Raw genomic sequence first — 72,089 nt, forward strand, 5'->3', positions numbered from 1 at the left:
CATACAAATTTTAAAATTTAAAATGTTCTGCTGAAACATGTGTCTCTGTTATGTAAATTCTCTCATATATAAATGATGAATAGGGGAGTGATGTCAATATAATGTAGAAAGCATTTGGATAATAATTTTTATTTTCTAGCATGTTAATATCTTGAAACTCCTAATGATAGTAACTGACTACAGAGTGTATTAACTATGCTGATATAGCAGAAATGCAAAGTTATTCATCATACCCCTTCAGTCCACTTTCTTCCTCTTTACTCATTTTGGCCATGTGTTTTGTAGTGCTTGTCACATGGAATGTAAGATCTTGGAATATTTGTCACATTAAGTTTTCTCAATCCTTTGCATCCATTTCCATCAATTTACCTTTTCCAAAATTTTTAAATGAACTTAATGTATTTACCAAAAAAAATTATCATTAGTACCTTACACCATTTTTGACTTTGCTATATTTTTAACAAATTTAAAAATTAGTATAACTGTTTTTATTACAAAGCCACAAAAATTTTGATTAGCCTGTCTTTTCTGCCAAAGTTTTTTCAACTCCCACTTAATTTTGGAAAATAGAAAGTTTTTGAGGCACACAGTATGTTGCATTATAACCTGAATACCTGTACAAGAAAGAAGAAAACTCAAAAGATAGTTGTTATATTCAAGAGCAGAATTGAAAGGAAGTAGAAAGATTCTCAAAGCTTGAAAATTCAAAAATTTGTAAAAGGAAAACTTTTGTGGATCCCAAACAGTCTAAGTTTCCTTAAAAAACAAAAAAACCTTTGAAAATAAAGGTCTATTCAGAATTCTCTGTCAAATACAAAAACTCACTGTTGCCCAAAGCTCAGACTAAAGCTATTACCTTTCCATCCAAACTTTTTTCAGTCCTCAAATTAACTCCCATTAATTTAAGAATTGAGGCTTTGCAGCAAAATGACAAATAAATTAGTCTTAGTAATTATGCCAAGAAAAGAACTTTGAGTATGTTTCCAGTCATGTGGAACTGACTGGAAGCAAATAAGGAAGAGGCCCAAAAGTATATAAGGAATGACATATTGCCAATGAAATACCTGTCTTAAAATTACCATTTTCTGTGGGAATGTCAAAATAACTTATGGATCCTCAAACTGAGAAAGTAGCAAATAGAATAGTGATCATAAGAAATAATTAACAAGAAAGTTATTTGCTTCCCAACTAGGTTCCAGGGACCATGGACAAGGGAGTCTCTCCCAGAGATCAGATCACATTCTATTTAAGAAACCTTTTCTTCTTCAAGACAGAAGATTTGATGATCAAATATGTAGGATTTCACTCATTTTATGGGCAAAATTTTCTGTGTCTTTCATGTTTCTCTTTTGGATTGAAAATTTTTAGTGCTTCTGTTTTATCCCTTCACCTCATTTTGGGGTGTGTATTTCAGTTCAGAGTTTGTGAGATCACAGAAAAACCCATCTGGAACTGACAGAATGTTTGGAGATTCTGGAATGAATGAATGTTGTATTGATTGAATAGGATTTGGGGTATTTCCTTTGAGAGGGTTTGAGATTGTTCTAAACACAAAACGATGGGCACATTAGGATATTTGTAGAATAGAAGGCAGATTATAGCAGACACTAATTGTTCACCAAAAATTGTAATTTCTTTTCCATAGAATATAATTTTTTCCTGTAAACAACTAACCAACCAGGAACTACTTTTCCCAGTCTCGACCTTCTCCTCCTCACACCCCTGCCTTTAGTCGGGGTCAAACGACTAGTCTGCTGCCATGGAATGTATGCAGAACTGATGTGTTTCACATCTAAGCTGAGGATGATGTCAAGTCTATGTCCCAGGCATCAGCATGTCATTACTCTATCAGCTGAATGTTCTTGCATAAAACTACCTTGTAAGTCAAGTGATGCAGATGGCAGTTTACAACTCTGAACAGGGCAGAATTCACCTCTTACCTCTTTGCTGAAAACCCACACAACCTCATGCGGCTGTAATAAGGACAATTATTAAAACTGTCACACTAAACTGTTTAAATGTAGCAGGCTTTTTACAGCAGCTAGCATTACATAAAAGATATAATGATGACATTTAACATGTTGGTTTCATTTTTCCTTCATATAATGAAAAGAATCTATAGTATAATTTTACAATAGTCCTATCAATTTATAGTTTTAGGCTAACCTCAAATAAAGCAGATATCCAAATCAACAGAACATATTTTAAATCTTATAAAATTGTTGTGTATATACATATATGAGTGTAAGGCAGAGAGAGTTCTCTTGTTATTATGTATTGTATTTCAAAAGTGGCACACATGCAAAAGCTTTTATTATTTGTATTTAATCAGGAGGTACTTGATAGCTGAGATGAGTTAAATTGCATTGTGATTTTGGAACAAGGGAAGTATACACATCTGTGGCCACCTTATAAATAGTATGAGCTATCGAAATTACATTGGGGTCTTGAGGTTTAGAATGCTATAAAATTAGGGAATATTTAGCTATTATTTATAAGAATCATAATCATTCAAGTATATACATGTTATTTTAAAGTGATATTTTGAATATTTGTAAGCCAGAATTTATGTATGCAAAAGATTCAGGCAAAATTATTATCTCAGTCACAATATTTTTGGCTATAACTTTACAAAAGGAGCTATGAATGCCTCCATCTATGTATCTACTTATCTATCTATCTAATAATCTATAATCTTCATATTTTGTTCTGAAATTACTTTACCTTAGTTATTGTCAAGATACTTTCCAATTCATAGCTGTATATGTAAATATTGGGCACAATCTTTTATATATTTTACTTTTGTATGAACTGAAAGTGTTATGAAACAATATAGAATGACACATGTTTACCTAGATAACCACTAAATTAGGTACAGGATAAAATTTCAGTTTCCTTGTTTACAGAAGAATTACCTTCTACAAACAAACCAGAAAACTATTAATTGCCTTAGAATGCAGGCTCTGGTTTACATGTTTCTATGAAACAGAACATTTACATTTAATCTCATGGATGAAACATTGAAGACATTTGAAAAGACATTATTATTTCTAAGAATAGAATAAACAACGAAAGTTAGATGTGCAGGTTCATTGGCATTTAATAGATTAAAAACTGAAACATTCACTTTTCAGTTTCTCACACCTTATATAAATATAACTGAGACAAGCACTTAAATTTGATTTCATTTTCTTGCCTCTCAATCTTTGCTTGCCATTTGATTGACATTCATCACTTCTTCTTGTATCCTTTCTTTTCTTGAAACATGTTTATGGTTTTTAAAATGTGTTTACTTTGAATAATCTTACATTTGGATCACCCTGAGGAAAATGGAATCAGAGAAATGGCTTTTATCTTTCTAGTCTTTAACTGTCGTAAAAATGCTCTCTGTTAGTTGTTATAGCATGGCAGGCATAAAAAACAAACAAAAAACAAACAAAAAAAACATAAGAAGGTCTTTTAAGAGTACATACAGTGAAATTTATTCTTTTTAATTTAAGTGTAGTAGTATGAGTCTGCTATAAATATACTCATATGCCTAAGGGGAAATAGAATACTTAATCGATGGACACTGCTGTCCTTATCTTGCTGTCTATTATGGGGAATATTAAGGATTAATTATATAACAGAGTGAGCAGTGTCTTACACTACATTTACACAAAGCTTCAGACACTTCCATCCTGTGGTCAGTGGGTAATGATTTCCCTTCCTTATCCTCTTGGAAAGTGTCGTTGCTTTCTTTCTCTGCACAATCACAGTGTAAGGCTTGGACAGTAAATTTATATTATCAAAACCGAAACTCCATAATTTCACATAAATCAAGCACTTGATTAGTCAAAACGCGTCTTTCTTTCAAAAGAACAAAAACAATGTTTTATCAATTTTCTAGGGCTGACATAACAAAATACCACAGACTATGTCACTTAAGCAACAGATTTTCTTTTTTTTTGCTTTTTGTTTGTTTGTTTTTGTTTTGTTTCCCACATCTTTATTGGAGTATAATTGCTTCACAATTTTGTGTTACTCTCTGCCACACAAAAAAGTGAACGAGCTATACGTACACATATATCTCCATATCCTATCCCTCTTGACCCTCCCTTCCACCCTCCCTATTCCACCCCTCTAGATCATCACAAACCATTAAGCTGATCTCCGTGTGCTATGCAGCTGCTTCCCACTAGCCATCCATTTTACACCTGGTAGTGTATACATGTCAGTGCTACTCTCTCACTTCGTCCCAGCTTTCCCTTCCCCCAGTGTCCTCAAGTCTGTTCTCTGCTTCTGTGTCTTTATTCCTGCACTTCCACTAAGTTCATCAGTACCGTTTTTTTAGACTCCATATATATGCATTAGCATACGGTATTTGTTTTTCTCTTACTTCAGAATGAAGTGACTTACTTCACTCTGTATGACAGACTCTATCTATGTCCATCCACCTCACTACAAATAACTCAATTTTTTTCCCTTTTATGGCTGAGTAATATTCCATTGTATATATGTGCCACATCTTCTTTATCCATTCATCTCTTGATGGACACTTAGGTTGCTTCAATGTCCTGACTATTGTAAATAGTGCTGCAATGAACATTGTGGTACATGACTCTTTCTGAATTATGGTTTTCTCAGGGTATATGCCTAGTAGTGGGATTACTGGGTGGTATAGTAGTTCTATTTCTAGATTTTTAAGGAACCTCCATACTGTTCTTCATAGTGGCTGTATCAATTTACATCCCCACCTGCAGTGCAGGAGGGTCCCCTTTTCTCTACATCCTCTCCAGCATTTATTGTTTGTAGATTTTTGATGATTGCCTTTCTGACTGCTGTTAGGTGATACCTCATTGTGGTTTTGATTTGCATTTCTCTAATGATTAGTGACGTTGAGCATTTTTTCATGTGTCTGTTGTCAATCTATATGTCTTCTTTGGAGAAATGTTTATTTAGGTCTTCCACCCATTTTTGGATTGGAGCAACAGAAATTTATTTCTCACAGTTCTGCAGGTTGAAAGTCCAAGGTCAAGGTGTTGGCAGGGTTTGTTTCTCTTGGTTGTTCTTCTCTTCTCACTGTGTCCACAGATGGTGTTTTCTCTATGTGCAGGCAATCCTGGTATCTCTTCCTTTTCTTAGAGGAATAGCAGTCATATTAGATATGAGCCCACCCATATGACCTCATTCATCCTTACTTACCTCTTTAAAAGCTCTATCTCCAAATGAAATCACATTCTGAGATTTTGGGAATTAAGACTTCAACATATGAATGGGGGGCACAATTCAATCTATACCACATATATTTGTATGTTTTAGAAATTATTTTTAAATGCATTGATAAAGTAAGAATTTCTTAGATGCCAGGAACTAAGGAAGGTCAATAACATTACAAAGCAAGAAGAATACTAAAGGCAATTTTCACCATAAGAAATTTTGAGTTTTGTTTTCTGTGACCTTGTTAGAAGTCTGGAACATGAAACAAATTACAGAGCCCATACAAGTTTTAGAGTCTAATAGAAACCACCTCCCACAGAAATATGATGAAAGTTCTACATTCTCAGTGTAAAAGTAAGCTAAAATATAATTGTATTCCCTCATAGGAGACATGAAAATTCTGATTAACTTATTTGGAGATATAGAATGGATAATTGAAAATAAGAGAAAGATTGAAAAACCATTTTTTTAAAAATATTCAGAATCTTAGATGGAAATTTCTCAGCAATTACTTCTTTTACCTATTTTGAATCATAAATTTTATACAGTATTCAGATTGAACAGTTTGATGAATTATTATACCTAACAAACACACACAGTACTGATATAGATCATTTCCAGCACCCATAGGCTTCTTTCTGATCAATACCACCTTCCCAAAAGGTAACCAGTATTCTCGTGTCTGTTACTTTTGATTGGTTTTGACTGTTTTTGTACTCTAAATCAGGGCTGGGACTAGAGAGGTGCAAATGAAGCCTTGGGACTCCAAATTCCACAGTGATCAAGATAAATATTTTAATATAACATTTTTTAAAAAGAAAAATTATTGAAAAAAATCCACAGTGGAAAAAAATGACAAAATATGAAAGTCCTAGATTTTGTATTGACAATCAAACCATTGAATTTTAGCCAGATTGATGGGTACACAGGGATATCTCAAAGTGGAAATTGCATTTCCCTGATGTCTGATGATGTTGAGTCATTCTTATTTGCTTGTTCCTGATTTGAAAATATTCTTTTGTGAAAGATTTGTGTATTTTCTTATTAATCTGTGAGAGTTCTTTGCATACTCTGGCTGTGAATCTCTATCCGGTGTATGCATTGAACATTCATGTTCTGGTTTCTTTCTTTTGCATTCATTTTGTGATGTCTTTTGATTAACAGAAATTCTTACATGTAATAAATTTAAATGTATCTCCTCTTGTTCATAATTATTCTAATAATTAGGCTATATGGTAGGCAGAGCAATGCCCTCTTCAAAATAGAAAAATAATCACACCCTAATCCTTGCAACTTATAAATATATTACTTACTTGCAAAGGCTTTGCAGATGTGATTAATTTAAGATTAATTTAGAGGTCTTGAGATATGAAGATTGTCTTGGGCTATCTGGAAGGGTCAAATGTAATCACAAAGGTCCTTATAAGAGGGAGACATAATAAATTTGTGTGTTTTTTAAGATATGACATTTGTAGTAATTTGTTAAGTAGGAATAGAAAACTAATACAGATTTTGGTACCTGGAAGTGTGGGGCTACTATAATAAATATCTAAACATTTTGAATTTGCTTTAGGATGGGTAATGGATAGAGCATGAGGAATTTTGAGGAGCATGATAGAAAAAACTTTGCTTGACTTGAACAGACTGTTAGCAAAAATATGAACATTAAGAACTCTGCTAGGGAGATCTCAGGAATTGAGGTGCATGGTAGTGAAAAACCTATATTGGAATACTTACATCAGCATAAACAGACTTTTGGTAAAAATAGGGACATTAAAGGAGCATTTGGTGAGGACTCAGAAGGAAATATGTTATTGGAAACTGGATGAATGGGAATCTTTATTATACAATGGGAGAAATCTTACTTTGTTGAATTACAACCTGTAGTTATATAACAGGTGGAACTTGTAAGTGATGAACTTGGATATCTGGCTGAGGAGATTTCAAAGAAAACCCTCAAGGGTGTGATCTAGTTTCTTCTTGCTGCTTATAGTAAAATACTGCTTACACAGAAAAGGAGAGAAAAACTGTTAAGCAAAAAGCAGCCACAGCTTGATGATAATGAAAATTCTCAGTTTATCAAAACTGTAAAGGATGGTAAAATTAGGACAATTGCTGTCACAAAGCTGGGGTGTGCCTGGACATCTTTGGCTTGTATCTTGGAAGGGTCAAATGATTATTCAGTTACAAAAAGTCTCTTTGAAAAAATTAAACATATGATTCATGGATTCCCTCAGCCACATCAACATAGAAACCAGGAATGGAGATAGGCTTATTCAGGAAAGATCTGTGAAGGAGCCTTTTGTCCAATGCAATGAATTCCCCTGAAATAAACAGGGAACCCACAGGGTTATTGCAAATGCTACACCAAAATAAACACTGCCAGCATGGACTAAAAGGTAAAGAAGAACGAAAGAAGGCTATAAGATTCCCAAAATTCTACAGGAAGGAAACAGATGAATAAAATTTACTTGATATAAATACATGCCATCTTCATGAATAAGGAAGGAGATTCCAAGAGTGAAACCATGAGTCAGAGTAGGGACCCATGAACCACAGATTATTACCAAACCTTGAAACTTAACACTGTTAGCCTAGGCTGACGTCAAAACTATTTGACAAGTGACTCCTTTTACCTTTCATTGTTTTCTCTTTTGAAAGGGTGTTGTCTATACCTTGCATAGAATGCCTGTCCCACCATCGTATTTTGGGAGCATATTACTATTTTTCTAGTTTTGTAAGCCACATATGGAGTGGAATTTTGTCCCAGGAACAATCTTACCAGAGTCTCAGCCATATCTGATTTAGATGATGAGATTTAAGCCTTTTGAGCTGATGAATATTAAATGAAATCTTGGATTATGAGTCAATGTTTTAATGAGTTTTGGGGATATTGGGATACAATGAATGCATTTTATATGTAGATGGATGTAAATCTTTAGAGACCAGAAGGCATCCCCAAATATGTCCACACTCTAATTTCCTGAATATGTGAATATGTTACCTTATGGTACAAAATAAATTGCAGATATGATTAAGTTAAGGGTCTTGAGATGCTGAGATCATTGTAGATAATACAGTGAACCCAATAAAATAATCAGTGGCCTTATAAGAGGGACTTAAGTGGTCACAGAAAGAGAGAGAAATTAAAGGATTCTATTCCGGTGACTTTGGAAATGGAGGAAGCGGCCATCAGCCAAGTAATACAAGTGGCCACTAGAATTGGGAAAATACAAGGAAACAAACTATTCCCTAGAATATCTAGAAAGAACACAATCCTTCCTATATCTTGATTTTAGGACTTCTGACCTCCATAACTGTGAGATAATTTATCTGTGTTGTTTTAAGCCTCTATGTTTATGGTAAGTTTTACAACAGCAATTGGAAATTAATACTATCAGGTTTAAGAGACATTTATTTAACTCAAATCCATAAATATATTTCCATCCAATTTTGTCTAGAAGATTTACTGTTTTACCTTTCACATGTAGGTTATGTAATTGACCCAAATTGCATGGGTAATCAAATAACCCAGAACTATATTATTTCCACACTCAGTTACAATGATGCCTTTGTTCTTTGTTAGAAACAGTTAGAAACAAGTTACTGTGCATTGTTGATCTGTTTCTAGACTCTCTATTTTGTTTCATTGGTCTATATTTCCTTCTTCACACTTTATTAATTTTTGATATCTTGTCTCTGATAGAAACTGTTTTCTAGTTTTATGTTATGAATTATATTTGTCTCAGTTATTTTAAGTCTTTGGCATTCCCATATATTACATGTGTAGATAAAAATGGGTAAAAATAGACAGTTTTCCAAAAATAAAGCTTAATTAAGAACACTTCAAAATACTCTTTAGACACAAAGTTCTACAAGACAGAGGGAATGATAAACAGTGAAGATGGTAATAGGTGGTTAATTCTAAGCAAACATGGGCTGTTTTAAACAATACAATATATAAGAACACAGTACAACTAAAATGCATCACAGCAATAACATATATATTACAGAAGTAAAAACCTAAGTTAAAGTATTCTAAGTTGGGTGATGTGATCTAGGTATGCTAGAGATTATGATCCCTTTTCATTTCATATGCTAAATAAACCTATTAAAATTTATAGGCTAAATAAAATATTAATAAAAGACTGCATAATTTTTTAACAAGTAGAGATAAAAAATTAATGTAAATAATAATCCAAATAAAGAGAAAGAAGAGAATAAGATAAATAGAAAGTTGAGATAAGACAAAAAGAAAGACAAAAACCTAAGATATCAAAAATAAACTAAAACCAATGACCTAAATCCAAGGGTGGCTGACTGACACCTGGTGAGCACTGACCTTGGCTCCACTAGGTAACTTATTCTTAACCCTTACATATTTTCAGATGATGTCATCTCTCATCAACATACAGCTCATTCTCAAAACCTCAGAGTCTATTAGTTTAGCTTCTGATGTGGAAAATACATTTCTGATAGTCATTAGATTATCTTGGTCTTATATTTGGACCAAACATTTTTTTTTGCCTAATGGTCCAATATTTGCAATATTTTTGTTGGCTCCATATTTGGTGGTTCATATGCATCTACAAATGCTAAGAGGAAAAAGAAACTTTAGTAGTAGAAAATCATTTTGTGAGTACAAAGCATCAAGGAAATACAGACAAATACATCAAAAGAGTATCTTGTATTTAAAAACAAAAAACCTAAACTAAACTAAAACTAAAATCAAGTTGGAATAGTGTATTGCTATAGAATAGGGATATACTATGTTATGAAAATTTTCAAATATAAAAGACCCTTAATATCACCTAGTCAAATATCACATTTTAGGCAAGTGATTTATAACTGGATATTTTTGGTAACACCCACATTTTTAAATTTCAATAAAATAAATTATAATATAAGAAATTTTAAGGTGAATTCTACTACTTAATGCAAAGTATACAACACATTATGAGTTGCAAAATTTATGGCCATATTGAGATGGACCTAGTTGCACTATAACTGACACAATTAGGTCAACCTTTGGAATACATTGTAAATTTTATAAGACCTTAGAGGACTAGGAAAGTGTCTGAATCTCTAGCACAGTTTGCTCATATTAAATGTTTTACAGATAAATTCTTGTTTAATAAACAAATACTTCTGATCACAGATCCAAATGATAGGTTTTAAATCAGATTTAATGCTCAAGATGTTACAGTATTTTTCATAAACAGTGTTTTTTTCTTAATTGATTAGTACATAAAACATTGAATAACATTTAAAATATATGATTCACTTTCTCTGGTGAGTATTGATATGTTTTTCAGACTAATTCTTAACCTCTTATATTTACCGAACAATTTTTAAAATAAATCCATGTTTTATTTTTACAAAGCAGCAAAAAAAAGGGGAGAATGGAAAGCAAATTCTCATAGGTATACCAGTACTACCCTTCTTGAAGTTAAATACATGGTTGAACAATGTTATATTAGTATCCATTTAGTCTAAAAATATTTATTATTATTTTAACTAACATGTTTTGGTAGGAAAGCACTGCATAAATTTTCTGAGAACAATGAAAACGAAGTTGATGTAAAATTCAACTGATTGTAAGGAGCTGTGAGTTTTAATTTATGTCCCTCTTGATACCCACATTTTCTTTTGCCATCACACGAATTATTCTGTACTTGCATGTGTGAAACACCCACATATGTTAATGCCTATAAAATTAATTTCAGTCTCAGTTATCTGAATATCCCATTTGGATTTTTCTACAGAGAAAACAACATATGATGTAGAAGTTTCCCTTGATTTACCTGGCTTATACCATGCATTAGTTTCCTTTCTTAACACTCCTGTGGCTTCTTCTGAAATATTCAGTTGAGTTATTCAAAGCCCCAGTAGAACAAAGTGTGTACATTTCAAATTTGTTTCCCCAGGACCACTTATAATGGAGACAATCTAGTTTCCCTTAAGTTTATTTTTTTGTTTGTTTTTTTTTTTTTTGCATCTTTATTAGAGTATAATTGTTTTACAATGGTGTGTTAGTTTCTGCTTTATAACAAAGTGAATGATCAATATTTTTTTCCGGTGGAATTTAAAAGGACATGTTTTTAACCATGACAATGATTTTTCTACATTACTCTGGGAGTGAATTATATTCAGCTATGTTCTTCACTGTCATTAACTCTTATGGTATTACTAACAAAATCTTCTAAAATTGACATTTATATTTCAAGTGCGATATAGGCCCAGACAAATGTAACATGACATAAAATATTTGTCTACACGTAATTTTTCATACACAAGATGAAAAAAGAAATAACAACAACATAAAAACAAAGTACATGTTAATCTTCATTACCAAATAGACTAGAGGAACAATGATTGACCATCTGGGATAAGCCAGTTGATAATGAAATACTTATTTTTCAAGCCTACTTGTTATGAGAGTTTTCAGTTTTTTCTCAATAAATATGACAATTGTTAAGCACATCTGAACATAGAACACCATTAAAAAAAAGTTTTAAATGGTTAACACAAAGGGAAAATATACAATTTTTTAAAAATCTCAGGCATACTAATTTTGTGTCTATTTTAGCTATGTATCTCTAATGTGATACTCTGTGAATAAGGGAATAAATGACACATGAGGCATATTGAACAAAGTATTTCCATTGTCATCAACCCTTCACAAACTTGGAATGCCTTACTTTTGGCACTGACATATATCCAAATTCAATCCATCTACCAGGAGCAAATGCAGGGATTATCTCTATAAAATAAAATTTCCATGTACCATGCAGTTGTTCTAAACTCTCAGAGTAGAGTTACTCTATACTTGAGTTTTTATTAATCTCTATTTCTCTCATCCTATTTAATATATTTTGTGAGTGTTCAGTAAAATCACACTTGAGAGCCCCAAAGATTGTCTATTTAACCTACAAATTTCTAAAGCAACTAGGACAGAGGTATCATATTATATCTATAATATTTACTTGGTGACAGAATATGTTAAGGAACAGATAAAAGTTTGTGCCATATATGTATAACTGATTCACTTTGCTCTACAGCAGAAACTAACACAACATTGTAAATCAACTATACTCCAATAAAAAATAATTTTAAAAAATTCTGTGCTAGAGAGTCATGACTACATCTTTAAAAATTAAAGGGAAACTTGAGGGTCAACACAATATGATTCAGGAGAATTTACATATTTCTCCCAAGTGTAATAAATTAAGAAGTACATACATAAGGTCATCAAAGAATAAGAGGCCTAAATAGAAATGTTGTGCTTCAAAGTTAAATGGTAGACCTAATTCATATGCTAGAGCCTGTTCTGTTATGTGAAATAAATATGGAAAAAGTTGTGTGTATATTGTAGAAAGGAAGCTTTGGCTTAGGTGTACATCAGTGGGAACTCCTGCTACACAAGGCAAATATGTTATCTAAATGGAACACTCCAAATCTGGAACTGACTTAATTCCTAACCATGGAAATAAGGTAGCTTCCTATATAACATCAATGGAATGTGCCAGGATCTGAAGTTGTCAGGGTAAACTGTTTTACAAGATTGAATTTTAAATAATTCTATACAATCTGTAAAATACTGCTAGGTTTCAAACTATATGGGTGACATAACTAACTTCCCATTAAAATATGTGCAGCAATACTGAAAAAGTAAAAAAAAAATGCAAGAGTACTAAAAGCCAAAAAACTGAAATTTATAAGCCTGAATCCATAAAGAGTGGTTGGCAGTGGTTGAATATGTGTGTGGAAAAAAAGTGAGGCATATGGAAGGGGCTGGTGCAAGTAACAGACATTTTTTTCTAAATGCCTTGTCCATAGAAATTAATTTGGAAGGATATGATTGCACTATTCATCATAAGCTTTGCCTTCAAACTAAAAATAGTATAGTCAGCTATATATTATGTATATTCATTTATCATCTTAAATATACAGTCTAATACCACAGCTAGCTAGCTAGATATTGATATAGATATTAAAGATATTGGATTAATTCTAACCTCTGACTTAACCCTAGCATTCAGGGCTTCTACTGTCAAGGAAAATAAATCAATAAACAAACACATAAATAAAAGTAGCCATCCCAAATTTGTGGGAATATACTGTAAGACAAATTTCCCAAATTTTCAATCATCAATTCAGATACTTCCAATCTCTATGTCAATAATAAAGAAATTAGAATAACATTGTATTATAGAAAAAATATTATTTTTGAAAATAACAAAAATAACCAACCCCAAAATTGTTGAATTTAGTCCATGCTAGAGATAAAAGTCATGCGAATGCAATATTTTATATCTGATCCTTTAACGCTTAACTCACTATTTCTGAATCTCTAAGTAAGCCAGAAGACCAAGCAGTCTAATGGGAGATAATATAACATCAGACAATCAGAACCATGAAATGGCACTGCTTGCTACAGATAAGCATGCCTAAGTGTAGTCTTCTAATCCAGGAAAGCTGGAGTTCTCACATGACAATAGTTGAGCAAATGACACTTCATCCACAGTGTTCATTGGTAAGTGAAGATTCTGCATTAAAAATGAGAAATGTTAAGCACAAAATCAAATAAAAGCTTTTTAAAACTTATTTAAGTGCATGAATAATAACCAATGCATGTGAAAGGAAAAGTAAAGAGATATACTCTAAGTCATTTTCCCCTAAAAACAACTAGGGAAAATTTTTTCCCTAGGGAAAAAAAACTAGGGAAATTTATTTCTTACAATAAAGGAAAACAAAACAAAACTAGTGTATTTTAGACATAAGCTCTACACTATCAAAGGGTGTTGAGAGATAATATGCATTACTAATTTTTTTGTATACATACAAGATGTCATTCACGTATAAAGACCACAAAACTGATCTGGCAGATTTCAAATTAATAGAGCTGTGCAGCTCAGTGGTAGCAGAAACAAACTCTGAAGGCCAGTGTCCTGGGTTCAAATCTTTGCTTTGCCATTTGTCAGCTGCATGAAGACCTTTGGTAAGCCACTTCAAGAAAACAAAAATTATAAAATCACTCCTTGATTCATAAATAAATCAAAATAACTAACTTATAATGGGAAAATTAGAATAAATAAAAACTGGCATGGATTGAAATTAATGGACAACATTAAATATAAAGAATGGTGCAAATATGGGAATAATGTAGTTATTATCTCTGAGGGGTGACCTATTGTTAAAAAATAACACATATAGAGATGGCTTAATTCACCTAAATAAAGATCATGCTTATTTGCCTTTACCACCAACACATAGGAAAATTATGCAGGTTACAATAAATTTTATATCTCCAGAGCCATCTGGAGCAAATTTGTAATGTTATGCCTCCTTTTGCTTGTGTTAATGGGTAACCAATATTTTTGTGTTTTGCTTTGTTTAGTAAAATTATAGGGTTCATGCCTAGTCATACAGTATTTTTTTCTTATTTTATGTTTTCCTTTTTATCATGTATTTGTCTTGTTATCAATTGCGTACTCATAGCAGTTTCTGTGCTCTGTTTTATTTATTTCTTGTCCTTCAGAATGCTTCCTACTGAATAATTTGTTTCATTCACATGGGCACATTTAATAATCTTTCCATCAGTTTAAGTTATTCTACTTTCAGTACTGTCATGGTTAGAGCCTTCTTAATAGCACTTTCATCGCTGTCACAGCATCTGCACTTTTTAGAAATGACGGAGTAAATAATTTTTGTAAAATCTCTCAAAACTAAGCAAAACATAGCAAGGTCCAAGGAATAACAAATAATGAGATGGCTGAGACAAAAATGACAGTGAAACATCACTAATATTTGTCGGTAGTGGATGAAATTGACAACAGTTTATTCTGGAATTTAGCTTGGTTTGAATGCAGGAGAGTCAGTGAAGTCATGTTTGTCATAGTGGGGAATATTTGTCCTGATATTTACATTTCTATTTACACTCTGTGATCTCTTTCTCCTTCCCTCCTTCCATTCATCCAGCTACCTGCCTTTCTAACATATAAAGGTTTGTGGGATTTTTGTTTGGTACAAGAACAATGATCATGTAATATTTGGCAAAATTGGGACACTTGAAAGTAAAAAGAGTGCTATTAATAATTATGCTACGACTACAGTTAAATCAAGTCTGAGCCAGCTACACTGGGACATATGGTCATTCTAGCCATGGATGGATGTTCATTTTATATGAGCTAAACAGCCTCATGAAATATGTCCCTCCAAGAAAGGAGTAGTCTCTGTGGGGACACATTTTACACTCTTAACTAAACACTGCTTAAGGTTCTAAAAATGACATTGTTCTAGTTTCAAATATTTTAAATTTCAGCCTCAATGTTAAATAATAAAGGAAAAAATAACTTTCAACTTTCAACATCTGTAGATAGTTTTTCTCAAAATACATGTAATTACATCTCAGGACACTAACATTTTATGAAACTAACACAACATTGTTAACCAACTATACTCCAATATAAAATAAAAATTTTAAAACGCATATCATATTATTAAAAAAAATCTTAAAAGATGTTATGAAATGCTGATATATATAATTGAAATTGCATCACATATATTATGCTTTTTTTTCATTTAAATTATGTCATAAATATGATGCCATGGCAATACAGATTTTACACCTGGAGGCTCTGGGAAGGTGTTTCCAAGCTGATTCAGGATGTTGGCAGAATTTTGTGACTAAACATGCTGGCTACATTACAGGTGAACATTAAATGAATAGCTGTTTCCATCATTGAACAGCAAAGAGCTTGGTACACACTGTTGATGTCTAATCAGATCATGCGCTAAGATTCTTCCATTTTAATCATTAATAAACGAGTGTTCATAACAAACTGTAAATGCAATTTTTGACTTCCACTCCCTTTATTCTTAAACTATGCAAACAGTAGTACAAAAAGTGGCTAAGAAGCATTGAAATGTCGTTTTAAAGCATCCATTCTTCCAAAGAACTCCAGTAACCAAAGGATAAAATTTCAGTGAACCATGAATTCATTTTGGAAAAAAAAAAATTTCTTTATTTTAACTAACCTCTGAATGAATTTTAGTATTTCTTTCACTTATCAATACAGGTGGAAAATCACAGTAGTAGCAGAACCTTTGGCTTAATGCAAACCATAAATATTGTCATACCAGATACTACATAGATTACAATATAGCATATGCACTTATCCATTCTGTGAAATTATGCTGTTATTATACTTGTCACCAATTCATTTTTAATGCATTTATTTAAAAGTATTTACATTACTATATCATTCAATATTTTAAAAATTTGATATCTATATTTCAATATAATTAGTTTACTTTGTAATTTTATTTCATAGATTTAAAAAGAATATATGCACTCTGAGAAGGAATCCATCCTACTCTACCAAACTGCCAAAGGGATCCAAGTTACACAAAATAAGTCAGGACTCCTGATTTAAAGGAATCCACTAAAAAGAGCCTAAGGGCTCAAGAGTAAAGCATGTGTTTATATCTTCAAAAATATGTGTTTTTTTAAAGTAACATTTTCAATCATAGCATGCCTAACAGTGTTTTTTTTGCTAAAGAATCTGACAGAATCTATGGTGGATACTTTGTGGAAAACATCACTTGTGTTATTAGTATATTTACTCACTCTGAATTCTCTATTTCTTCCAAAGTACTACTCTGAGTTATAAACTCCTTTTTTCCAAATTACACCAGCTAGTCTCATTTCTTCAGGTAATATTAAATTTGATAAGATGGGCTCCATTTTTCACCCCATTTTTTTCCTAAGGCCATTTTCATAACTTGAACACTAAATTCTAAATTAGGTTCTTAAAGGATAACTGTAGTTTCCACACTGTAAAACTCACTCAATTAAAGTGAGTTGCAAACTATAACGAATCTAAAGTACCATGTTAATTTTCAAAAGATTTCACTTTATTAGAATGCAAACATTAAAACCTCTCCAAATAAAATATATGTTAAGATATGTTTCTTTCTTTACAGAGTGATTAAAATAAAATTAATACACATTCATAATTGCATTCTAGAGACTGAAAACATTGTTAGAATTTTAGTTTTAAAATTTATTCTTTAGGCTAGATCAGCAGTTCCCAAATAGGGTGACTTTGCCCTTCCTCAGAGTATAGTGGTAATGACTGGAGCTATTTTTAGTTGTCATGACTGAGAGTGGTGCTATTAGCATCTAGGGTATAGAGGTCAAATATGCTTCTAAATATTCTACAAGTCACAGGAACAGCATCCTACAGCAAAGAATTGTCCAATCCCCAAAACCAACAATACTGAGATTGAGAAATACTGGTTCATATGTTTGAATCAATATAATGAGAAAATCAGTTAGAAGTCCCAGTAAATTAACACATCTTCCCTTATATGGAATTTCTATAACCCTGTTAATATCTTAACTATTTCCCTCTCTAATAACAAATCAGCATTTATAGACATGAATGTGCTTACGTGTCTCCCATAAAGAAAGATTTTTGTCTATCATATTGCTCCCTCAAATTACCACCCTATATCATACCCAACATAGTCTTAAAACAGATGTGCATCCCACTGTCTCTACTCTTTTAACTCCCTTTTATTCACATCTAAGTTGTGTAAAATTCTCGATTGAACTTCAATATTCCAGTGAATTTTTTCTTGCCAATATTGGTGAGCTTCTTTTACTAAATCTGCAGTTCATTTTTTGATTTTTTTTCTCACCTAACCACCTAGCATATTGACTTTTTTTTTAATCATGACAACACTATGTTTATCTTGAACTATTTCTAATATGCTTTTCATGGTACTGCACCTTCCTAGTTTTGTTGTTTGTTGTTGTTGTTGTTTTTTCCTCACTCAGTTATATTGACCTGAAACAAATAGACTACCAGATATTTCTCCAGCAAAGATGAGCTATTCAGGATCAGACAAGAATTGCAATTCAGGATCTGCAACAATGGTGAGCCATGCACAAGTCCTCCCATCCACAAGGGAAGGAATACTCTTTTATAGAGGGAAAAAGGAAGTTGGGAAGGTTATAGCAAGTGAAGAGTCCATGGCTTTTTATTGGCTGACTCCTTACCAGGAAAGCGGAGCATTTTGTCTTCCTGTTGGGCTTGACTATTGTCACAGGGTGTGAGAGCTCCCCCTGCTGTTGTGTCAACTTTATTCAATTGAGATTTTCATTTATTAATTTTTACACTTGCATACGCTTTCTCTGCCCCCTCATCCATGTCCACTTTCTCGCTGAGCAAATACAATGTTGACTTTTACAGAAACTCTATATATGCCTCTACTTTTCTCATTCTGCCTAAAAACATAGTCCATAGCATGAGCCCTGGTGACTTCACACATTATCACCAGAAGGATGATTCCCAAATCGTATCTTGAGCTTTATTTTGTTTTAGAAATAGACCTGATTATCCAAGCATCTATTTGTGACTACAATATAAATATCTCACAAATAACATGTCCACAGTGGGACTCTTAATTTTCTACCCCAAACATGTACCTCTGCCTATGCTTTGTATCTTAATAAATGACATTATGATCTGATCAATGATTTAAACCAAACATTAGGGAGGTTATATTGAAATGTAGAAATGTAATCAATTTATCTGTCTCTCTCAACTTTATATCTAATAATGTGCTACCAGTCAGACTTCATAACATTCTCTCAATTCTATATAAATTCCTACATTTCCCTTGACCATTACTCTGCTGTTGCACATCTTCATTGTTTAATCTAGATTTCTGCAAAATCCTCTGCATGATTTTTTGCCTTCTTTCTGCTTTAGATAATAAACTTTAATTGCCCTCCATAAGTCTCACTGTAAATGTCTTACCCTGGTTTACAAAGCCCCGCATAATATAGCCCCTGAAAACTTTAGTGCTTCATCTCTTACCATCCAAACCACCTTACTCCATTCTACTGATTACTTTGATTTCCTGATCAAAGAATGAACCCACTTCCAGGTTACAGATATATGATTCTATTATCTTGGAACATTCTTTCCCTTCATTGCCTAGCTAATTCCAACTCACTCTTTAAGCACCAACACAAGCTTAAATTGTCCCAGAAAAGATAATCTATTCCTACCACCCTAAATCTGGCTTAAATGCCCATCTTTCTAAACATCCATAACACTCTCTGTTTCTACCATCTTAATTTTTTACCATACTGTATTTTAAGAATCCATTTGTTTGTTTATATCAAACAGTAGTTTAGAGTAGCTGGACCATTATATGCATTGTTCAATATTTTGTCCTCAGAATCTAATAGTCTGCCTCCTCCAAACCAAATCCTCAAAACCAATTTAAATTTTATTTTTATTGATGAAATTTTATCAGATTTTTTCAACCCAAACCTCTACTACTTTTATTTGAATTCATAGCACAAATGATCTTTTTTCACATTTGTTCAAACCAACCTAAGGTGTTCTATTAGCGCTTATGTATAGCAAAACATATATAGAAAAGTCCTAATGCTTTATATTTGTTTACAAAAAATTGTACTTTATTTATTTTTTGGTAAAGCATCCTAAACTATTTTGCAGAAAATTATAGAAATAAAATGAATTCATTAGCTGTTTAATAAATTTGATCAAAAGCGTGCCTGATGGATAAAATCACACCTCATCTCCAGAACTTGATTTGGCATACTGCCAGCAATGCTTGATTTGTAAATACAGGTAGTATCTTATTTGGGGGTTAGGTATAGAAGATAGAGCCTGCTTCCTGTTAGACAGCTCACACTCATAGCTACCTGTTTCCCAATGTTTAAAAAGATATTCATTCTCCACCTAAGTTAGTGCTCTGTGAGTTATGTCCCAAAGAAGAATAGCTACTTGCCAAAAAAGGTGTAGTTTTAGAATAAAACCATAGGGAGCTATTTTTGCACATCTTATTTCAGGGTTTACTGCAGGATATCCACACATGATGCTATTCTGCCTGAGACATCCTATGTAATGTTGAATTGACTAACGCAGAGAATGGAGTTTTGAAGCTGAATGTATTCCCACTTTAAATAAAGAAACTTCTTTAACTTTTGTAACTTTTGACCACCTTCAAATTTCCAGTTATAAGTAAGTACTAGGGATGTAATGTAAAACATGATAAATATAATTAACTGCTATATGTTATATATAAAAGTTGTTAAGAGAATAAAGCTTGAGTTCTCATCACAAGATAAATTTTGTTTTTATTTCTTTAATTTTGTATCTATGAGATGATGGATGTTCCCTAAACTTATTATAATAAACATTTCATGATGCATGTAAAAAAATAAGAAACTTCTTTCTGTTTGGAACCCTATCAAGTCTAGACACTTTTCCATTCATTCAGTAAATTTTGGGTAGAAGCATATCCAATTTTGCATATGTGGTTTTCAAAATCTCAAGTCGCTTTAAGCATTGCATTTCTAACTTAATGGGAGGGAGTCCAAAGTTTAGAAAGTAATATTACTTAGAGCAGCAGTCCTCAACCATTTTTGCAGCAGGGATCGGTTTCATGGAAGACAATTTTTCCACAGATGGTGGTGGTAGGAGGGATGGTTCAAGTGGTAATGAGAGCGATGGGGAGCGATGGGGAGTGGCAGATGAAGCTTTGCTCCCTCACCCACTGCTCACCTCCTGCTGTGAGGCCCCGGTTCATAACAGCCCGAGGGCCAGTACAGGTCTGTAGCCTGGGGGTTGGGAACCCCTGACTTAGAGCACATCAGTTTACCCAATATAATTTTTAAAGACGTGTTTTTGTTTTGTTTTGTTTTGTTTTTGCGGTACGCAGGCCTCTCACTGTTGTGGCCTCTCCCATTGCAGAGCACAGGCTCCGGACGCACAAGCTCAGCGGCCATGGCTCACGGGCCCAGCCGCTCCGCGGCATGGGGGATCTTCCCGGACCGGGGCACGAACCCGTGTCTCCTGCATTGGCAGGCGGACTCTCAACCACTGTGCCACTAGGGAAGCCCAAGATGTGTTTTTTTTTAGAGCAGTTTTAAGTTCACAGCCAAATAGAAAGGAGGGTACGGAGATTTCCAATATACCCTTAGCCCTACAAATTCATAGCCTTCCTTGTTATCAACATCCTCCACCAGTGTTGTACACTTGTTACACATGATGAGTCTATGTTAACTCACCAAAGTTCATCGTTTACATTAGGGTTCACTCTTGGTGGTGTATATTCTATCAGTTTGGACAAATGCATAATGACATGTACTCATTGTTATAGTATCACCCACAGAATTTTTACTTCCCTAAAAATCCTCTCTGCCCCATTTATTCACCTCTACTCTCCAACTGCAGTGTTCTGAATGTTTGTGTCCCCTCAAAATTCACATTTTCAAATTCTAATGCCCAAGGTAATGTTATAAGATTTGGAGCCTTTGGGAAGAGATTAGATCATGAGGGAAGAGATTAGGTCATGAGGGCAGATCCCTTATGAAGAGAGTTAGTGCCCTTATTAAAGAAGCCCTTGTCCCTCTCACCACTTAAGGACACAGTAGGAAGTAGGCAAGGAGGTCCTTCATGAGAACCCAATCATGCTGGTATCCTGATCTTGCACTTCCAACCTGCAGAACTGTGAAAAATAAATTTCTGTTGTACATGAGCTTCTCAGTCTGTGGTATTTTTCTTTTAACATATTTATTGGAGAATAATTGCTTTACAATGGTGTGCTGGTTTCTGCTTTATAACAAAGTGAATCAGCTATACATATATATATATATGTTCCCATATCTCTTCCCTCTTGCGTCTCCCTCCCTCCCACCCTCCCTATCCCACCCCTCTAGGTGGTCACAAAGCACCAAGATGATTTCCCTGTGCTATGCGGCTGCTTCCGACTAGTTATCTATTTCACGTTTCGTAGTGCATATATATCCATGCCACTCTCTCACTTTCTCCCAGCTTACCCTTCCCACTCCCCATGTCCTAAAGTCCATTCTCTAGAAGGTCTGTGTCTTTATTCCTGTCTTGCACCTAGGATCATCATGACCTTTTTTTTTTTTTTTCAGATTCCATATATATGTGTTAGCATACAGCATTTGTTTTTCTCTTTCTGACTTACTTCACTCTGAATGACAGACTCTAGGTCCATCCACCTCACTACAAATAACTCAATTTCGTTTCTTTTTATGGCTGAATAATATTCCATTCTGTATATGTGCCACATCTTCTTTATCAATTCATCTGTTGATGGACACTTAGGTTGCTTCCATGTCCTGGCTATTGTAAATAGTGCTGCAATGAACATTTTGGTATATGACTCTTTTCCAATTATGGTTTTCTTAGGGTATATGCCCAGTAGTGGGATTGCTGGGTCATATGATGGTTCTATTTTTAGTTTCTTAAGGAACCTCCATACCGTTCTACATAGTGGCTGTATCAATTTACATTCCCACCAACAGTGCAAGAGGGTTCCCTTTTCTCCACACCCTCTCCAGCATTTATTGTCTGTAGAATTTTTTTTTTAATCCAACATTTATTTATTTATTTATGGCTGTGTTGGGTCCTCATTTCTGTGCGAGGGCTTTCTCTAGTTGTGGCAAGCGCGAGTCACTCTTCATTGTGGTGCCCAGGCCTCTCACTATCGCTGCCTCTCTTGTTGCGTAGCACAGGTTCCAGACTCGCAGGCTCAGTAGTTGTGGCTCATGGGCCTAGTTGATCCATGGCATGTGGGATCTTCCAAGACCAGGGCTCGAACCTGTGTCCCCAGCATTGGCCGGCAGATTCTCAACCACTGCGCCCCAAGGGAAGCCCTGTAGATATTTTCTTACTTTTTTTTTTTTTTTTTTTTGTGGTACATGGCCCTCTCACTGTTGTGGACTCTCCAGTTGCGGAGCACAGGCGTCAGACGCGCAGGCTCAGTGGCCATGGCTCACGGGCAGAGCCGCTCCATGGCATGTGGGATCTTCCCAGACTGGGACACAAACCCATGTCTGTTGCATTGGCAGGCGGACTCTCAAGCACTGCACCACCAGGGAAGCCCTAGCCCTGTAGATTTTTTGATGATGGCTATTCTGACCAGTGTGAGATGATGTATTGTAGTTTTGATCTGCATTTCTCTAATGATTAATGATGTTGAGCATTCTTTCATGTGTTTGTTGGCACTCTGTATATCTTCTTTGGAGAAATGTCTATTTAGGTCTTCTGCCCATTTTTGGATTGGGTTATTTGTTTTTTTGTTACTGAGCTGCACGAACTGCTTGTAAATTTTGGAGATTAATCCTTTGTCAGTTGCTTCATTTGCAAATATTTTCTCCCATTCTGAAGGTTGTCTTTTGGTCTTGTTTATGGTTTCCTTTGCTGTGCAAAAGCTTTGAAGTTTCCCTAGGTCCTATTTGTTTATTTTTGTTTTTATTTCCATTTCTCTAGGAGGTGGGTCAAAAAGGATCTTGCTGTGATTTATATCATAGAGTGTTTGCTTATGTTTTCCTCTAATAGTTTGATAGTTTCTGGCCTTACATTTAGATCTTTAATCCATTTTGAGTTTATTTTTGTGTATGGTGTTATCGAGTGTTCTAATCTCATACTTTTACATGTACCTGTCCAGTTTTCCTAGCACCATTTATTGAAAAGACTGTCCTTTCTCCACTGTACATTCCTGCCTCCTTTATCAAAGATAAGATGACCATATGTGTATGGGTTTATCTCTGGGCTTTCTATCCTGTTCCATTGATCTATATTTCTGTTTCTGTGACATTACCATACTGTCTTGATTACTGTAGCTTTGTAGTATAGTCTGAAGTCAGGGAGCCTGATTCCTCCAGCTCCATTTCTGGTTCCCAAGATTGCTTTGGCTATTCGGGGTCTTTTGTGTTTCCATTACAAACTGTGAAATTTTTTTGTTCTAGTTATGTGAAAAATGCCATTGGTAGTTTGATAGGGATTGCATTGAATCTGTAGATTGCTTTAGGTACTAGAGTCATTTTCACAATGTTGATTCTTCCAATCCAAGAACATGGTATATCTCTCCATCTATTTGTATCATCTTTAGTTTCTTTCATCAGTGCCTTATAATTTTCTGCATACAGGTCTTTTGTCTCCTAAGGTAGGTTTATTCCTAGATATTTTATTCTTTTTGTTGCAATGGTAAATGGGAGTGTTTTCTTGATTTCACTTTCAGATTTTTCATCATTAGTATATAGGAATGCCAGAGATTTCTGTGCATTAATTTTGTATCCTGCTACTTTACCAAATTCATTGATTAGCTCTAGTAGTTTTCTGGTAGCATCTTTAGTGTTCTCTATGTATAATATCATGTCATCTACAAACAGTGCCAGCTTTACATCTTCTTTTCCAATTTGGATTCCTTTTATTTCCTTTTCTTCTCTGATTGCTGTGGCTAAAACTTCCAAAACTATGTTGAATGAGAGTGGTGAAAGTGGGCAACCTTGTCTTGTTTCTGATCTTAGTGGAAATGCTTTCAGTTTTTCACCATTGAGGATGATGTTGCCTGTGGGTTTGTCATATATGGCCTTTATTATGTTGAGGAAAGTTCCCTCTATGCCTACTTTCTGGAGGGTTTTTGTCATAAATGGGTGTTGAATTTTGTCAAAAGATTTCTCTGCATCTATTGAGATGACCATATGGTTTTTCTCCTTCAATTTGTTGATATGGAGTATCACATTGATTGATTTGGATATATTGAGGAAACTGTGCATTCCTGGAATAAACCCCACTTCATCATGGTGTATGATCCTCTTAATGTGCTGTTAGATTCTGTTTGCTAGTATTTTGTTGAGGATTTTTGCATCTATGTTCATCAGTGATATTGGCCTGTAGTTTTCTTTCTTTGTGACATCCTTGTCCAGTTTTGGTATCAGGGTGATGGTGGCCTCGCAGAATGTGTTTGGGAGTGTTACTCTCTCTGCTATATTTTGGAAGAGTTTGAGAAGGATAGGTATTAGCTCTTCTCTAAATGTTTGACAGAATTCGCCTGTGAAGCCATCTTCTCCTGGGCTTTTGTTTGTTGGAAGATTTTTAATCACAGTTTCAATTTCAGTGCTTGTGATTCGTCTGTTCATATTTTCTATTTCTTCCTGATTCAGTCTTGGCAGATTGTGCATTTCTAAGAATCTGTCCATTTCTGCCAGGTTGTCCATTTTATTTATTTATTTATTTATTTATTTATTTATTATTATTTTTTGCTGTATGTGGGCCTGTCACTGTTGTGGCATCTCCTGTTGGGGAGCACAGGCTCTGGACACGCAGGCTCAGTGGCCATGGCTCACGGTCCTAGCCACTCTGTGGCATGTGGGATCTTCCCAGACCAGAGCACGAACCTGTGTCACCTGCATTGGCAGGCAGACTATCAACCACTGTGCCACCAGGGAACCCCTGTCCATTTTATTAGCATAGAGTTGCTTGTAGTAATCTCTCATGATCTTTTGTATTTCTGCAGTGTCAGTTGTTACTTCTCCTTTTTCATTTCTAATTCTATGGATTTGAGTCTTCTCCCTTTTTATCTTGATGAGTCTGGCTAATGGTTTATCAATTTTGTTTACCTTCTCAAATAACCATCTTTTAGTTTTGTTGATCTTTGCTATCATTTCCTTCATTTCTTTTTCATTTATTTCTCATCTGATATTTATGATTTCTTTCCTTCTGCTAACTTTGGGGTTTTAGTATTCTTCTTTCTCTAATTGCTTTAGGTGCAAGGTTCAGTTGTTTATTCGAGATGTTTCCTGTTTCTTAAGGTAGAATTGTATTGCTATAAACTTCCCACTTAGAACTACTTTTGCTGTATCCCATAGATTTTGGGTCATCATGTCTCCATTGTCATTTGTTTCTAGGTATTTTTTGATTTCCTCTTTGATTTCTTCAGTGATCACTTCGTTATTAAGTAATATATTGTTAGGCTCCATGTGTTTGTATTTTTTACAGATCTTTTCCTGTAATTGATATCTAGTCACATAGCTTTGTGGTCGAAAAAGATACTTGATACAATTTCAATTTTCTTAGATTTACCAAGGCTGGATTTGTGACCCAAGATATGCCCTATCCTGGAGAATGTGCTATGAGCACTTGAGAAAAATGTGTATTCTGTTGTTTTTGGATGGAATGTCCTATAAATATCAATTAAGTCCATCTTGTTTAATGTATCTTTTAAAGCTTGTGTTTCCTTATTTATTTTCATTTTGGATGATCTGTCCATTGGTGAAAGTTGGGTGTTAAAATCCCCTACTATGAATGTGTTATGGTTGATTTCCCCTTTTATGGCTGTTAGTATTTGCCTTACGTAATGAGATGCTCCTATGTTGGGTGCATAAATATTTACAATTGTTATATCTTCTTCTTAGATCGATCCCTTGATCATTATGTAGTGTCCTTCTTTGTCGCTTCTAATAGTCTTTATTTTAAAGTCTATTTTGTCTGATATTGGAATTGCTACTCCAGCTTTCTTTTGGTTTCCATTTGCATGCAATATCTTTTTCCATCCCCTCACTTTCAGTCTGTCTCTAGGTCTGAAGTGGGTCTCTTGTAGACAGCACATATATGGGTCTTGTTTTTGTATCCATTCAGCCAGTCTGTGTCTTTTGGTGAGAGCATTTAATCCATTTAAATTTAAGGTAATTATCGATATGTATATTCCTATTCCCATTTTCTTAATTGTTTTGTGTTTCTTATTGTATGTCTTTTCCTTCTCTTGTGTTTCTTGCCTAGAGAAGATCCTTTAGCATTTGTTGTACAGCTGGTTTGGTGGTGCTGAACTCTCTCAGCTTTTGCTTGTCTGTAAAAGTTTTAATTTCTCCATCAAATCTGAATGAGATCCTTGCTGGGTAGAGTAATCTTGGTTTTAGGTTTTTCTCCTTCATCACTTTAAATATGTCCTGCCAGTCCCTTCTGGCTTGCAGAGTTTGTGCTGAAAGATCAGCTGTTAACCTTATGGGGATTCCCTTGTGTGTTATTTGTTGTTTTTCTCTTGCTGCTTTTAATATGTTTTCTTTGTATTTAATTTTTGACAGTTTGATTGATATGTGTCTTGGTGTGTTTCTCCTTAGATTTATCTTGTATGGAACTCTCTGTGCTTCCTGGACTTGATTAACTATTTCCTATCCCATATTAGGGAAGTTTTCAACTATAACCTTTCAAATATTTTCTCAGTCCCTTTCTTTTTCTCTTCTTCTTCTGGAACCCCTATAGTTCGAATGTTGGTGCATTTAGTGTTGTCCCAGAGGTCTCTGAAAAATGTCCTCAGCTCTTTTCATTTTTTTTTCTTTATTCTGCTCTGCAGTAGTTATTTCCACTATTTTATCTTCCAGGTCACTTATCCGTTCTTCTGCCTCAGTTATTCTGCTATTGATTCCTTCTAGAGTATTTTTAATTTCATTTATTGTGTTGTTCATTGTTGCTTGTTTCATCTTTAGTTCTTCTAGGTCCTTGTTAAATGTTTCTTGCATTTTGTCTATTCTATTTCCAAGATTTTGGATCCTCTTTACTATAATTATTCTGAATTATTTTTTAGGTAGACTGCCTATTTCCTCTTCATTTGTTAGGTCTGGTGGGTTTTCATCTTGCTCCTTCATCAGCTGCATGTTTTTCTTTCTTCTCATTTTGCTTATCTGACTGTGTTTGGCGTCTCCTTTTTGCAGGCTGCAGGTTCGTAGTTCCTGTTGTTTTTGGTGTCTGTCCCCAGTGGCTAAAGTTGGTTCAGTGGGTTGTGTAGGCTTCCTGGTGGAGGGGACTAGTGCCTGTGTTCTGGTGAATGAGGCTGGATCTTATGTTTCTGGTGGGCAGTTCCATGTCTGGTGGTGTGTTTTGGGGTGTCTGTGGACTTATTATGATTTTAGGCAGCCTGCTTGCTAATGGGTGAGATTGTGTTCCTGTCTTGCTAGTTGTTTGGCATAGGGTGTCCAGCACTGTAGCTTGCTGGTCATTGAGTGAAGCTGGGTGTTGGTGTTGAGATGGAGATCTCTGGGAGATTTTCGCCATTTGATATTCCATGGAGCTGGGAGGTCTCTTGTGGACCAGTGTCCTGAAGTTGGCTCTCCCACCTCAGAGGCACAGCACTGACTCTTGGGTGCAGCATCAAGAGCCTTTCATCCACACGGCTCAGAATAAAATGGAGAAAATGTAGAAAGAAAGAAAGAAAGAAAGAAAGAAAGAAAGAAAGAAAGAAAGAAAGAAAGAAAGAAAGAAAGAAAGAAAGAAAGGAAAGAAGGAAGAAAGAAAGAGGATAAAATAAAATAAAGTAAGAAAAAATAAAATAAAGTTATTAAAATAAGTTATTAAGAAAAAAATTGTTTTAAGTAAAATAATAATAATAATAATAAACGGATGGATAGAACCCTTGGACAAATGGTGGAAGCAAAGCTATACAGACGAAATCTCACACAGAAGCATACGCATACACATTCACAAAAAGAGGAAAAGGGGAAAAAATAATAAATCTTGCTCTCAAAGTCCACCTCATCAATTTGGGATGATTCGTTGTTTATTCAGGTATTCCACAGATGCAGGGTACATCAGGTTGATTGTGGAGATTTAATCCGCTGCTCCTGAGGCTGCTGGGAGAGATTTCCCTTTCTCTTCTTTGTTCTCACAGCTCCCGGGGCTCAGCTTTGGATTTGGCCCTGCCTCTGCGTGTAGGTCGCCGGAGGGCGTCTGTTCTTCGCTTAGACAGCACGGGGTTAAAGGAGCCGCTGATTCGAGGGCTCTGGTTCACTCAGGCGGAGGGGGGGGGAGGGGCACGGAGTGCGGGATGGGCTTGCAGCGACAGAGGCCAGCGTGACGTTGCACAATCCTGAGGTGCGCTGTGCGTTCTCCCGGGTAAGTTGTCCCTGGATCACGGCACCCTAGCAGTGGCGGGCTGCACAGGCTCCCCAGAAGGGAGGTGGGGAGAGTGACCTGTGCTTGCACACAGGGTTATTGGTGGCGGCAGCAGCAGCCTTAGCGTCTCATGCCCATCTCTGGGGTCCGCTCTGGAGCTTCTTTAAGCAGCACTCTTAATCCCCTCTCCTCTCGCACCAGGAAACAAAGAGGGAAGAAAAAGTCTCTTGCCTCTTTGGCAGCTCCAGACTTTTCCCCAGACTCCCTCCCGGCTAGGTGTGGTGCACTAACCCCTTCAGGCTGTGTTCACGCCGCCAATCCCAGTCCTCTCCCTCAGCTCCCAGCCCCGCCCGCCCCGGCGGGTGAGCAGACAAGCCTCTTGGGCTGGTGAGTGATGGTCGGCACCGATCCTCTGTGCAGGAATCTCTCCGCTTTTCCCTCCGCACCCCTGTGGCTGCGCTCTCCTCAGCGGCCCCGAAGCCCCCCCTCTCCGCCACCCGCAGTCTCCGCCTGCGAAGGGGCTTCTAGTGTGTGGAAACCTTTCCTCCTTCACAGCTCCCTCCCACTGGTGCAGGTCCCATTCCTATTCTTTTGTCTCTGTTTATTCTTTTTTCTTTTGCCCTACCCAGGTACGTGGGGACTTTCTTGCCTTTTGGGAGGTCTGAGGTCTTCTGCCCGCGTTCAGTAGGTGTTCTGTAGGAGTTGTTCCACGTGTAGATGTATTTCTGATGTATCTGTGAGCAGGAAGGTGATCTCCGCGTCTTACTCTTCCGCCATCTTCCCCCTCTCCCTTCACACTACCGTTTTTGTAATTACAAGCACAAATAAAATTTTCAGCCTAATATAAAGTCAAGTCCTTCTTTATTCAGTCTTAGAATCTATTCTTGAAAATATATTGAAAAAAATTAGCAAAGTTTTGCAATAGTATGCTTTCTAATGCTTATCCTTCCATGTTTAACAGTTAGTGGCCCTGAGATTATGCAGATATGTGACTCTAGTTGTTTCTTGGGAGAGGTTGTAGATTGTTGGGACAGTGCCAAAGGAAAAGAGCGCCCCCTTTCAATGACTTTATGGTGCTTTTATTCAAGGAAGGTTTTTTGGAACAGGTTCCTCAAATAGGCAAGAAAGAGAGAGTCTTTTGTTGTCACAAATAGTACGTTAGGGCTTGGGCATTCAGAGCAGCCTCCTTATTCTGAGGTCTCTTTCACATCCCCAGGATTAGCATAAGAATCTCTTATACACACTTATTTTCACAAAGCTTCCCTGACAAGAACATGCCTTCAAAGGCTCTTCTTCTTAACCCTCGGATTAAAATTGATGTTTTGTTTTCAGCTATCTCAGCCCTGTGGCTGCAACTAACACATTCTTTTAGAACTGTTTTAGAAAGCCCCTGGGCTTTAGTATGCATTCATGCAGAATATAAGCCTCCCAGGCTGTCATTCTCCTTCTTAAACTATCCAGTGCCTTTGAAAAATGCCAGTTCATGTTGCAGTCCCAGATTTCTCCATGATCTATTCTACAGTAGCTGATACAGAATTTCTTCCAAAGTCTGACTCCAATGATAACTTGATTCTAGGTGAGCACAGAGAATAATTTAATTATCTGTCTCATTTCTTAAATCAGACTTCTGACTAGGCTCGATAACAAACCCCAGTTTCCCTCCATTTCCCAGAGGGTCCAGTGCCTTCACTTCTCCCAGTGACTTTGTTTTTGTACTAATAAATGCTCTTGGTTAATAACAGCAACAAAAACAAACCCAGATATTGAATTTTTATTTGTTAGGAGAAATAACTTATTTTAAGAGTATCACTTGGAGAAAAATATTATAGTGAAGTTTGAAGGAAGAGAGAGATCAAAGATAAGAAACTGTGTGGGCAGTGTACTGAAAACTTTCTATAGTAGGTCCGATTGTCAGCAAGACCAGACACAGAAAATACTCAAGTAAATCAAATAGAGTTTTCTTTTTAAAAGGAAAGGAAATGAATGATGTCAGTGCAAATAGTGGAGTAAGGACCTTGGAACATCCAACCCTCCATAAAAATAATAATAACACTAGAAAATTATCAATATCAAAAACTTTTCCACAATTCTAAACATTAAACTCAGACTTACAACACTCCGAGGGGAATTTGTGGTGTATGTGTGTACACATCTACAACTGTGTATATATCTACTATATATAGATAGATAGATAGATAGATAGATAGATAGATAGATAGATAGATTTATAGATCTAGATATCCGTAAGCAAGCACACAAAGTGATCTTTGTGGCCTTTTAACTTGGCTTATTCCCATCACCTTCTCATCTAGTCTTGTAGTGACCTTGTAGCCCAAAAGCCTTGCAACCACAGTATCTGGTGAAACCTAGCAGCCTAGCAGACACTGGAGGAAGCAATATGGGTTTGGAACTGTACAAAGTCACTGTGTGCAGAAAATTTTTACATTATTTGACCTGCCTGGCAGTTCCCTGGTAAGTTCCACCCACAGAATTTATTTTATTTGACCTGACTCAGAACTTGATCACTATGAACAATTTTTCCCCCTGGGTATTTGTCAGAAATAATCAGTGATGACTGCTGAGCATCACAGCTGCCTAAATGCTTAATACAGTAATAGTTGGGGCAAACAAGAGCTGACCAAACACTCAGCACTAAACCTGTGTATAGGGGGCTTTGGGAAGCTCTGACATATTCCTGAAAATCTAAAATATCATACACACACATGTAGGGCTGTGTGCATGCCCTGGTTAGACCTTAGATATTTCTCATCATTTTTTTTCTGGCTAACCATGAGGCTTTGCTCAAGCAGGAAGAGAAAACTAAGGCAGAGTTTTAAACTGTCCACAGAATATTGAAGGTGAGCTTCCAAATAAACAAAGATCCCCTTGGCACAGCGTCAGAGACTTATTGTTTCAAAGACTTTAAGGAAATCTCTGACCAATCATTAGCTGAACACAAAGCTCTCTAAGCTCAGGCTTCAATAGCCACACAACAAAGAATACAAAATTCATTTTATTAGCTAAGAAAACTTACCAAAGGAACAAATAGCAATAATAAGAACAAGTTCTGTGGGAGGGGATTTGATTGCTAGAGTTGCCCCAATATATTATTTGAAACATCCTGTTTTCAACAAAATAAAATTACAATACCTACAAAAAAGAAGAAAGTATGTGTCATACACTGGAAAAACAGTCAATAGAAACTGTCCCTGAGGAAGTGCAGATATTGAATTTACTGTATAAAATTTTAAATGAGCCATTTAAATATTTTGAAAGAATAAAGGAACTCATATCTGAAGAACTAGACCTATGACAAGTAAAGAGACTAAATTAGTAAATAAAGCAATTCCCACACAAAAAAGTCCTGGACCAAATGGTAATTGGTAAATTCCAGTAAATGTTTAAAGAAGAATTGAGACTAACCCTTTAAAAAATCCTTTAAAAAATCTTCCAAAAAATAAAAGAGTAAGGACTCTGACACCAAAACCAGAAAAAGACATTACCAGAACTACTGACAAATATTCTTTCTAAATACAGATGCAAAATCTCTGTAAATAATAACAAATGTAAAAAAAAACTCCATCAACATGTAAATTTGGTTCAGACTCCTTAAACAAGAAGGTTTTATCCCAGAAATGCAACATTGGTTCAATATATGAACATCAATCAATGTAGTAATCTGTATTAATAAAAGATAAAATGTAGTGTAATGCATCATATTAATAAGAAAAAAACATGTGATCATCTCAATAGGAAAAGAGAAAGCATTTGACAAAATCCAATACCTCTCATGATAAATAAATATTTAAGAAAAATAGGAATAGAGGAGAACTTCCTCAATCTTGATATAGGGCACCTTTGAAAAACCCATTGTTAACGTCATACTTAATAGATCATGAGCAAGAATGTCCTCTCTCCCTTTTTTTTCTTTTTTCTTTTTTTTTTTTTTTGCGCTACGCTGGTCTCTCACTGTTGTGGCCTCTGCCGTTGTGGAGCACAGGCTCCGGACGCACAGGCTCAGCAGCCATGGCTCACGGGCCCAGCCGCTCCGCGGCATGTGGGATCTTCCCGGACCGGGGCACGAACCCATGTCCCCCGCATCGGCAGGCGGACTCTCAACCACTGTGCCACCAGGGAAGCCCTCCCTTTCTATTTAACACTGTACTGGGTATTACAGACACCACTAAAATATTTTTTTCAATCCATCACTGATTTTATTACCTTTCCCATGTTGCTAGAGTTTCTCCATGCTTAAATTGGAATATGTCCTTTTTCATCATTGTTCATACATTTTTCCATGGTCAGATAGCTATAAAAGTATCAAGTACTAATTGCATGTAGTCAAAACCTGTGTAAATGGTATGTTTCTCTACATAAATTTTTGCAAAGTATGTATTTACTTAATATTAATTTGTAGATTTTGTAGATTTTTTGATTTATATGTACTTATACATATAAATCAAATTAATTTTCATTCCTCTATAGTGTTCATTTGGATAAGCCAAATATATATATATCTTTATCCTATTCATGGATAATATTTCAACAATGAACGCAACTACAATTGTACATGTCATTTTTGTACATATATGTACATAGGATACATACATGCAACTAGAAATTCAAAGTGGAAGGGCATGCCCATTACCACATTTACTATATAGTGACAACTTATTCTTCACAATGCCTGATTTTACTGATTTATCTTCCACTGAGAGTGTGTGAGTGAGAAAGTTCTTTTTTCTGTTTTTGATGGCTTTTACTGGAGTGTGAACTTGAATTATGTTTACTTCAATTATTTCCTGGAAATACAATTTTCAGATGACTCCGGCAGGGGAGAAAAATTTGCCTTAAGCTGAAAACAATCAAGGCTCAAAAGATTCAGGAAGAAACTTTGACCTTCTCCCTAACTGCCTAGAGGAATGCAGATAGAGGACCCATCCCAGGAATGGAGCCCTCACCATGGATAACTGTATTGAGAACTAGGTGTGGTAGACAGGGAGCAACCTTGTGAAGTCTGTTTGTTAAAATTCCTCTCTGTGTCCCATTGTCTCGGCCTGGCCCTGCAAATGTTTGTTTGTTCGTTTGTTTAACAAACATTTGCTTTTCCATCTCTAGGTAAATTGCTTTTCTCATCTTTTAAGTCCCAAACCATTAACCCCTACAACCATTTTTGTCTTTAGTTGAAGATGGTGTTTAAGTGGAAGGTTTGTCATTTTGGTGAGTTACTCAGTTCTCCTGGGTCTCTCCCATGTATGTATGTTATTAAACTTTTGTTTGATTTTCTGCTGTTAATCTGTCTCATATCAATTTAGTTCTTAGGCCAGCCAGAAGAACCTAGAAGTGTAGAGGAAAATTTCTTCCTCCCTGATGTTCTGATACTCAAAGATTACCCAGTGAACAAAATTCAGATAGATACCTGCATATATTTAGAAATGAGATATGCAACCCTTTAAATCCATTAGCACTTCAAATATAGGACAAAAACATCACTTGATATAACAGAAGAGCAACATCTTTGCAGATGTCATGCTCTGGCCCAAGATAATCTTCAAATCATGTGGTTTGTATCCATCTGGTTCAAAAGTTTTCAGTATTTTAGTTCCCACATCGTAGAATAGTTTAAATTGCAACAATCTCATGACCATAGTGTATGTATCATAGACTATGATAATACATAGAGTTTCATGACTAGCATATAGCTGGGGCTCAAAAGACATTAGTTTATTTCTCCATTGGTGTCTATTAGCAATTCTTTTAAACTAATGACAATTTTTCCTGTCATACAACTGTATATTACTTTCAAAATAAAAATATTTTTATAATTCTGGAAAAATATTGTCAACTTTGTGATATAAGATATTTCAGATATTATTAAATATTAGAAACATTAATAGAATAAATATCCATTTACCCATCAGCTGACTTCAACTACTACCAGCTGATGCCAATATTATTTTATCTATACGATACCCAATACTCATTTCACTTCTGGATTATTTTTAAGGAATTCCAAACATCAACCTATACTTTTTGTAAATATTTTGGTATGTATCTTGAAGAGATACAGATTCCTCCCCCCAATGCAAACACAGATTCTCACACATAAATAATTGAAAATATTCATTAAAATGATTAAATATCAATTATCGTTAAAATTTTCCAAATTGTCACATAAATATTTTTTTTACAGTTGCCTACAGTTGAATCAAAATTCAAATATAGTCCAAGCCGTATAGTCACTTGGTCAATCTCCTTAGTCTCTTTTAACTGTAAATTCCATTTCATGATTTTCCTTGAAATGTATTTACTGACAAAATTGGATTGATTGTCCTCAAGAGTTCCCCACAGTCTGCAATTTTCTAATCTCATTCCCACTGTGTCATTTAATATTTTCCTTTAATTTCTGCATTTCTGCAAATTTGTTGTGATATGATCATATTCAGGCTTAATATTTGTCAGGACTACTCCTTAGATAATATTCTGTTTCTTTCTTACTCTTTTTCCTTCCTCCCTCTCTCCCTTCTTTTACTCTCTTCTATTTTTTCTTTTTCTTCCCTCTTTTCCTCTTTCTCTAGATTCCTGCAAAATTAAGCAATGAATGTTTTTTTGTCCTTATATCAGCAGTGTGTTTACATATATTTAATATGTCAATCCATTGCACTTATTATTCATAATGATGTCCATTTTTCCAATTTTTGCCTATGGGAGCCTTTTTTAGATGATGCCTGAGGCCTTTTGACATGACCCAGCAGTCTTTGAAAGCTTCCTTGCTTTCTTAAATGACATGGTACTTCTTGACTCTTCAGTAATTTTCATCCAAGTCTTGGAAAGTCTCCAAATGCTTCTGGGAAGTTTATATACCACACTCTGGATACTAATAAGCATTTCCCATGGACAAAACTAGGAAATATGTATGTTTTGTAAAACATGGAAAACATAGTAAGCTCATACTTGTAATTCTAATTCTAGTTCATGGTAAAAGTTTTTACTTAATATATTTAATCTTGCACCACTATCACCTTTCTCCCATGAATAAAAAGCTTGGATTTCATTATATCTATTTGTTTTCTTTATTCTACAATATTAACATTACAGTTTCAACATAACGATTCAGACATAACCTTCAACAACATAATCACTGAAAAAAGTTTATTATCATTTTCACAGGCTATTTTCATAGGGTAAATTCCATTAGGGATATTTTGTTAAATTACTGTATTTTTAAGTCACTGAGCAATGTTTTGTATTTTACTGCCATCTGGATTTACAACAGTATCTTACTGTTAGAATCAATTATTAAAAATTTCATAAAGTTTTTAATTTTAGATGTTTCTGGAAAATTAGTTTTGTTTATATTTTTCTAAAATACTTACATGGATCCAAAGCCAAATCAAGAACACATATATACGGAATCTGAAAAAATGGTACTGATGAACCTAGTGGCAGGACAGGAATAAAGATGCAGACATAGAGAATGGACTTGAGGACACAGCAGGGGCGGGGGAAAGGGAAGTTGGGGCAAAGTAAGAGTGGCATTGACATATATACACTACCAAATGTAAAATAATAGTGGGAAGCAGCAGCATAGCATAGGGAGATCAGCTTGGTGCTTTGCGAAGATGTAGAGGGGTGGGATAGGGAGGGTGGGAGAGAGGCTCAAGAAGGAGGGGATATGGGGATATATGTATGCATACGGCTGATTCACTTTGTTGTACAACAGAAACTAACACAGCTTTGTGAAGTAATTTTACTCCAATAAAGATGTATTAAAAAAAAAAAAAGAAGGGCTTCCCTGGTGGCGCAGTGCTTGATAGTCTGCCTGCCAATGCAGGGGACACTGGCTCGTGTCCCGGTCTGGGAGGATCCCGCATGTCCCGGAGCGGCTGGGCCCATGAGCCGTGGCCGCTGAGCTTGCGCGTCGGAGCCTGTGCTCCGCAACGGGAGAGGCCACAACAGTGAGAGGCCCGCGTACCGCAAAACAAAACAAAACAAAACAAAACAAAATATTTTTTAAATATCTAAAATTTAACCTCTATGCTTCCACTCTATAACATAGTACCCTCTATATGTACTATTATTTTAATTTACATTTTAGGTTTGCGTTTTTATGTAAAGAGTGGCATTCTACTCACACTGATTTTTTTTTTAATATCTTTATTGGAGTATAATTGCTTTACATTGTTGTGTTAGTTTCTGCTGTATAACAAAGCGAATCAGCTGTATGCATGTATATATCCCCATATCTCCTCTCTATGGCATCTCCCTCCCACTCTCCACATCCCACCCCTCTAGGTGGTCGCAAAGCACCGAACTGATCTCCCTGTGCCCTGCAGCTGCTTCCCACTAGCTATCTATTTTACATTTTATAGTGTATATATGTCAATGCTACTCTCACACTTAGTCCCAGCTTACCCTTCCCACTGTCCATAACCTCAGGTCCATTCTCTACATCTGTGTCTTTATTCCTGTCCTGCCCCTAGGTTCATCAGAACAATTTTTTTTAGATTCCATATATATGTGTTAGTATACAGTATTTGCTTTTCTCTTTCTGACTTACTTCACTCTATGACAGACTCTAGGTCCATCCACCTCACTACAGATAACTCAATTTCATTTCTTTTTATGGCTGAGTAATATTACATTGTGTATACATGCCACATCTTCTTTACGCATTCATCTGTCGGCGGGCACTTAGGTTGCTTCCATGTCCCGGCTATTGTACATAGTGCTACAATGAACACTGTGGTACATGACAAAACATATTATTTATCTTTTCCATCTCTCTTCTTTCCCCTATTGTCTCTGTCCTATCGAAGTTAGATTATACTCCTAACAATGTCACTTCAAGACAGGAGTCTGTCCTCATAGGGAGACTTTGTTTGCTTGTTTTAGGAATTCATATTCCCTAGTAAGTTTTTGCTCTTTCCAAACCACTGCCCCTACTTTACAAAACCCATAAATTGGAACTTGAAAAATTCTGTCAGTTTTAGTTGTTTGCTCAGATTATGCTACATGCTTTTCAGCGACAACCTGTTAGATACTTTTATGTTCTTCTGTTCTCAACACAATCAGAGTCCTGTTGCTGTCTGTCTGATTCCTCTTGCAAAGTATCTGATAACACTAAAATCTTTAACTGAAGGAGATTTGTACATACCACGCATATTTTATGATTCCTGGGTGTTGTAAATTGAGTTGTGTTCCCCTACAAAAATGTTGAAGTACTTGTTAACGTGACCTTATTTGGAAAAAACAATGAGGTCATTTGGGTGGGCCCTAATCTAATAGGACTGTATGCTTACAGAAAGGGGAAATTTTGTACATACATACACACACACACACACACACACACACACACACACACACACACACACACATGGAGAATACCATGTGGAAAGATACAGGAAGAAGATACCCATCTACAAGGAAGGATGACCATGACTACCAGAAGCTAGGAGAGGGGCCTGGATTAGTTCCTTCCACACAGGGCTAAAGAGTTTTGCTACAAATCTAAATATCATCTCAAAGTTTACAAACATTGTATTCATTAGCTGTTACCTATGATAGGTGGCATTAAAAGGCACAGTGTAATTAGGGAATATTCTAATACTATGGAATACACAATCAAACAAGTACTGTAATTTTATAAAGCCAACTATATTGTAAAAGATATTTACTTCTTACTTATTTATTACTATTTATATTGGAGTCAGAAGACACTGTTGAATATAGGGAAACTCATAGATTAAAATATACAAGTCTTACTCAACAATGAACTTAGCCTGGGTTGATCCAAGCATGTGAGGTGGAACAGTGAAAATAGAAAATAATTTCTTGTCCAGAACCTATAAAACTGTCTGAAGTCTTTATTATACACCATTTCAACAATATTTATTAAACTGACATATTCCCTTTTAATGTGAAATGATTAAAAGACACTAGCCATATGGAAAAACTATAATTGTAAAGAGTGAATGATTTAAACTTTGTGATGATATGAGAATATGTCATTTCCCAAACACCATAAAACACTGTCACTAGGAGAAAAATAAGTATTTGAATGTCATTATTTGAACTGACCTGTTTCTAATTATATAACTTTCATTTGGTTACCCAAGGAAGAAACAATTAAACAGATTTAACAACAATTTAACAAAGAGAGAAACAGTTTTTGTGTGTAAACTAATAATATCTCCTGTGTAGATGAGCCAATTGTAAGCCATCACAAAAGGCCAATGAAGCCAGACAATTTCACAGTTTTTTGTGGGTTTTGTGTGTCTGTGTGTGTGTGTGTGTGTATGCATGTGTGTGTGTGTGTATGGACATGCATACTATTTGCAACATTGTTTTAAGAAAAATATGTGCAATATTTATATGGAATATTTTAAAATAATTTAAATATAATTTAAACTACATTAACATTTGTGCAATGTCCCATGAAAAAAAGACCTAGGTTTTTCTAATAATATATTTTACACACTTGAAAAAGAAAAAGAGGTCTTCCCTGGTGGCGCAGTGGTTAAGAATCCGCCTGCCAATGCAGAGGACATGGGTTCGAGCCCTGGTCCAGGAAGATCCCACATGTCACGGAGCAACTAAGCCCGTGTGCCACAACTACTGAGTGTGCGCTCCAGAGCCCGCGAGCCACAAATCCTGAAGCTGGGTGCCTAGAGCCTGTGCTCTGCAACAAGAGAAGCTACTGCAATGAGAAGCCCACGCCCCACGACAAAGAGTAGCCCCCACTCACCGCAACTAGAGAAAAGCCGTGCACAGCAACAACGACCCAATGCAGCCAAAACTAAATAAATTAATTAATTAAAAAGAAAGAAAGAAAAAAATTAAAGTCTTTACGTAAATGGAATGTGCAAACTATTTGGTGATGTTTGATATTACATGAAAGATCACTGAAGAATTATTTTTAAAATATATGCATAATATTAAATAAAGCAGTGAATTATAACTTTTTGCTTTGTTTGTTCCCTTAAATAATTGGTCTGGTGAAATTTGCTATGAGACTTGTAAATCTATTAATTAGGATGAAAATTTTTATTCAGGACAAGATTTTACAAACAGATTAAAAAGTGCCAAAGGGAGTATCTGGGAATTTATAATCTTTTTAAGTTTGTTCATGATCACAGACAATCCCAAACTTGGTAGCTGGTAATTCAGATAACTACTGAGAGAAAGCAGGTTTTGAAGCGTGGCTAATTTTTTTAAATGTATAGCTCTAATTGTTTTCAAATGCTAGAACTTTATACTGTAAGGATATGAATGAAATTATGGTATGCAACTGATGACTCAGTTTAGTCATTTCAGATATATATTTACTGTCTAGTAAAACAATCGTGGTAAGTATCTTTTAATGATGATCTTAAAGTTTTGGGTTAGTTGTCTTTATTGTAATGTACACCGTGGCAGCGATATACACATTTATCACCTATGTGCCCACTAGATTATATCTTAATGAAGAGTTATCTTGGTTTCCTTTGTGCCATGTTGTATTATTCCCAGTTATGTCTAAAGGAAGTTGCAAACTCTCTCACTGGTTGTTATGGTAAAAAATAAACATTAATGGAATGTTAATATTATCCTCCACATACAAACACAGTTTGTAAATAATTTGAGTCTCTCTTCTGCTATAAAATTTCTAAGCACTTTTCACTTCCATGTTATATTAGAATAAGCACAGACTTTCTTTTTTGGAAGGATTTTTTCTTATTGAAATGAACTTATTTACAAAACAGAAGCAGTCTCACAGATATAGAAAACAAACGTATGGCTAACAAAGGGGAAATGGTGGGGTGGGATAAATTAAAAGTATGGGATTAATAGATACACACCTCTATATATAAAATAGATAAACAACAAGAAGTTACTGTATAGCACAGGGAACCACATTCAAAATCTTGTAATAACCTATAATGGAAAAGAATCTGAAAAAGCATAGACTTTTAATACACCATGGAAATCAGCCTGTACCCTGTATGATCTCATAATTTTGTCTGTGGACTGCAGGTGGCACTTAATGCTTTGTGATGTGGTATAAAAAGGGTTTGCAGGGCTTCCCTGGTGGTGCAGTGGTTGAGTCCTCCTGCCGATGCAGGGGACACAGGTTCGTGCCCCGGTCCGGGAAGATCCTACATGCCTCTGAGCGGCTGGGCCCGTGAACCATGGCCGCTGAGCTTGCGCGTCCGGAGCCTGTGCTCCGCAACGGGAGAGGCCACAACAGTGAGAGGCCCACGTACCGCAAAAAAAAAAAAAAAAAAAAAAAAAAAGTGTTTGTAATTTTTGGGGGTTTGCAATGTGATTAAATAATTCTTATTTTATATACATTTCACCCATTTGAAATGAAACACATAATAATTTTCACAAGAATCCTGTAATGATATCATACCGTGAAAGTCTGCTCATGCCCTAAAACAGCTATACGGTTTGATTGATCTTAGACTAGTATAATTCACACTCATGTTTTTATTTGTTAGAGTTGTTTTTTTAAATTGTTATTACTGTGCTGTATTATAATTCCAACTCACAAAGATTGATCAGGACTCAGGAACGCCTCACTATAGCATAAAATCAGTGATGGGAAGAATAACATAAATGGAAAATGGTCAACAGAACTTCAGTGTCTGCTGAATAAATGAAGTTTGCAGCTCCAAAAATTTGCCAAGTCACCGGAAAAATAAAAATGTGACTATAGACCTGACTATGAAAACAGAGAAAAAGAACTTGAGCTAGAGATCCATTTGCTCTAGATCCCAGCACCATATCTTGGCAGCCAGTAAATAGTGACACAAAACCATTAAAATTTCATATCATTTTCAAAACAGCATTTCTTGATGCTAAGAAAACAATTGTAGTTTTAGACAGAATAAGCACAAAATAACATTTGCAGGTTTAAAATTGATGAATTATATACCTAAATGCAAAGCAGAGACCATAAATACTGAAGCATCACGGAAAGTTGCATTCCTGGTTTAGGAAAACAACTATATTGCACTTGCTCTAAAGCTTGTACAAAATAGCTGTGAACATTATAACAAATATCAGGCACTGAGAAAAGCAGTGTGAGCTGCTGGAAAAACTTTTTTATCAAACAACATTTTGGGCCTCACACAACTCCTATCACATTTGTCTGACTGCAGATTTTTTGCTTTACACTTGGATGAAACCAGTTATGTGCAGGATATGAATCAGCTCTTAGCACTTTGGTAATTCATATACAAAAAAGACATGGTCACCAGATTTTGATCTGCTCATCGCTGATATGCTATTAGCACACAAAGTTTATTTAGGTAATTATATTATGACTGCATGTCAGGTAGGCAAAATGCTTATGAGCATCAATATCAATGGAATTATAGTTTTGTGTACAGCGAAGGGAAAATTATACACCTAAGTACCGACTATTTTGGTTTCAGAGTAATGACTTTAGTTAACAATAGACTGACTTTTCTGATTTTCTTTTAATGAGTTAAGCATTTCAGAAGTTCTCACCTTTACTTAAAAGTGGTAGCCTCGTTGTATGGAAGATTTTTTTTTTTTTTCGGTACACGGGCCTCTCACTGTTGTGCCCTCTCCCGTTGCGGAGCACAGGCTCCAGACGTGCAGGCTCAGCGGCCATGGCTCACGGGCCCAGCTGCTCTGCGGCATGTGGGATCTTCCCGGACCGGGGCACGAACCCGTGTCCCCTGCATCGGCAGGCGGACTCAACCACTGCGCCACCAGGGAAGCCCTGTATGGCAGATTTTAATTAAAAGGATAATGGGCACAGGAAGCGTACAGAGTATTATTCTACAGCTGTCCAGGATGATGAGAGCTTCAATTACTGATGCTTTCTGAATCTAAGTTTCCTCATCTCTGTATCAAGATAATATTAAAAATTAATGGGTTACTTTGAGAAATGAAATGTATGTATAGCGTCTAGAATATTACAATATGAAATTTCCTGGTAATAAAAGTTCACACACATATTTATATCTATCTACTTCTCTACATATATATGAGTTGTATATATATACATATTTTCATGCATATTTTATGTATTTATTTGTTGAACTATTTTAGAAGGATTGTGCAAAGTCAGAGGTCAATGGGATGGTCGTACCTTCAAAAAATAAACCAAACCACGTACTGCAGTCTCTTTATAAGAAAAGCCTTTCTCTTCTCACTCTTCATTTTGACCTTAAAACTTTTTATGTATTGTCTAGAGTCCACAATTTGAAATGTACTTCCAGTGCTTCAAAAGGATTAGGAAAATAGTATTAAAGAGATTGAAAACTATAAACATGATCTAGGTGAGATAGAAAGTTTAGTCAAATGGAATCTTTGAGTCTAGAAATATTTTCAGAATGTTTGAACCATATATTTTATTTTTAGTTGTTGTTGTTTTTATTTTTTACATATTTATTAGAGTATAATTGCTTTACAATGTTGTGTTAGTTTCTGCTGTATAACAAAGTGAACCATCTATATGTATACATATATCCCCATATCCCCTCCCTCTTGCATCTCCCTCCCACCCCTATAGGTGGTCACAAAACAGCAAGCTGATCTCCCTGTACTATGCAGCTGCTTCCCACTAGCTATCTATTTTACATTTGGTAGTGTATATATGTCCATGCCACTCTCTCACTTCATCCCAGCTTACCCTTCCCCCTCCCGTGTCCTCAAGTCCATTCTCTATATCCGTGTCTTTATTCCTGTCCTGCCCCTAGGTTCATTAGAGCTTTTTTTTTTTAGATTCCATATATATGTTTTAGCATACGGTATTTGATTTTCTCTTTCTGACTTACTTCACTTTGTATGACAGATTCTAGGTCCATCCACCTCATTGCAAATAACTCAATTTCATTTCTTTTTATGGCTGAGTAATATTCCATTGTATATATGTGCAACATCTTCTTTATCCATTCATCTATCGATGGACACTTAGGTTGCTTCCATGTCCTGGCTATTGTAAATTGTGCTGCAATGAACATTGTGGTACATGACTCTTTTTGAATTATGGTTTTCTCAGGGTATATGCCCAGGAGTGGGATTGCTGGGTCATATGATAGTTCTATTTTTAGATTTTAAGGAACCTCCATACTGTTCTCCATAGTGACTGTATCAATTTGCATTCCCACCAACAGTGCAAGATGTGATCCATATGTTTTAAAAGAGTAAATTTTATCATTGTGTATATTAATGTGCCTACAAAAATAAAATGCGTGCATGTGTTATACACAAAATATTGCAAATTATTTAATGTTCTTGAGTTTTATTTCACTGTGCATTGATAATATAAAACACAGCTATTGTCTAAAAAATTTAAGTAATTTTTTTAAGGGTAGTTTAAATATTTGACTAAATGAATTATTTTCAATTATATCTAGTATTTTAACTTCCATTCTAATGAACTTGTATGTATGCCAGCACATTCATTAATCTTAGTAATTCAATATGAAGTTTTGATAGAGGAAATTTAATATGAGTTTATTTGTAATTGATCCTATTATGGGAGATCAAAATTTAATAGAAAAATACAATTTCTCTTTCTAAAACATTAAGATCTATTTTAAAAGCCCTATTAGTAATTTAAAGTCAACCCTCAAAACATAAAATATATACATTATACAATGACAAACCAAAATTAGTATCAAAAATCTAATTAATTTAGGCATAAAATTATTTACCTTTAAATATCATCTTGTAAATAACTCTCAAAGGAGTAAATAGATTCAAGATGCCTTTCCATGTATTGAAACTTTAGTTTGGTTAGGATTTTGTTAATTTTTGCCAAAATGAATATTCCTTCTCGTTTGATTTAAAAAACTTCATGTGCTTAGACAATTCCCTTTGAAAATATTCATAAATAATTTTCAAGTGGACCATAAAAATAATAACTTATGGACAAATAAAAGTGTTATGAAATATAATGAATGAAAAATAATATTGAAAAAATATCTGTGGTCATAAAATGACAATAGATCAAATAAATTCAAGACCCTTTGTCAGTAATTTTCCCAGAAAAAATCTATTTTTGATGGTCTGGACCACTATTCATCTGTCTTTTCATAATGAAATATTTGTTCCTTATTCAACAAACAACATACTAAAATAACTGAAGCTTGTAGGGCTTTAATTATAAATGGACTGATTTAATTATAATACTGCAGTTTCAGTGAAGGTACACACACTTGAAAATGTCAAACTTATGACTTACTTTTAACAGAATTTCAGTGGAAGGTGGGTTTTTTTGTGCATAGATAGTTCTTGGATTCTAAGCCACCCTTGTTCAGTCTATGACTAAATCAAGTTGATCTCACAAAAAAGCTATTGAAAAACACATCCAATTAAAAAATGGGCAGAAGAACTGAATAGACATTTTTCTAAAGAAGACATACAAACAGCCAACAGGTACATGAAATGGTGCTCAATATCTTTAATCATCAGGAAAATTCAAATCAAATATACAAATGTGAGATATTACCTCACACCTGTCTAAATGGCTACTATCAAAACAAAACAAAACAAAACACCTAAGAAATAACGTGTTGTTGAGGATGTAAATTGGGACAGACATTATGGAAAATAGTATACTGAGTTTCCTTAAAAAAGTAAATATAGCACTACCATATGATTCTGCAATTCCACTAGACTTGTTTTGCCTAAACCCATAAAATTTAAGGTTTACTTCCCTAGTTCTATTCTCTGAGCTGAAACAAGCTTCCTTCTCTGTGGTGAGACATGTTTTTGCTCCGTTCGAGTGAGTCTAAAAGCCCTTCTCTCATTCTCATCTCCAGGGACTCAGAGAAACCCACAGCTATATTCAAATATCCTATATTCCACTAATAGATTCTTCTCATTATTGTATTATTCCAGAAAGGAAATGGGAGAGTGAGAAATGTACATTTCAAGCCACTGTACCCCTTAAGTGATTCTGTTATTACTTTATTAACTATAGAAGAGCATTCTGGGATACATTATGTGGAAGTTATCCATATAGTCAGGGAATTATAGTGCAGGGTGACAACTAGAAATCACTCAAGGCTTCCATATAATTTCAAAATAAGAATATTAGGGATGCATTAGGTATCTTTTTCAATGATGCAGAGAAAGTTAGTAGTAAAATAATTATGGGTAATGGCATGGCCCTAGATGATTAGCATGTCTGTCTCAGAGGTAGGATAAATGTTCTTGCAAAATCTATAAAATCCAGATTTAATCCCTTGTAACTATCTCAGTGCATTTAACAAATTTGGTGTTTAGACTTTTGCTATCAGCATATGATCGCTACCTCTCTACTTGGTCTTGCCATCACTTACCATAAAGTTTGGTTTCTCATTTCATCACTCAGCTGACTCCATCCAGATTCCCTCCTTAGTCATGCACTCCTGTTCAACTAAATCTTCTTACTAAATTAATATAAAACCTCATATTTTCAAACATAATTAAATCATTGCATTCACATGGTGATGATTTTTTATATTAATTTTGCTTTGATATTAAAGCAGCTCTTCCTTTTCTTCTTCTTACAATATCTTTTATTGTCCTCTGGAGTTAAATTTCCATATGGGTTAGCTGTTAAAGTCAGTGTGTATAATTACACATGTAAATTCTAACACATACTGTCAGTACCCTGCCTCTATAGCCTGGGTACTCTTCGCTACTATGTCTTCTTACTGCAAATGCCTGTTTCTCTGCCTGAGGCTTTTCTCTGGACTGCTTGAAGGTCAGACTAAGAACGCTGGGCAGTTAATGACCCTGGAAGCAGCCCTCTATTTATGGTAGAATTGAATTAGTAGATAAGCATCCTTGGTTTTGCATCTCTTGTTGTGGTGACTAAGGCATGCTCTGAACAATCTCTTAGAGGTCCCCAACTCTGTGGAGCCCAAGATGCACCCAGTGGTCAGCCACTCATCAATATCCCTTGCAGTGGCTTATTTCCCGCACCTCCCTCACTCCCACTCTACCTTATTAATGATTTCTGGAATCCTGTCCCCAGTAAGTCACTCACCTTCAAATCCTTGTCTCAGAATTATCTATTAGGAAGTCCAAGCTTAAACTTCTGTACACACATACACACCACACTCACACACACACACACATAAACATAAGACACATACTTTTCTAATGGCTTAAGGTATACAGTGTAATTGACATGGAGAGCTAAAAGAAATGAGGATTGTTCTAATATATTCATTCTGAACATTGAACCTTTTACTTAAACAATTAAATTTAATAATTTCTGAGTTTCAATGATTAAATTAAATGAATCAAGTGATTCAAATAATCAAATTTTGATTTTCATGTTGTAGTAGAAATAAGATGCTTCAGTTAAGTATTTACATCTCTTGTGTGTTTTAAAAGAGAAAAGTTCTGTATGGTAGAGCCCAATGAGACTGAGTATTGAAAGATCATAGAGGAGAACTGCTATTCTGTGAAAGTCCTTCCTTGATGAACAGTTATTGTGCAGTGAAGGAGTTTCAAAAACAAATGCTTTCTCAAAAAAAGTGGACACTTCTTGATTATTTTCAAAGCCTTCCATTTGAAAAAGTTATATTTCACTTTGATATGGTGACAATAAATCATTGTAGACAGTGGAAAGTATTAATACACTTAAAAACTAAAAGTGCAATGGATGGTGTACAGAGTCAAGTACCATGTCTTGTGAATACCTATGAAAATATGTCTAGAAAAATCTTTTAAGTAGAGTGTTTATTAAATAATTAATCAGCAATTCATACAAATTAAGTGGTTGGTAATTATTTGAACTTTAATTTTATATAATTTTTTTATAACCCTTACTTTTTTATTTTAATATGTGGGAAAGTTAAGCCAGGGAAAGAAATGTACCTAATCCAAAATCTAACACCATGTAACAAATTTTACTCCTTCTGTACACCATTCATTAGGCTGGTAAACTTTTTTTTTTTTTTTTTTTTTTTTTTTTTTTTTTTGCGGTACGCGGGCCTTTCACTGTTGTGGCCTCTCCCGTTGCGGAGCAACAGGCTCCAGACGCGCAGGCTCAGCGGCCATGGATCACGGGCACAGCCACTCCGCGGCATGTGGGATCTTCCCGGACCGGGGCACAAACCCGTGTTCCCTGCATCGGCAGGCGGACTCTCAACCACTGTGCCACCAGGGAAGCCCAGGCTGGTAAACTTCTGATAGGGAAACACATTTGTTTCTGATGTCCTTGTGTTAACTACTATCTTAAATTCCTGGTATTGGACTCAAACAAATTGCCAACCCAAACTATTTGTCATCATCTTCTTCTGGTTATGTATCAAAGACTAACTAAAGCATAAAGCAGACACATTCCTGATCTAATTGTGTATCACTAATTAAAATTTGTGCCTTGAATATTTTTATGAGCTTAATTTCTAAAGCCATTTGCTTTTTATAGTTAAATTACCTTTTAGCTTATACAGATTGATCTTATGAATTTGCCATGATACTTTAAATCATAATAGAGAGCATTTAGCCAGGTTTTGGCAACATTTGAGTTTATTTCCAAATTATATTCAGTCCCTTTAAGATAGGCCTTTGGCTTGCAATAACTTAAAATATGCCTTAATGAAGACTTTTCTACATTTCAACTAAACATCTAGAAAACTGCAATTAAAAATTACCTTTCTTAAACACTGAACTCTCAGAAAAATATACAATAAATAAAAAAGTAAATGGAGAGACACTGAATGAAAACAACCATAAAGTACTTGTATTTTGGCTCGTGAAAAGCAGTAGTCTTGTCTCTGTGAAAGAACAGAAAAGAACGCGTGTTCCTTCCCTCTGCCTTCTATCTTTACACTAGCAAGAACACAGGGCAACCAGTCCTCAATGTCAGAAAAGTTGCCTTTAAAGCAGCCAGTGAAATATTTAGAAATGGTCCCTATATTATAAATAGTCATAAAACAACAGATCAGAAAACGTGGAGATGGGGAATATCAGTGTAGGTTAAAATTTGGAAGTTATAATCCGTATAATTCACGGCAGGAGTTGGGGAGAGAGTGTTGGTTGTTTTAATGACAGCTAGGAAGAAACCTCGAGCCTCTGAAACTTGTGTGTAATTTTTATGTTATCTACCAGTTCGCAGTGACTAAGAAGTAGTGAATGGTGGGAAATATAAAGAAGGATCTAATGCTGTAGGAAATAAAGATGCTATAATCATATCACTCAAATATAACTGAAACTGAACTATTTCAAACTGAAAAATGACTACCTCCTCTAGGCTAGGACTCATTTTAGTTCATTTAAAGTAAGTGTTGTGTTAGAAATTTCAGTACTCCCAGAGACCCTAAGAACATTTAGTGTTATTCAACTAATTATTCCTGCATAAAACACCCTGTCTTAATATTAGGGAACTGCCTCAGTGGTTTTGGGCCTTTGTCTGAGATTTCCATCCTCTTTTTTTTTTTTTTTTTTTCAGTATGCGGGCCTCTCACTGTTGTGGCCTCTCCCGTTGTGGAGCACAGGCTCACAGACGCACAGGCTCAGCGGCCATGGCTCACGGGCCCAGCCGCTCCGCGGCATGTGGGATCCTCCCGAACCGGGGCACGAACCCGCGTCCCCTGTATCGGCATACGGACTGTCAACAACTGCGCCACCAGGGAAGCCCTCCATCCTCTTTTAAGACTGAGTTATATCAGAAGTGGACTTTTCTCCCCAAAGTTTATAGGGTAGATACAAAGCATTTGCCAGTAACTACCCATCAACTACCAGATTTGTATGTAGTTGGACATTCTTACAGTCTAAAGGAGAAGTGATTGGCAGTGATAAGAATCAATCATAACCTCATTACCCATTTGCAAAAAATTAAATGAGCAGGGCCTTCTGTGTTATTTAGAATCAGCATTCAACAGCAAGCTGGCACAATTTTTGCACAGTGATTTCTCACAGAACAATGAAAGCATGTCATGTTCAATTTATAACAATAATTTGAAATTCATGTATTGGAGAAAGTTACACATGGATCTTGCTGGGACTTACCTGAAAACAATAATGAGTAGCACTCATGATTTCTTCGTCCTATTTTTTTTCAAAGAGACTGGGGAAAAGTCATGAAATGTGTTATGAATGACAAGATTTCTAGTTTATGGGAAAGGATTTAACGAGGTTTTCTGAAACAACTTTCACTATTTTTTTCTTCACATATGTATCCATATTCATGAATATTTGTGGACTTTAATGCTATGTATAACTTTAGATTCTCATAATTTACATATTTAACATTATAATATCAATATATTCTGTCATTAAATTCTATTTAAGGTATAATTTCTAAATTTGGCCAGAGAGTCCATCTTATTTATATGCGATACTTGGTTTAACTATTTCCCTATTGTTGGAAACATGCCTTATTTTCATAATACTGCTGTAAATTTTTTTGATAAAATATGTTTTAGCATGAACAAAAAATTAGAATTATTGAGACAAGAGTGTCATAGAGGATTTTTTAAAAATTATTTTATTGAAGTATAGTTGATTTACAATGTTGTGTCTTTTTCTACTGTACAGCAAGGTGATTCAGTGATTTCTTTCATATTCTTTGACATTATGGTTTATCACAGGATATTGAATATAGTTTGATATACAATAGGACCTTGTTGTTTATCCATTCTATATATAGCATAGAGTTTGTGTTTTTTTTTAACACATATCAGCATATTTCTGTCACAAAGACTAAGAAAATGGGAGAGTTTCGGTTTCATCTAATTTCCCTATAAGAGATCATCTTGTACTTTTATCTCTCACGTTCTATTCTTTCTTTTCTCACTCAACTCTGTGTTATATTGACTCAGTCAGTGAAGTAATAGTAATAATAATTGCTTTTAGTGCCTGCTGGTTGTCAAACACAATATTAAGTATTTGATGCCTATTAATGCATTTAAATCCCATTTTACAGACGACGAAACTGAGACACAAAGATCTACAGTAAGCTTCCCAAGGCACCCTAACCAATAAATAGCAAAGTTTGGATGCAAAGGAAAGCACCTAGCTCTAGACACTCTATTTGATGACAGCACTTAATAGTGTCTGAATAAAGTCCCACAACGTGAGTAAGTTTGTGTCTTGTGGGAAATCAAGACCAGTGCTGGGATCTGTAGGGGATTCACATACACATCAGGTTTCATGGTTCAGAAAAGTGTCTGTTGGTCTGAGGCCAGAAGGTCTTCTAGACAACACTGTTTCTAGTGAGCAGAGCAGCAGTACCTGGAAGGAAACCATGTACCTGGAAGAGACACAGCTAGATCTGGATACACTCAACTTCATCTACTTCCCCTGTTGATATTAACTGTAAATTAGACAATAAGCTAATTTCTTATATGAGCTGCCTATTGGTCTATATATGTCTGGGATTCGGAATAGATAATGAAGGTGTAAAAAACACAAAACTATTATAGAAAATCATTAAAAGACCCAGGACACAGAATGTTTAACTTATGATTTTTAAACTTTTCAAGAGGTAAATGCCCCATACTATATATATACCATTTAAGAATGCAGAAAATGGTAAGTGATGCATAAAGTACTTCCCTATTCCTAAAATAATATCAAAGTTAGTTAGAAAAGTAATATGACTTAACAAAATGTGTGTGAATAGAATGACAAAGTTTGTTGTAGACACAAAGGATTGTTTAGATACATTAAGAGCCAGCCGAAGTTTTAAATAGACAAAATGAAAAGAGGCAAATCCTTCTCAAAATACTGTATAGGTAAACACGATTCATTTTAAGTCCTAATGGGAGGCTGGAAGTGTTAACGTGATTGTATATTTCATTTTAAGTTTGTCAAGATGTGAGTCCTTCCCAAATTGATCTATAGATTCAATGCAGCTCCAATCAAAATCCCAATTAGTTATTTTATGGGTATTGAGAAAGCAATTATAAAGTTTATATAGAGAGGCAAAAGATCCACAATAGCTAACCCAATATTGAAAGAGAAAAACAAAGAGGGCTGACACCATCTGACTTTACTATAAAGCTATAGTAATCAAAAAAATGTGTTCTTGGTGAAAGAATCGACAAATAAATCAATGAACCAGAACAACACACCCAGAAATAGACCTTTGACAAAGGAGCAAAGGCAATACAATGGAGAAAAGATAGTCTTTTCAACAAATGGTCCTGGAACAGCTGAAAGTCCACATAATAAAAATGAATCTAGATACAGACATTACATTTTTCACAAAAACTAACTCAGAATAAACCATATCCCTAAATGTCAAATGCTAAACTATAAAACTCCTAGAAGATAACATAAGAAAAATCTAGATGACCTTGGATTTGGCAATTACTTTTTAGATACACCACCAAAGGCAAGATCCGTGAAAGAAGGAATTGATAAGCTGAATTTTATTAAAATTACAAACTTCTGCTTTGAAAAATATACTGTCAACTGAGTGAGAATACAAGTCAGAGAGTGGGAGAAAATATTTGCAATAAAGTTTTATGATAAAGTACTGTTATCCAAAATATGCAAAGAACTCTTAAAACTCAACAATAAGAAAATGAACAACCCAATTAATAAATGGGCCAAATATCTTACCAGACACTACACCAAAGAAGATATACAGATGACAAATAGGAGTGTGAAAAGATGGTCCACATCATATGTCATTAGGGAATTGCAAATTAAAATGAGATACCACTACACACCTATTAAAGTAGCCAAAATCTGGAACATTGACAACATCGAAATGCTGGTTAGGTTTGGGAGCAAGAAGAACTCTCAACTTATTGCTGGTGGGAATGCAAAATGGTACAGCCACTTTGGAAGACAGTTTGGAGGTTCCTTTAAAAACTAAACATATTTTAACTATATTATTCAGTATTCTGCTCTTTGGCACTTACCCAAAATAGCTGAAAGCATATGTCCACACAAAAACATGCACACTGATGTTTATAGTGGCTTCATTCATAATTGCCAAAACTTGGAAACAACTAAGATGTCCTTCAGTATGCAAATTGATGGATAAACTGTAGTAAAATGAAAAATGGAATATTACTGCATATTAAAAAGAAATGAGCTATCAACCCTTGAAAAGACATGGGAGATCTTTAAATGCACATTACTAAGTTTGTGATTCCAACCATATGACATTCTGAAAAAGGCAAAACTGTGGAGAGAGTAAAAAGTCAGTGCTTTCCAGGGGCAGGGTGGGTGGTGAATAGGCACAGCACAGTGAATTTTTAGGGCAGTAAAATTATTCTATGCAATCTTATAATTGTAGATATATGTCATTATACATTTGTCCAAACCTAGAAAATGTACAACATTGATAGTAAACTCTATGGTAATCGACTTTGTGTGATAATGATAATCAATGTAGATTCCTTGATTCCAATAAATGTACCCCTCTTATGTTAGATGTTGATGGCTGGGGACCTGTATGTGGGGTTGGGTTAGGGTTATATAAAATCTCTATGTATTCTCCATTCAGCTTTGCTGTGAATCTCAAACTGTTCTAAAAATAAAATTTATTTTTAAAAAGTAAGCAAAAACAAGCAATTTTTAATAAAGCGATTTAAGAAATGTGATTAACACTGATTTATATATTTACATGTACATAGACACAGTAATGAGAAAAAGGAGAATCCTGGCATAAGAAAAAGAAGATATATTAATAGACTATTTCATTTAGAAACAGAATTAAATAATTTTATAAGTTGAGTATGTGATAAAGGCAGATTTTAAAACAGCAAGAGGTGACATTTTTTTGAATGAAAACAAATTTCCTCAAGTTGGTTAATGGTGGGTAAAGTAATAATGCACTCCACAGTATTTATCAAAATATTCACCAAAAAATGTTCCAAGACCATTATAGACTTGAATGTTTTAAAGCATATCAAACTAGACAACAATAAGAACACAGTGGCATTTTGCTTGAAAGTGGTATCTACAAACATCAAATATTTACTGCAGTCATTTTTGAAAATTGTGCATAAAATGTCTAAAGTATTTTTAAATTCTCTTTTCCTGGAATAACTAAATATTTTTGTGTTGGTCTAAGTTTAACATTTTCTCTGGGAAAAGCATATTCAATTATTTTTGATGCTCATGGGAACTAGAAGAAACTACCGTGCCCATTATGGAAGAAGTAAAGTAGAAAATTAAAAAAAAAAAAAAGATTTAGTTTCTCTCAACATCATGCTTGTTAATAGACCTAGCAATAAACAAATAGCAAACAGAATAATTGCCCTATTTAGAATCTAGGGGTTACTAATTTGGTCAAAGTAATTTGAGTGTTAATAAAATAGGAAGAGAAATAATCTGAGAAATGTAAATATGTTTTTATATTTTCTGACCCAAATTATCATGATTTATCTAAAAAAGTGGGAAAAAAACATTTATTTATGTTTTATTCAGAGTTTCTGACTGAAAGTTTTCTATATATCTTGGGAAAATTTCCTGATAATAAAACCTAGTGTTTATAGTAAAACATAACTTCTTATATCTTTACTTTTTATATATGGGCATGCCCTTAAAACTACATTTGAAAAATTGAAGCAAAATATATACCCTAGGATGGGTTTCTGATTCCTGGGAATTTTTCAATAGTCAAATAAAATATTGCTATCAATTTTATTTGGAAAATTAAAAATGGATATGCTAACTATAAGTAAAAAAAATTGTGAATGAGTGTACCAATCTAACCCTTAATAGTATGGGATCTTTTATTAAGTTAATAATTATGAAATTAATGATAGATTTCCATGCATACACAAATGTGGAGACATATGGTCACATTATCCTTTTGAAAAAAAGGAAAAGAAAAACAAATTCTTGTCTTTTATCATTCTTCCTTTGCCTACACTCCATACCTAGAAATAGAGGCATTTGTGAAAATGGTATGGACATACATTGCTCTCCATGGGCTTGTCCTTTTCCCTAAACTCTTAGAAAACAAGTGAATTTTCAACACAGTGATTGTTTAGCTTTTTTCTCCGGTAATGAAGAAAAAGCAAAGTTAAATACTGTCTCCTATTTATACTCTTCTCTCTCTCTCTCTCTCTCTCTCTCTCTCTCTCTCTCTCTTTGTATCACTGCAATTTTCCAAATAGGAGACTAGATATTATAAAACCATGCAAAGGGCACATAACCATTAATTTCCTTTTTTTAAACATCTTTATTGGTGTTTAACATCTTTATTGGAGTATAATTGCTTTACAATGGTGTGTTAGTTTCTGATTTATAACAAAGTGAACCAGCTGTACATATACATATATCCCCATATCTCCTCCCTCTTGCTTCTCCCTCCCTCCCACCCTCCCTATCCCACCCCACTAGGTGGTCAGAAAGAACCGAGCTGATCTCCCTGTGCTATGCAGCTGCTTCACACTAGCCATCTATTTTACATTTGGTAGTGTATATATATGTCCATGCCACTCTCTCACTTCGTCCCAGCTTACCCTTCCCCCTCCCCATGTCCTCACTTCCATTCTCTATGTCTGCGTCTCTATTCCTGTCTTGCCCCTAGGTTCTTCAGAACCATTTTTTTTGTTTTTTTTCAGATTCCATATATATGTGTTAGCAAACAGTATTTGTTTTTCTCTTTCTGACTTACTTCACTCTGGATAACAGTCTCTAGGTCCATCCACCTCACTACAAATAACTCAATTTCATTTCTTTTATGGCTGAGTAATATTCCATTGTATATATGTGCCACATCTTCTTTATCCATTCATCTGTTGATGGACACTTAGGTTGCTTCCATGTCCTGGCTATTGTAAATAGAGCTGCAATGAACATTGTGGTACATGACTCTTTTTGAATTATGGTTTTCTCTGGGTATATGCCGAGGAGTGGGATTGCTGGATCATAGGGTAGTTCTATTTTAGAGTTTTGAGGAACCTCCATACTATTCTGCATAGTGGTTGTATCAATTTACATTCCCACCAACAGTGCAAGAGGGTTCCCTTTTCTCCACACCCTCTCCAGCATTTGTTGTTTGTAGATTTTCTGATGATGCCCATTCTAACTGGTATGAGGTGATACCTCATTGTAGTTTTGATTTGCATTTCTCTAATGATTAGTGATGTTGAGCATCCTTTCATGTGTTGGTTGGCAATCTGTATATCTTCTTTGGAGAAATGTCTCTTTAGGTCTTCTGCCCATTTTTGGATTGGGTTGTTTGTTTGTTTGTTTGTTTGTTTTTGATATTGAGCTGCATGAGCTGCTTGTATATTTTGGAGATGAATCCTTTGTCTGTTGTTTCATTTGCAAATATTTTCTCCGATTATAAGGGTTGTTTTTTTGTCTTGTTTATGGCTTCCTTTGCTGTGCAAAACTTTTAAATTTCGTTAGGTCTCATTTGTTTATCTTTGTTTTTATTTCCATTTCTCTAGGAGGTGGGTCAAAAAGGATCTTGCTGTGATTTATGTCATGGAGTGTTCTGCCTATGTTTTCCTCCGTGAGTTTTATAGTGTCTGGCCTTACATTTAGGTCTTTAATCCATTTTGAGTTTATTTTTGTGTACGGTGTTAGGGAGTGTTCTAATTTCATTCTTTTACATGTAGCTGTCCAGTTTTCCCAGCACCACTTATTGAAGAGGCTGTCTTTTCCCCATTGTATATTCTTGCCTCCTTTATCAAAAATAAGGTGACCATATGTGCATGGGTTTATCTCTGGGTTTTCTATCCTGTTTCATTGATCTATCTTTCTGTTTTTGTGCCAGTACCATACTGTCTTGTTTACTGTAGCTTTGTAGTATAGTCCAAAGGCAGGGAGTCTGATTCCTCCAGCTCCATTTTTCTTTCTCAAGATTGTTTTGGCTATTCGTGGTCTTTTGTGTTTCCATGCAAACTATAAAATTTTTGTTCTATTTCTCTGAAAAATGCCATTGGTAGTTTGATAGGGATTTCACTGAATCTGTAGATTGCTTTGGGCCATATGGTCATTTTCACAGTGTTGATTCTTCCAATCCAAGAACATAGTATATCTCTCCATCTGTTTGTAACATCTTTAATTTCTTTCATCAGTGTCTTCTAGTTTTCTGCACACAGGTCTTTTGTCTCCTTAGGTAGGTTTATTCCTAGGTATTTTATTCTTTTTGTTGCTATAACCATTAATTTCTAATTTCTAACTTCCTTTAAGCCATAATGGATCCATTATATTTTAAGATTTATAATTAAAAAAGGAAAATAATTTAGTGTCATAATTTAGCAGAAAATGCATTTTTCTTTCAAAAGTACTTAAAGGAGGTTAAAGCTGTTTCCTCCATTTAAAAAAAAACAATATTCATAAAATTGAAAAAATAAAAAAGCAAACTGTAGGATAAAAGGAAGTATCTTTACCACAAGGTCATACCTAAGAGTTTGATACACATATTAAGTATCTTCTAAATATTGATCTACAGCCACAACAGCTATTAAAACTCTAGTCCTAGTCCTTATTTCACCTTATTTTAGACACTTCATGCATTTGCTACTTCTTTAAATTCAGAAAGTCTGAATATGAACACAATCCTTGCAGTTTAACGTGTATTTCTCTCCTACATCCCCTATGACAGTATTTTTCAAATATTACAGAAGTTGACCAGTAGTTATTCTAAATAAATATTTTTGCAATGAGACTCAGAAAACGGCATTTTAACAGGCACCTCAAGGAAGTGTTAATCTGATAATTCTTCTTTTAAATCTGAGAAAAATTGATCTTACTGATATCATTATACACTTTGACACCAATGATAGAAACCAGTCTCGATTTCCAGTCTCTCTTTTTCCCCATCAATCATTCCTTTAACTTTGTACAGTCATCCATTTCTTATTCAGATTTAAGGGATTCTTCATTAGTTATAACACTCATAGTGTTGTTTTCCACAAATATAGTGTCATTCATGTCATAATAAAAATAATAATAATAAATAATTTTAAAAAATCTTTCATTTTATTCCAGGAAATATAATATGTAAAGAACTATTATCAAAGTTATTAGATTTTCCATAGTTTGAGAGTATCCTTTTTTTAAACTTTATTTCTCATTGTTTTATTTCATGAATCTATATCTCCAGAACCATACAAAATGTATTCTGTGTTCAGTTATACTGGAAAATCCAAAATGGCTCATTGGCTTGACTCACAGTTGATGCTAGTTGATGCTGAAGGACTATCAAATCAAGTGTCTACATAGAGTCTCTCTATATGTCTTGGGTTTCTCACAGCATGGCTCAGTACAAGGAAGGAAATGGAAACTTCCATGCCCTTAAAGTGCTGGCAAAACACACATTGGTTAAAATATTTTCAGGGCTCAGACAACTTCAAAGAGCTAGATACAGAGAATCTGTCTCTTGACAGAGAAGGTGGCAAATTGTATTGAAGAACATATGATATGGATATTTGGAAAACACAATCTTCCACAGCCTACCTTCTGGCTACGACAATTCTCAATGCTCTCATATACAATATGCTTTTACCCCATCTCCCAAGAGTCTTAAACTCTCATCCTATATGCTATGGTCTGAATGTTTGTGTTCCCCCAAAATCAATATGTTGAAGCCTAATGTCCAATATGATGGTTTTAGGTAGTGGAACATTTGGGAGGTAATTGGGTTGAGATGGTGGAGTCCTCATGAATGGAATTAGTGCTTTTATAAAGGAGACCACACGGAGCTGCCTAGTCCTTCCTGCCATGTGAGGACACAGCAGAAAGATAGTCATCTATAAACCAGGAAGTAAGTCCTTACCAGACCCCAAACTGGCTGATGCCTTGATCTTGGACTTCCCAGCCTCCAGAACTATGAGAGAAATAAATGATTGTTGATGGGCGAATCAGTATATGATTTTGTTGGCATCAACTTGATGTCCAGAATCTTGAAATTTAAATCAGACCCTGTTGAGAGTAAAGTTTCACTCAAATATAGTTCTTTTCAATCTAAAGATTTGTGAACAAAAGGGAAAATAATAAAGCTGGTCCCCTCCAACATTCATGGTAGTACAAGGAAAGAATAACTTCAAGGAAAATTTCCTTTAAAAGGGGGGAGGAATGTAAAAAACTAGGTTGTCACTGTTTCATAGAAATACTGAAATCTAGCTCAGTATATATTGCTAGATTCTTGATTAGAGATTAGTCCTGCTTTGTGGGAGTTTTCTTCATGGCTCTAGACTTTGTTCTTTGAGCATTTATCCCACACTCTTAGTTACTTTTTCTTTCAATTAAAAAAATGCCTATATTTGTATCTAGGTAGGTTTCTCAGCCTTCTTACTTTCAGGATGTTGTGGATCCTAAGCTTATTTTTTTGATATTGACCACGCTTGTATTTTCCACTCCATACCAATGTGCTTCTGCTTAGTACAATTCCCTTAAAAAGAGAATTGTGGGTTTCCTATGGATATTCTGGTAGTTGGCTCTGTTAAACAAAAATTCAAATCCCCTCAAACTATGGTGCTACAGGGCAACCTCCTTAAGATTTTGAGAAACCATTTTGGAAATAAATCTTGGAGAGTATATTAGGCATGTATTTAAGATCATTTAGAAGTCACTTTATCAATCAGAGAGCACGCAAAAGCATTCATGCCCTTATTATTCTTTTTTTTTTGTATTAGGCATCATGTTTATTGGTCACATTATTTTAAAAGTTCATCTTCAAACAAAATAGACCTTAGATATGATTACCAGTATCAGTAGCGACAGTCATCAGTCTTTAATGGGTACCCAAGTAAAGAGTGTTGACACAACTCCCATGGAACACTTCATTTTATATTTTATTTTTTATTGAAGTATAGTTGATTTACAATGTCATGTTAGTTTCAGGGGTACAGCAAAGTGATTCATATATATATATATATATATATATATATATATATATATAGTTTTTTCATGCCTCTACTATTCTTAAAAGAAAATTTGTCTCACAAAGGTTTATAAGGAATCATCTTATATCCTTTTGGAACCTTAGCCAAGGGTCTCACAACTACATACTTCATTTCAAAATTACTCTGAGGCCACATTTTACTTGTAAGTCCTGAATTTGAGTCTTTATCTCAGATCATTTTTTACCTTAAGAATATTTAGGTGAGTGGAAAGACTCTATTAGTCCCTCTATATGTCCTATAAGATTTGCTAAAATATTGAAAGTTTTTATTGTTAGTTTATCTCTAGCTGCATCTTTTCAGACACTGCTACAAGAAACCAGTTCACCTGAACAATTTCTTTAGATCAATTCATAGGTTCATAAAATTTAATATTTCTTTTTCATCTTATCACAGGCATTAGTTTTGTTAAATTTTCTGCCACCACAGACACATATTGTCATCCTCCAGCCTCCCATCTCAGTGTCCCTTTACCTTCCATCAGTTTCCCTGAAGTCATTCTTGCTTCTGCTAATTGTCTGGTACCAATGTCATTTCAAAATATTTTAAATTACTTTTATGACACCAACACAGAAACTTCCCTGGTGGTTCATTCACATAGCTGGTTCTTGGCTAAGAATTCCTTAGAGGCGGTATAATTGGATGAATCTATTTATAAACTTTCATATGTGTTATGGGCTCTTCCTGCATGACTCCAGAGTTTTAAGAGGTAGGATGCAGAAACAGATTAGTTAAGGGTTATCCCTGGACCTGATAGTTCTACTGTATTATATTGGTCAAAGTGATCTCAGATACTGAACAAGTTCAAGAGAGTAAAAGATAGATTCCAACAATTAGTGCAGGAATAACAAGATTATAATGCAAAAGAGCATCAAGGATGGGAGCTAGAGGTACAATCATAAAATATAATCTTTCATACATTCTAGTTAGGAAGATTCTTACACCTGTACTGCATACCTATTGCCAAAGTCCATTCCAAAGATTAAATATTGATATTTTAAATAAATATTTACTAATGGTATATACTGCTTCAGAAACAGTGTGAATTATTTTAACATAGTGAAATAATCAAAAAAACTGCCAACCTCAAGTAGCTTACAACAGAGTGGCACAGATATTTATTCAACTGTGATGCATGTTATGAAGTCTAACACAGTCTAATTCTCATTCTTTTCAAGGTGTGTTTTTATTTGTTTGCTTGCTCTTGTTGTGGTTTGTTACTGAATGTTTCTAGAATCTATTATTTATCCTTGTAATTACAGAATTTTCACAATGGTTTTGGGAAAGGGTCTTTATAACTCACTCTGCCGGGCAATAACTGGGTCCCCTCCATCTGAAGACTTTGTAATTCTAGAAAATAAAATAGAATTTCAGTGATGAGTTTCTTCTCTTCAATTTTGTGTTTTCCTCTTTCTGTAATGCATCTTATGCAGTTGTTGAAATGTCAACATTGATTGATTATCTATGGGTCTTATCTTTTCCCAAACTTTTAATCTTTGTCATTTGATTCTATGTTCTGGAAAATCTGTTCAATACAGCTGCAAAACTTCCAATTTTTTCATATTGTTCTGTCTTTGTTCTGTCTTTTTTAATCTGAGGGTTTTTTCCTTATGCCTCTATTTCTATTACTTCCATTTTCATTGCATTAATTTCTAGTTTTACTAATTTATTTCTTCTTTTTTTCTGTTTTTTTTTTTTACCAAATTTTATTTTATTCTTTTTTAATTTTAGGATTTTCCCTGTTACCTGTTAATCCTTAATAATCTGTTAATTGTTAAGACTGAGAAATTCTTGACCTGCCACCATCATGGCCATGAACTTTGGCATAGCCTCTGGACAAGGGCAGCTTCCCCTTGAATAATTTCAGTGAATATAAAAGCTTTAAAGAAAAACTGATGAAGTGTTTCTGTCGTGATAAATCTTAAAGTGCTTTGTGCAAAAATGAATAAAGTGACAATGAGCCAATTCTGAGTTTAGTTCTCAAATGCTATGCATGTTTCTGCTGTTTGACTTGTAGCCCTGTCCAACCACCATGGGAAAGGCTCAGTCTTGTCTACTAGTGAATGAGAGATCATAGGGACATTGTTGAGACCTTCTGGTCATCCTGCAGTGGCTCGCCACCTGCCAAGCCCTGGAAGGTGACTACAGATGAATGAAGGAAGCCAGATAAAACCAAAAGAACCCTCCCCTGAGCTGTGTCCACCCAAAATGCCAAAACACAGAATTTCAAGCTGTATATATGGCTGTTGGTTTAAGACACAAAACCTCGGGGAGCTTTGTTTTACAGCAAGATTTAACTGACATAATCTCCTGTACACCATCCACACTTTTGTAAATAGTCTCTTAAATTAAATTCTCATCAGATGATGTTTTAATGTAAAATCAGTTCCTTCCTGTTCCCTGATTGGTATATGAGCAACTGGTAAAATTTTTAAGATATATCCCAGATACAAAGAGACCACTTCATTCCTTAACACTATTCATCTCCTTTAACCTAGATCATTCACCTCCTATAAAATTTTCCTGTTGCTGGTATGAATTTTCAAGGTAAATTTCTTTGTACTTACATTTCTGGATGGTAAGTAAGATTACTTTGACCTATTTCAGGTTCACTACTTGATATTCTAATTTTGTACATCAGATGATTTTGAATTAATTCTTTGAGTCTGATCAAATTTGGATATATTGAGAGCACTGACTGTCTAGAAGGCTTGGTACCATGGAGGATACTGGAAAAGGCTCTAATTATCCTTGTTAGAACATACCCTGTCTTATCTTGGTATATTTGTAATGGAATGTGGAGAACTCTAGCACAGATTTTATGGCATATCAGATGTCAATAGTATCTTGTGTTGTCTTTTAGAAGGCAACAAGCAAGTGATTCATTTTACTACTATTCATTCAACACAGATATCAAAAGTGATGGCATTACATTTTATACGTAAGATGTTTAAAATGCAAATATCAGTAGTGGCAGAATGTACGTATGAGATGTTTTTAACTAAATTTACCCACTATTATTTACAAGTTAATAATTGAAGAAAAAGTGTTTTGAAAGAATATTATGTTTATCTTGCTTTTAATTTCAAGTGCTCTCTCAGTGAATCACACTTGTTTTCAAAAAGTCATTTGAAATCCTTCACAAAATACATTTGGCTATTCAGTAGCAGGAATTGCATTCAGAGAAATTGCAAGATACTTATTCAAGACCTGACTCATCAGAATTTATATATGCAAAGATTTTATTGACCTCAGAGTCAATGGAACTTGAAGCAGAAATTCTGCCTGAGCAAACAGCTGAATCAGGACCCAAATGAATTAATTTAGTGCCTATCTTAATATAGATTGGCAATCTTCCAAAATGAATATGTAAGTTGAAAGGAGTCTGGTTTCTAAACATAAAAATGAACTGCTTGCTGTTTTTTTCTTGGCAATATAAGGAGAAATGTAAATCTATTGTTAAGCGAAGAAGACACTTTCTAACATAGAATATCTTTATCCAATGATTAACTTAAACTCAGTACTTCAATTTTAGCTTAAGGTTTGGGTTTGGTGTTGTCATTAAAGGGTTTGGTTGGTTCCAAAAGGGTATAAACTTAGGTATAGACCTGTGGTTCTCAGAAGAAATGAAGATATGAAAAACAAATCAAGGATGTATCATAAGAGTAACCAAAATGCAAAGCTGAGAAAAAATGAAGAACTTGAAAATGAACAGGGTACAAGAAATGAGTGCAATTATTTAAATTTGAACACAAGGTGATCTACATTGCTGGGGTATGACAGCTAATGAGAGCTGTTATATTGAAGTGAAAATGAGTCATACATCTCCTAAGGGCTTTATTTGCATTGACTTATTTAATATTCATATTGACCATATGAATTAGGTGATACTAATACCCCAACAGACAATGAGGTAACTATACAGTAAGAGAAATTAAGAAATTGCCCAAAGTTATATAAGTAGTCAGTGTCAGAGTCAGGATTCAAATCCAGAGCATATAACTGCAGAGTTCATGTCTTAATGAGTACGTATTTCCTCTCTCAAACAAAAGTCCATATTTGGCATTTGATGAATGAGAGACCAATAATTCAACTAATTTTATACCAATGTTTTGAGTATTTGAAAATATTTTCCAAATTCCATTACATCAAGGAAAAAAAAAAAGGCCTGTGGGGAGTAAAGTATGAAACAGCAGTTCTATAGCTATTCCTTCCTTGCTAGTGAAGCCAGGAGAAAATACCTTCAAGCAATATTTTAATGATTTGGACCAGATCTGCCTACAAACATGTTAATTGTATTTAATAGTGGAAAGAGGAGTCTCCATCTACAAAATTACTTTATCTGGAGATAGCTGATATCCTCATACTATAAATAAACATAGCATTTATGGATTTATAAGTTATGGCTGGAGAATGAGGGGTAGTCAGATAACCTATGTGATTTAAGGAGTATAAAACATAGACGTTCCAACATTAAAAAGTCTCTCTTTCAACCAATGCAGTGTTGTTATTCTAAAGCCAAAATTCACCGTGAAGCAGAGGGGAAAAACAGACAAATTTGGTAGTTCTCATGGGTTTCATACTTCTCAAAGAAGCCAATATTTTGTCTATGTTTTGAATTTTGCACCGTCTTTTATATCAGTAAAATTGGGGGTTGGGTAACATCTGATTCATGCAATCTATCTTAGCAAATCAACCTGTTGTACTAACAGTTGGCAGCAACAGAATTTTTTTTTGAACTATGCATCATAGTGTCTAAAATGGGATTCAGTAGGAAGAAAAGGAGACAATGGAAGGAAATGGCAATAGTTTGATGTCTTTAGAGTTCTCTACACAGCTTTTGTATGAAGGGATGAAAATCTTGAAGCAATTTAAAAGTGAACATGTTACCAATGTGATTGGAAGAAACAGATTTATGTCTTGGAGAATGTGCTAGGTGAATTAACATAGAATAACAAATGAAAGGAAAGTGCAAACATACTTTTTGATGGCTATTGTTAGAAGCTCTGTTAAAACTTAGAAGAGTAGAGGAAAATAATTAAAACATTTCTCCTATAACTGTAAATCCTTCTAATATGATCATAGTGTAAGACAGAGAGGTAGATTTACTTAGTTGTAAAAAATTAGATAATTAAATGCCTTCATGAATACATATAAAATGTGTCAAATAACTACTGGTAAAGAGAGAAAAAGAAAAATTGAGCTAAGAAGGTATCAAAATATTGACCTAGGAATATGGTTGTGATTAACATAGTTTGCATCATATTTAATCTAGTTGTTGCCCAGGAGTTAATGGCTTTTTCTTTTACAGAAAATGCTGAAAGATAAGTTGTAAAAAGATGTATGAGAAATATGAGGTAAAGAAATATTCGCTATGTTCAGGGATTGGTTTGGAAAGGAAGAGTCCTGAAATGACCCTCTCACTGCTGGGGACACACAGGGAGATAAGGACCTTAAATTCTTCTTGTAAATATATCAATGATTTAGATCAAAGTCATTCAAAACCTTGTGAACTTGATAATGGTAATTTCCAGAGAAAAGCTGAATGCCTTTCAACAAAATATTTCATCAGCATATATCACTTCTCCCTAGATTGTGTATCATAAACCTAGAAAATGTAGGTTATGAGGCATAGCTAGCTGGAGTATGGGAGCAGTGATGTAAGGAGGGAACACAAGCAGATGTTCTAGAACAGAAGTGGCTCTCATATTGGACCATGGTGCTTCATATAGAGCTCAAAATCTCACCCATCATTCCAAAATAAAAATATGCCCTAATAATGTGAGAAAATTGATACTTTGTTTGCCATGTCTGATCGTTTCATTTTCACTTATAAAAATATTATTTTGTCCATGTTTGAGGTTCATTTGCACATTTACAAATCTGTAACATTTTTGTTGTCTTTAAACTTTTATTTATTCATCTAAATACAACATTATATAATGTAAAACGTTAATTTTTCCCATAGAAAATCTCCTTCCATTCTTTGATATTCTTGATTATTATATCATGGGTCAGCCAACTTTTAACTATTTCTTCTGAGTTTTATTTCCATATAAGCAATACGATAATATGCTTATTTTAATTTTTAATATTCATGTGTTATCTTTTGCCTTATAACTATGGCAAGAAAAAATTCTACTCCTTCTCCTGGTCCTCCAGCCTCACCACACACGTCACATAAATGTCATGCTAAGATTGAGGAAAATCGGGCTTTCCTAGTGGCGCAGTGGTTGAGAGTCTGCCTGCCGATGCAGGGGACGCGGGTTCGTGCCCCGGTCCAGAAAGATCCCACATGCCGCGCAGCGGCTGGGCCCATGAGCCATGGCCACTGAGCCTGTGCGTCCGGAGCCTGTGCTCCGCCATGGGAGAGGCAAGATTGAGGAAAATCAAATATTGACCAAATCAATTTGTATATTTTGTCATAGTAGGTAGTCATTCACGTTTGAATCACGTAGTATGTTATTATTAAATTAAAATTTCTCCCATATTTTGCATTAGTTGACACTAAGACACTAACAACTAAGTATTGTTTTATTCCTATATACTGATCACTAATACTTTCTCCAAATTATTGTTTTAATATATTCAGACACCTTTCCTACCTGGAGAAATCTCTCCTGGAATCCTACATTCATTTATCTTATTCTGGACTGAGCCCCAAACTTACCTCTGAAATACCCTCCACCACCCACCTGGAAACTGCCATCACTTGTTTTGGTGGAACATATCCTTCAGCAGTTTCCTTAGAAAGGGGACCTGGGAGATAAAATTTTTTTGAGATCTTGAATGCTTGAAAATTTTTTTACTTGACCTTTGTGATTGATGATTTAACTGGGTTACAAATTTCATATTTCTCTTTTTCTCTCAGAAAATTTGCAGCATTCTTTCACTTACTTTTAAGGACAATTGCCAGTTTTGAGACATGAAACTCTAGATTCCCAAATAAAGATATGTGATATTTTTCCCTTTCTGAAAGGTTTTAATATACTTATTCTTATCTGTAGTCTCCTAATTTCCTAATGTTGTAGTCTGGAATAGGTCTTTTTTCTTTATGTCCTTTATTCTGGAAATCCATATACCTAGAATCTGAGACACTTGCTTGTCATAGTATTATAACTATTTATATACCTACATTTTCTCTGACTCATCTTCTGGGAATTCCTTCCAGTCTTTCATTAGACATATTTTGCTAACCTTTAAAATTTTCTTTTTGTCTACATATTCCAACCTCTTAAAAAATTTTTAGATATCTATTTAACATTTGAGCCAAACATGATACTGTATTTTTTGAAAATCTAGTATCATATATATTTCACTGTTGAAGACATATTTTCCATACCTATGTTTGCAGCATAATTTGTTTTGTTAGTGCAATAACACTCATTTCTCTGAAAAGATATATAAAGCAACCATGTCAAAAAAATAATGCCTTCACAATCTCATGTTTAAATTTTGAAATATTTCTGACCTCTACTTGTTTCCCAATTGATTCATTAGATCAAATTCGCAAAACATATCTCATTTGAAGAATGCATTTTCATCATGCTATATCCTTGATAACACTCCAAACACCCCTTGTTTTATAAAAGTTTAAGATTCCTATCTTGAAATTAAATAGACACTATTATTCTTTATGAACTTACTTCCCCTTATTCTGGTGTAAAATCTTTTACTGATAAAAATTAATTGAATGTAATGTGTGTGTGTGTGTGTGTGTAGTGTGTGTATGTATATACATATATATAGTGTCTATTACTACAACATTTTTGGTAATTTTCAATGTCAGTTACCGAGATGTATCTGAAAAGTAAACAATGAATATTAAGTTATAGTTTTATTTATACATAGACAAAATTATCACCAAGAAAGGAAAATTAAAGACAACATGAAACAAAATATGTAATCTCTATTGCGGAAGTACTTGAGAATGCTATATGTGAAAAAATGTGGGATTAGGGAGATGCATTCCTTTATAACTCCCTATAACAATTCACATATTGTTAATTTTAGTTCATATTTTAATAATAAAAGGAGAGCGGAAAATGTATGTGTGTGTGTGTGTTTATGAGAGAGAGAGAGTAAAAGAGAACAGTAAGTTGAAAATTTTATTGACCCTGAAGTCTGCTAAGTTGTATTGGTCTGGGCAAAATTAATGCTCATCTAGTAGAAAAGACAGTTGCCATAAATCAAATCTTTACAGGATTAAGTTCTGGATGTCAGATTGTGTTTATCAGACGTGGTTACAGACCAAATCCTGTGTTGTAGGTTAATACAAAAATTCAGTGAAATATCTTACACCCAGAAGGAACTTAGAAACAAACACCCAACCAAAGCTAAGACCCCTCAGATTCCATTTGACAGAGATAGCTAAGCGTTTTGTCTATTTTCAATGCCTCTTCTTGTTTGAAGTATTTTCTTGCTTCCTCTAGGCAACTATTTTGTTGTTATTTTCTGTTTACTTGTTCTTGTCCTGGGACAATATTGTTTATGTTGCTCAATGTAGGTGTAAGTGTAACTTTTAGCAAATACTTGTCCATAACATAAAAAATGCATATATACACATATACACATTATACTATACATATAGTATGCACACGTACATATCAAAAATAGTAGCATGACATTATATCCATTAATTATATACATAATTTGTATAAATGAATTACATATATAATTTATGTATATACACACACAATATCATCTAAAAATATCATCAAAAACAACTAATACCCAGCAACAAATCCACTGTAAAATGTCCAAGACATCTGCATGGAAAACTATCAAAACTACCAAAAACTACAAAACAACATTTAGGCATAACTTAAAGAGGATCCAAACTAATTGGGTGATAAATGTTCATTTACTGAAAAATCCAGTATTATTAAGGTTTCAAACCTCCTCGGATTTATCTATGGATTTAGCACATTCCCAATTGAAATGTCAGAAATTCCCCACACTCCACCCCCTGAGAAACTTTTATTCTAAAACTTGATGGAAAAGCAAGGACCTAAAAGAGTTAAAATGATAAAAATTATATATATATAAAGAATATATTTGGAAGACTTATTTTACCTGATCTGAAGATTTAAGGAAGATATATTAATCTAGAGATGTGTTATAGATAGAAGAAAGAAATAGATAAATGGAAGAGAATTAAAAGTCCAAAAATAGATCTGCTTGTCTATGGTCAATTTTTAACAATGGCACCGAGACAATTTAATGCCGAGAATGAAAGATATTTTTTTAAGAAAAGATTCTGGAACAGCTGTATAGTCATAAGACAAAAAACAATAATCTTGACATCTATATACCTTAATAAAAATATTAATTCAGGATGGATTATAGACTTAAAAGGATAATCTATAACCATGAAACCCCTACAGGGAAAACTATCTTCACAACTTGGGGTAAAATAAGATTTTTTTACATAGGATAATTTAATCATTAAAAATGATGATTGGATTTTATGAAAATAAAAGGTACCAGCTTATGAAAAGACAGCATTTTGGAGAGAAAAGGCAAATTACAGATATGGAAAACATCATCTGTATTTCATATACTCAGAAATGAATTGTATATATAAACTATTTTTAAATCTCCTACAAATCCACAATAAATATTCAAAAGAGCTAATTAAACATGAATAATAAACTTGAAAGACATTTTACAAAAGAAGATAGAGAAATGATCAATAGGTATATGAAAAATTGCCAACATTATTACATTGTCAGTGAAACAAAGACTACAAAAAACACCACAAACAACTGATAATACTGATTGTTGACAAAAAGGGCTCAGTTGAAATTCTCGTGCATTGCTGATTGAAGTGGAAGATTTTGTATCAACTTTGAAAAAATGTTTTATGTAAAAGGATTATATAAAAATGTTTACAGCATCCTTTATCATAATAGCCAAACATTAGAAACCAACCAAATATATATCAGTATGATAATAGATAGTCAGGTTTTGGTATTTCTATATATCAGAATACTGCTTATCAATAAAAAAATGAACTATATGTACACATAACAGCATAAGTGAATCTCAAAAGCATTATGCTGAGCTACAGAAGGCAGATAAAAATAGTACATAATCTATGATTCCATTTATATGAAGTCAAAAATATCGACAAAAATGATCTATGATGTTAGGGTTGAGAAAATGGTTATCTCTGGATGAAGTGAGGAATGCACTAGACAGCAGTATACAAAAATTTCTTAGACGATGGAAATAGCCTATATCCTGTTTTGGGTGGTTTGCACAACTGTCATAACATATCAACCAAAAACTTACACATAAATTTTATTTCGATAGCAACATATTTCCCTACTAAATATAGCAGGGCTTCTCTGGTGACGCAATGGTTGAGAATCTGCCTGATAATGCAGGGGACACAGGTTCGAGCACTGGTCTGGGAGGATCCCGCATGCCGCGGAGCAACTAGGCGCGTGAGCCACAACTACTGAGCCTGCATGTCTGGAGCCTGTGCTCCGCAACAAGAGAGGCCGCCATAGTGAGAGGCCCACACACCGCAATGAAGAGTGGCCCCCACTTGCCACAACTAGAGAAAGCCCGCACACAGAAACGAAGACCCAACACAACAAAAATAAATTAATAAATTCTTACCCCCAACATCTTCTTTAAAAAAAAAAAAAAAAAAAAGCAGAGCAGCTATAATTATCTCCTTCATCATTAAATATCCCATGCTTTGCTCGTTTTATTTCTATTTTAAAAATTTGTGTATACTCATCATATAGAGTTTTGAAAATAAGCAACATTCTTTTCATGAATATAAAAAAAAATTTCTTATTAAAGAGAGAATACTGCTTACTAATGTTTTTGGTAAACTCATTCACAAAGCCTTTTTTTTTGAAATTAGAAATCTATCTAACTATATCTATTTGCTTTTTTTCTTATTAATAGTTTAATGTAACCCCACATTAGTAAATGTTACTGTCCAACATAAGTTTTTAAAACTGTATAAAATACCATTTTATTGGTATGGCATAAATTATATGAATTAAATTCTCTTTTGATATGTGCAGTCTGTTTATAGTTTTGTCCTGCCTCTTTATAGAGTAAGTTCCATTTTCTGGTGCTGCTCATTTGTGGCATCGGTAATCCTCAATCGATTATATTCTGGCATCCTTTCCCATCATGCCAATGCATATGAGCTCACTAATACCATTGTGATCTTCCTGCTCATTCTTATCTTATTTAATCCTTTCTGGGGCATTTGACAGAGTTCAACCTTCTCTTTTTCTCAAAGTTGTCTATTTTGCTGAATTCTGTGCACCATTCTCACTGAGCTTTTATTCTGTGGATGTTCTTTCTCCATTTATTTAATGCAATCTTTTCTGACATCTGTGTTTTATAGGTTGATCTTCAGGTTATCTCTCAGACCTTTGCCGTTTTTATATCCACATACCTTCTGGGTTAGAGTACCTGAATAACATTATCTACATCCATGTATTCAACTGCAAGCTGTTACAGTAAGGACTCTAAATCTCGTTTCAGATTTTTACAACTTTTATTTAAGCTCTGGTCCACTGGCTAACATCTATAAGCACTTTAAACATTAAACTTTTCCTTGAAATCCCCATAATTTGTTCTTATTTGTATATTCCCTATTTAATAAAGATCTGTGGACCCAAATCGGTATTGCTATATTTAATTCATTTTCATTAGGTAACATCTTAATAGTATCTCTTAAATGTGCCTTCTTCCCTCCATTTGTATTACCAACAAACTCATCAAGTCATTACCAGTAATACACAAGAAACTTACATGTATAAAGTGTCTGATTGCAGGCTGGGATCCATTGTGACAGTGAACACCTTGTCTAGTGTAGCCTCCAGGAAAAGAAACACTACCTATACATGAAAGAAAACAGAGGCTGTTATTCACAACTTTCTATAGTGACAGAGTCAGCCATCATCACTTGTGTTTTGTAGAGAATCAAAACCAGTCAAGAGAGTGGAAAGCTTTATATTGATGAGAGGGAGGGTTTCAGGAATTCTCTATGTGAAGGTTGGTGGGGGCAGCTGGAGGCAGATTAATTAGAAGTATTGTATCTTAAGTGATTTGTTTGGAGACCAGAGTCGACTTTTTCTGATTCAACCCAATTTGTAAGTGAGGAAAAAGTGGAGACTGGCAGCTGTTTTCCAAGCCCTGACCATTATGGACTGGTTGTGGCAAAAACTGTGGTTTGGCCTACTTGGCTGGTTGGCGCAGAGATTTTAGGTCAGAGTTATATCTATGACAATTTATGGTCTGGCCTTCTTTCATTCGTGTATTTAGTGTCTCATGAATTGGCCTTACAAGACGTTGTCTCATAGCT

Source organism: Leucopleurus acutus (assembly GCF_964270905.1).
Source record: "Leucopleurus acutus genome assembly, chromosome: 3".
In the NCBI taxonomy this organism is placed as follows: Eukaryota; Metazoa; Chordata; class Mammalia; order Artiodactyla; family Delphinidae; genus Leucopleurus; species Leucopleurus acutus.